General features: G+C 53.7%; 4 protein-coding genes across 4 annotated transcripts; 2 read left to right on the forward strand and 2 right to left on the reverse strand.

The window, feature by feature from the left end:
• Positions 1-4116: 4116 nt before the first annotated feature.
• Positions 4117-6671, reverse strand: MRPL46 (mitochondrial ribosomal protein L46). Its single transcript, XM_086471483.1, has 4 exons — positions 6574-6671; positions 5964-6159; positions 5227-5400; positions 4117-4561 (listed from the first exon to the last, which is right to left on the reverse strand). Exons 1-4 carry the CDS (start codon positions 6649-6651, stop codon positions 4311-4313), a joined length of 699 nt encoding a protein of 232 aa, XP_086327609.1. The 5' UTR covers positions 6652-6671; the 3' UTR covers positions 4117-4310.
• A 165-nt stretch (positions 6672-6836) lies between these two features.
• MRPS11 (mitochondrial ribosomal protein S11) lies at positions 6837-10417 on the forward strand. The gene is made up of 6 exons (XM_086471484.1): positions 6837-6889; positions 7103-7210; positions 7441-7530; positions 8260-8389; positions 9781-9846; positions 10276-10417. Exons 1-6 carry the CDS (start codon positions 6837-6839, stop codon positions 10381-10383), a joined length of 555 nt encoding a protein of 184 aa, XP_086327610.1. The 3' UTR covers positions 10384-10417.
• A 9871-nt stretch (positions 10418-20288) lies between these two features.
• DET1 (DET1 partner of COP1 E3 ubiquitin ligase) lies at positions 20289-32408 on the reverse strand. The gene is made up of 4 exons (XM_009954597.2): positions 31326-32408; positions 28112-28302; positions 26261-26452; positions 20289-22485 (listed from the first exon to the last, which is right to left on the reverse strand). Exons 1-4 carry the CDS (start codon positions 32406-32408, stop codon positions 22296-22298), a joined length of 1656 nt encoding a protein of 551 aa, XP_009952899.2. The 3' UTR covers positions 20289-22295.
• A 22386-nt stretch (positions 32409-54794) lies between these two features.
• AEN (apoptosis enhancing nuclease) lies at positions 54795-57147 on the forward strand. The gene is made up of 3 exons (XM_009953997.2): positions 54795-55469; positions 55767-55967; positions 56334-57147. Exons 1-3 carry the CDS (start codon positions 54795-54797, stop codon positions 56535-56537), a joined length of 1080 nt encoding a protein of 359 aa, XP_009952299.2. The 3' UTR covers positions 56538-57147.
• Positions 57148-68696: the final 11549 nt, after the last annotated feature.

A 68696-nucleotide genomic window follows, 5' to 3' on the forward strand; every position in this document is an offset into this window, starting at 1 on the left:
AAGTTTCCCAGTAGCCCCTCCTTCTTTTATATCTGTCCTTACCCTTGCAGAGATTCACTCAAGTGCTGCCTTCTGCCTGCCCCATTCTGTGGCCTTCCAACGTGCTGGCTATGTCAAAAAACAGGGGCGATTTCACAAGCAAAGGGAGGAAAAAGGTGTCCTCAAAACAAAAGGATGAGATCTAATCCACTCATATCACTGGTGACCTCAACCAGATTTTCCACGCCATTTTCTGCTGGGTCTCTGGGCTGCTGCAAGCAGAGCATCCCACGCTGCATCCCCTGCTGCATCCCCTGCAAGCAGCTGAGCACAGCAGGAACAGGCAGCCCTTGCAGAAACCCCAGACGCGAGCGGAAAAACTCCCTCCAAAGAGACAGATCCCTCCCAACACAAGCACGGGAGCTTCAACAGAACAAAAGCAAAGCAAGCGATGCTGCTGGAGACGCCTCATCCACCAGGAGAGGGAGTGTGCCCGCAGGCTGCTCCAGCTGGGATAGCCCAGCTCCTACCCTCCCTGAGCAAGCCCACCCCTTGCCCTGGCAGGGAGGGACTCCACAGGGTGCTCCCTGCACCCGAGCAGCTCTCCCCGCTCTAACAAGCTCACGGCTGTCTTTGGGAGCAACAGCATCTCTCCTCCTGCAGGTTTTCAGGGAGCAGAAAGCGGTGTAGCCCATGGCTCGAACAGCCTCTCCCGGCTCTGCATGTATTTATCTTCCAAATGTTTTTTTTGGCTGCTTGGAGCCAGCTAGGAGGGAGCAACAAAACAGCAGCCTCCCATTACGTGAGAAAGCATACAGTTCTGAACAGCTCACAGTGCATCACAAAACGTGCGAGCAGGGCACCACTTGGAGAACACCAATCCCCAAAACTCCCGCAGACAGGGAGGGATATCAGCTAGTGAAGATATTTGGTTGGAGAAGTAGAGGAAATCTGTATCTGTGAAGCTGAAAAGTGGTTTTATTAGGACTTGTTATCTCTCCTTTGCTGGAGGGGAGTGCTAGCATCAATTTCTCACAAAGAAAACCTTAATCTCTCTTCTAACATGGTGGCTTAAGCAATGGCTTAGATGCTGGTGTTCTAGACTGCAACTGATCCTTCTATTTGTTTCTGCTGCTGGAGACTTTTAGCAACAGCTGCTGGACTGCGTCACACCAGGGGAAGGTCATCTTGATATGCCTCCTTCCCCCCTGGAAGGATCAGCGCTTTTGTGTATCACCCTTATGAATGGAAGCGTCCTGTGCTGCAAACAGCTTTGAGGCACAGAAAGCCTCCGCAATCTGCTCTGCAGCTCCCTCCCCAACACGCACCGGTAACGCCCAGACGCCGGCCCCGGCACCCGCAGCACTGATCTTACGTTGGACTTGGCAGACGAGCCTCACCTTGCTGCTCTCAAAGCAAGGAGTCACGGGTCCTTTCCAAAACACTCCTCTCCGGCGCACACTTAACAGGAGAGCTCTTTGATCGACCTGGCTGCGCCTTGCACTGAAGAGCCACAGCAAACTCAGTGCCTTCCCAGGCGCTTTCTGCGGCTTCGGGTTCTGGTAGAGAGGTCTCGTGTGAGGAGGCTTTTGCCAAGGCGAGAAAAACCCTCCAGGCTTTGGGTGCAAACAAGCTCCAGACTCGCTCAACACCCAGGCAAACATTCGTGCGGTTCTCTATCACATTTGCAAGGAGAGTTTTGTGTTTCATGCTCAACACAAGTGAAATGCTCCCCCTGCTCTTTCTGTTGGACCACGGGAGGCACGCCATGGCTGCGGCAGCCCTCTCCCAGCCATGACTCAACACGTTTCTTCTGTTCCAGGAGAGAGAAAAGCTCTCTCAGAAAAGGTTATAAAGCTTTGAGCTATCCTTTCAGTAGTTACTGGCAAAATATATCCCACCAGCCTGCCTGATCAGACTTCTCAAGGAGTACAGGTACAGGTTTGCACCGAGTGGAAAGACAGCCTGTGGCCACCAAATTCTCAGAGGAAAACAACAGCCTCAGTGATCTACCACAGGACCTCTGGGAGCAGAGAGGAAATGAGAAGATACAAATCATCCTCTCCACTAGGAAACCTGTACGAGATCCCTCTGCCTTCCCCCTCACCGAGGCCAGAGAGGGAGGAACAGGCCACACAGAACTGAGCAAAAGACCCAAGCTGCAGGATCTGGGATCGTTTGCAGCAACTGGCTGAGGATTTTTACATAAAATCAACTGCAAGAAGAAAAAAAAAAAAAAAAAAAAAGGCACTATTCCTATGCAGGCTGCAAGCAGGAATTTTTGTTTTAGGTGATGAGAAAACAACAATTTCAGCTTCCAGAAAAGACCAAGCTTCTTACACACCTGCTCCCTGCAAGAACAAAGGCCTGAGCACTAGGGATAAAAAAAAAAAAAATTAAGGAGGCTGTTGATTCTGACTTTTCCACTGCTGAAGGGAGCAACACCTTTCAGCACAGACAATGCCCAAAGTAGCTTGAGTAAACCAGCGAATAAGAACTGCCTAGGTTTGAAGATCACTGAGATTTCAGTACAGCCTTTCTCTCTTCTGTGCTCCTGGTTTTAAGAAGAAACAAGCACTGATTAAACAGCATTTTATATGCTTTGAAAGTTTTGTTCCAGCAACACAAACCTTGTCCTTGGCATGGGAAACGGGGCAGAGAACTTGGCAAAGGGCGCGCCCTAAGCCTGTGCCCACAAAGCGCTGCTCAGGGGCTGCCTGCTATGGAGCCAGTGACGGCCTGAGACAGCGGCAGAGACAAGCCTAAGCCTGAGCTGACTGCATACGTGGTCCCCCAGGCTGTGTCCCACCAGCCTGGGGTGAAGGACTCCCCTCTCCTGTCTGCAGGAGCTTTCAGCCCTAAAGAAGTCTCCTCTTCAGCGGTGCTGAGCTCGGACAGCAGCCAAAAAATCCTGCCGACCTTCAGGCACGTATTCTGCTCCGCATTTACCTCCTCTTTGCAAGTGCTCACTGTTGCAGACACAGCCTCCCTGCCAGGCCTGCCAGGGTGCACCAAGAAACCGAATTTTGTTTTGTGGGTAATCTATAGCAAGCCTGCAGCTCCCAAACCGCCCAGAGTTAGAGACTAGAAAGCTGCTGTGCTACTCCCCCCACCCCAACGGCTTGTGGGGTGATTAAGGATAGCTTTAATCTGAGGCCTGCAGCCCAACAGCTCCCAAAGGATTGATAAAATACATATAGCAATCTCCAGTTCCACCTCTGGAGGCCAAAGTCTCTCCCAATGATTAACGACAGCTATTTCCTCCCTCTCTCCCTGCAGCTGAAGAAGGCCGATTCTCTGCAAGGGCCAGCCAGCACTGGGCCCACACTCTTGACTACCAAGCAGCAACATTTACAACCAGAAAAAAAACCTTCAAGAAATAGAACTGGCCCCAGACAGGTGACAGAAGTCCAGGATAGATCTTCTACTGAAGAAATTGGGGTAATAGGGTCAGGCTACCCGAGGCAGACCTGGCTGGGCTGGGTTAGCAGGACTGGCCTAATACAACGGGAATGGGAGCTGAGAATTCCCCAGAGCCACGTTTGAGGCTGCTCCCAGGAGGCAGCAACACCAGAGCAGCCGTCCCCCGCCAGGAAAAAGGAACCTCGCAGCCCAGAGAGCTGCTGCTCAAGCATTACCCTCCTTCAGCGCCTGTTGCTATAGGTTGAGGCTCAAGAGGAGGGCAGTAGGGGTGGGAAAGCAGCACTCATCTAAAGAGCTGCTGCCTATTCCTCATACATCCGTGTCCTCCATGGCCTCTAAGCCAGAGGCAGCTCCAACACAGATTAAACATTAATAAGCTGTGAATATCCCAGCTTCCATCTCCCCAGAAACTCACCTTGCCCAGCCTCGTGTCCAGGAGGGTCTGTTCCCACCTGGGCATGCAGACAACCCTCCAGTGCTGCTCTCATTAAAGAGCAGGTACCAGAGACAAGCCTGAGCCATTGCATAGAGGAAACCATTTGAGCTTAAGACTATGACAGGAGTCTGGTGAGGAAAGCGGGAACACGAGCCTCCCGGGTACCAGCCCCAGGGAATCGCACACTTGGGAAAGGAAAAGATCACACCGTGCATTTCCAGAAGAGGTGGAGGAGGAAGATTCCACAAGAGCACAGAACTCCCTCGGGAGAGCTTCACTTCCAAGTATAAGTTTTAATATTTATTCAGTACAGGCCCGGTGAAGAGAACTGGGAAATAAGGCAAAGGCAAATTATCCTCCAGAGTCCAAGTTAACATCTCATACACACAGACCATGCAAAGCAGCAGCTGTGCTCCTCCCTGGAGTCGCATCCCACATCTCCATCTGCCAGAGCACCGCCTGTCTATATCGCTTACAAGTCCAGAAGGAATCGATTGACTTTTTTCAGGTATTCCGACTTCAAGTAATCTCCCAGCTCGTCCTTTGTGACCCACAGGTGATCTTCCTTCCGCTCTGCCTGGGGCAAATCACTGCTTTGGAGGAGGGCTTTGAAGAAGAATACTTTGGCTCCCACGTTATCCTCAGTCCTGATGGCCCTGGGGAATTTGTACTTGTAAATCCCATACGGTGCATTCCCCAGGACTTTGGCTTGAATGTGATCTCCTGCAAGACCCCAACAATGCAAGAGAAAGAAAACAAGACATAAGAACACAGAGGAACAGTAACTGCTCTCCTGCAGTAACAAAAAGGCAGCATAAGCCACTCCTTGTACCTGGTTCAGACTGACTGTTCCCTCTCCTTAGCAGATAAATGCCAACTGTAAGCCTTTTCTCATGAAAAAACCAACTTGTCTGGAATCCAGCGAGTCCTCTCAGAGTGAGAGAGCGAGGGAGAAGCTACCAAACTTTGCCAACCCACAGTGAAAAGCAAGGACATGTGGGTTCGCCATCACCCATCTGCCACAAGAGCTGCTACAAACAAGCCCAGACCATTCAGGGGGTGGCTGGTGACGCTCCCAACATCAGACCGTGAGGGCCAGACCCGGCACCGCAGTTGCCAGCAGCCAGAGCCCCCACCTCAGTCTGCCAGCCCCACCAGCCCTCCGCACGTGTGACAGCACGCACTTACAGAGCCGATCACCCAGGACCACGGCTCTTGCCAGAAAGCCCACCCCACCGAGCTCCATCCCTCTGCCATGAAATGCCTTCTCCCAGCAGATGGGAGGCGATTTCACTACGGCAGATGGCAAACGCCCCTCAGACAGGGCACAGGAAGAAAACCACCGGGACAAAGAGGAGGGAGGGCCAGGCACAGGGCAAACTACACACCCAAAAACACAGCCATGGCTCGCTCAGCGGTGCCGCGCAGCGTCTCTCCAGGCTGCCACTCCACTTGAGGCAGAAGCCACAGCTCCTGGTTCCCGATTTTCTGCTTCACCAGAAGCATCAGGTTACTGTCCAGCTTCCTGTTCAACGACGTTCGATCGTTGCTTTTATCAGCATCTGCCAAAAACCAAGACATGCTGGAAACAAAGCCTCCTGGCAGCACTGCCCTGAGCCCCTTGATTCATCAACCCCCTGTCTCACACTCTTCCAGCAACATCACACAAACATGGATACATGGAACAAGACAAAAATTCTAGATGGAAAGGCTCCAAGTCGCTCTGGAAGGCAATGCAGGATTCAGCTGGAACCCACTGCCAGACTGTGCTCTCTTTCATTTCCAGAAGGAATTTATAGCAAGCAGCCTGGATTTCTACCTTGACAAAACCCAACAAGAGCACGAGGTGGAGCTGGGGAACCAAGCGACCAAACATTTCTCTCGTCTGGAAACAACATCCATTTTCACTATTTTGCTAAAGATTGAACGTGCACACCTTTGCAGCGTGGGAACACCAATTCCCTTGTTGGCCAGTTAATGCCTCACGGGCCAACAGTGTTGCCACAACATCAAGACTCTCTTTAAAATAAAGACTTAACAAATTCTTTCCCTCCACTAAACTGCACCCAGCTGCGTCTGGCAAACCATCAGGGTGTTCTCACCCACCACAGGCTTCAGCCTGTACCTGTTATCCGCGGAGCGGCTTTGAATTTCAGTAACTTCTGTTCCCACTTGTCCTCCAGGTCTTGAGCCATGATGACCGTTTTGCCGGGTGCTTCATCATCATCATCATCCAAGCTGTCCTTCCTCCTCTTGAGCTGCTCCTCCTCCTCCAGCTTGCGGATTTCATGATCTGAATAGTGGCTTTTCTCCAGCTCTATCTAGAAGGGCAACACAGAGAATTTTTAAGCCACCAGCACGACGGGCTAGACTTGGCAAGCAGAATTAAATTATTTCGACCCTCAGCGAAAGCAAGACGGTGGGAATTTCCCTGAGATCAAGCAGGCCCTCCCAGCACCGAGGAGGACCACGGGAAGGCTACCAAGAGCCACGCACCCACAGAGCACTCGGTATCGCATCATGGCGGGGAGTGACACCACCCAAGGGGCCATCAGCTCCTTCCCAGCCCTACGCCTGTCACTCCTCGGGGCTGGCAGTCGCGGCCAGTCCCCGGTAGCGCCTGAGGCGCTACCGGGGACTGGCCGCGGCTGCCAGCCCCACAAGGTGCTCTCCCTTCCAGGCCTGAAGCGGCCATTTTCCTTATCAACAGACCCCCCCGCCCCGTCCCCTTCTACCTGCCCCATGAGGGCCGCCATCTCTTCCTCCTCCTTCTCGAGAGGCTGCGTGATGCGGGGGAGCCTCAGCAGGCACATCGCCCCGAAAAGCCGCCAGGGCCGAGGCGCGGCGGCGGTACAAAACCCCCGACTCCAACCCGCCTTGGGTGCCGCCATGACGGTTGCCGCGCTGTCCCACCATGCGCCGCGCGGCGCCATCTTTCCGCCTCGCTCCCATCGTGCCTTGCGGCCGACCTTACCGGGCAGCCCTTACGGGAGCCGCCATGAGCGCGGCGGTGGCGGTCGCTTGGCAACGGCTGCTCGGAGCGGCCCGGGGGTGAGCGACGGCGGCGGCGGGGAGAGGGAGGGAGGGAGGGGGGGCAGACCGGGCCGGGCCCCCCCCCCCCCCCCCTCGCTGCGGGCTGGCTGCTGGGTCCTTCCCGCCCCGCCATGGCGGCCGCCACGGGAGGCCCCGCTGGGCCCGTCCCTCCCCAACCCGGGGGAGGCCCCGGTATCCTTCACCGCCGGCCGCCGTTTCTTTTTCCCGCAGGGGCCGGATCGCCACCCTGTACCGGGGCCTACGCACCGGCCCCCAGAGGCTGCAGGACCTTGCGGAGGCGGCGAAGGAGGCGGAGACTCAAAGCGCGACCGACCTGAGGTGAGCCGGCCCGGCCGCGCCGGGAGGGCTCTGCTGCTTGCCTCTTGCTGGGAGGTTTTATCGCCTTCGGCGGCTTTTCAGCCGAGGAAGGAAAGGAAGTGACTCGACTCAATCACAAACGCAGCTTGTGTCTTTTAGAGGCTTGATCCCTTCTTTCTTTCCCACTATGAAATAAAACTTCGCGAAATTTAAAGAGCGACTGCCTGACAGCTCTTTGCTTTGCTCCTCAGCCCTTTAATCCTGCAGAGGAACTCCATGAGGTGGGACGGAAAGATCTATGAAGAGATCCCAATAGCTCACATCAAAGCTACATATAACAAGTAAGCAAAGGAGCTGCTCCATTCCTGCTCTCTTGCAAAATAAAAGCTTTTAACATACCCGGGCTTTGGTCAGCCATCATTCTGATCAAAGGCCTCAAAGGAAAAAAGCCAGGGGAGTGGTGGTCGTGACAGGGAAGATAACAACACAGAATTCAAACCTCGGTGCTCTTCAGGAAGCATAACTGTCCTTATAGTGTCTTTAACAGCAATAAGATTGTTATTACACATTTTGACTACATTCTGGTATGAATAATCAGATGCTGATGGTTTTAATGGCAGGTTACTTCCAGCCCTCTGCGCTAGCACTATTGCTGTACAGCCGTTGAAAAAATTGTCATATTCTCCCTGAGAGACAGTTGTCTTTCATTAGTGATCCTTAGTGTGGTATTTTACTGTTTCTTAAAGCTCTTTCAAGTTCTAGAAATGTTTTGTGCATTTTTTTTAATAAAGGTAAAATGCTCATAGTGAGAGGTGGGTCTGAAAGGTCTAAGTGGTATCTGAGGTGTACCTGGATAAAGTACACCTTATCCAGAAAGGTTTTGCCACCTCGCTCAGATTCCGTAGGGTGACCAGAAGGTCACTGCTGGGAGGTCTCTGCCGTGGGGATACCTCAGGAGGGAGAAGGGAGACAGCAGCCCTTTGGCAAGCTGCACCAGTCAGGTGAGTGAGGAGAAACTGGTAAATAAAGCTGTGTTCTAGCTTCTTGCTTTTGCCCCTCTCTTTCTGCAGCACCCACATCCAAGTGGTCAGCTTTGACAACAGGCCGTTTGCCCGCACGTCCTGCGGCACAGAAGGCTTCCAGAATGCCAAGAAGGGAACTGCCATCGCGGCACAGACAGCAGCCATTGCAGCAGCGGTGGTGAGTCTGCGCTGACGGCTCTCCCCCGCCCGCAGGGGAGCACCGCCTGCCTCCCCCCCCTGCCTGCGTACACGCCTCGCTCACAGGCAGCAGTCCAGAGCTCTGTTCCTCAGCGCTCGAGCAGCTCACTGCAGTTTCCCTAGCTTCACCTGACACACTGCGCATCTTCACACTAACAAAGCGTGTTAGGAACGCCCAGAGGGTGAGCTTAGCTGTGCAGGTGGTGAAATGTAACTTGGAGCCTGTCCTTTTCTAGCACCAGTTTGTGTAGCTCCTTTTTTCTAAGTGATTACCTCAGCCATTTTGGAAATGCAGCCACTGAATCGGCAGCAGTTCAGGTTTTGCACTGTAGGGGACTGAGAGGCAGCTGTAATTACTGGCTGAATGTTTTATATTTGCTCTCTGCCACAGGAGAACTGAGCTGCTGCTAGCAGTTCCAGTCAGAGATGGTGATGTTCTTGTGTGGGTAGTTTCCAGCCGCATACAGTTTACTCTTAATTGTTTCTAAAAAGCCCTGTGGGCATCCAGGTGGCAGGAGAAGTTGAGGCTGGCTGTGTCACGATCCTCATTACAGCAGAATCGGGCAAGGTTAAACTGAAAATCCTCATCCTAAATGAGGTGGAACTCACAGCCTTCATGTCAGCAGTGTCTGGGGCCGCTGCTGGCCAACAGCTTACTGTGGTGGACTCAGAGGAACATAAGAACATCTTCACTATTAATCTGTGCTCATCGGAGCCTCATAGTAGCTGCACAGCTGTGCTTGGCCGGGTTTATTCTGTCACTGTTGAAGTTGTTGATACATTAATTGCACCAAGCAGCGAAAGCGAGAGACCCAGAGGAGCTCCATCCACACGGTGGCAGCACGGCTCTGCTTTACAGCAGTTGTTTTTCATGTTCAATTTGCAAGCCCCTAGAATTTTTGCACTGAAGGTGTGGACTCCTGCACAGCAAACATAAAGCTTGCCTGCTTTTCTCATTTACCCTTTAGAAGGAATCCACTGATCACAGGAGAGAAGTCGCCGCATTAGAGAAGGGAAAAGAGCTTTGAGTTAGTTCCTTGCCAGTTCAGTCACGTATCCGTAGATATGTCATTTTCTGCCCTGGCTTTAGGTCACAGATAGTTTGATCTTAAAGCTTTCTCTGTGTGCAGAGCTGACAGCCTAGCACAGAAGTTCTCTTGGAACTGCCATGGCTGTATCCAGGCCTCCTTTCCTCCTAGTGGCTTTGTGCAATAATCCCCGTATTTGTCTTCTGTATCCATTACTACCTACTGTTTATTTTTACTTAAAGAATACTATCCTAGTGGGTCAAAAAGGAATGAAAGACTGCAGGGGAGCCAGAGCAGCAGTAGTTCTATCACAAAGAACACTAACCAGCTGTTCTTTTTGCAGAAGGCACGTGGGAAGGGTGTATTGCACGTACGAGTCATGGTGAAAGGACTGGGACCAGGACGCAAAGTAGGTGTCAGAGTTTCTTTTCATATTTTTCATCTCATCATCCACTTCTTTTAAATTCAGGATGGTCTCATGACTATACCTATTAACTTGTTTTTTCTGAAGGTGACGCAAAGAATTCATCACTCAAGTGCCTAGTAATGAAATTTTAGTATCATTAGAATTTTAGAGTGTTACATTTTGGAGGCAGAATAAAAGCTGTATTTAGGACTTCGTCCAACTAAAGTAGGAAAATTGATGGGAATGCTCATGAAAGGACTGGAGCAGATAGGTTTAAACTGGGTTTTCTAATATGAACTACTTATTTTTAAGATAATTGCAAAGTAGAACCATTGGAACAAGTTGATTTGGGGGGGGGGGGGGGCAAACGATTTTCCCTCTGCTGTTTAATGAGTTGATAACAGCCTGTGACCTGTTGTCTTGTTGTTCCAGGCTGCCATCAAGGGTTTGACTATGGGAGGTTTGGAGGTCATCTCCATCACCGACAACACGCCGGTTCCGCACAACGGCTGCCGCCCGCGGAAAGCCAGGCGCATGTGAGAGCGGAGTGGAAGAGACTCTCTGCTTTCAACATCAGTTTGTGCAACAGGGGCTGGGTGGGGTGTTGCTCCTGTGACAGATTCTGGAAAGCTGCCCTCCCTGGAAATACTTGTTCAGGGAAGCTTGGAGAAGAGAGACTGTCCTGGGCCGTAGAAGCTGGTGGCAAAAGCAGGAATACGTGTACACCCTTAGTGGGAAGCCTCTTGTGTACAAAGTTTGTTGATTAAAATGTTGGCCTTTTGACAGCCGTTCCTGCTGTGTTCCCAGAAGTATTTTGGATTATTATTGCCTCTTGACTGCTCTCTTCCTCTTACCACCGTATGTGGCTCTTGTCTAGCCCTCTGTGCTATTATGGCCCTTGTTAGGTGGAAGGGCAGCTTGAGGTCTAGATCTCCTTCTAGTCATCTGTAGTAAACAGCTGCATGGGGTCACGTCATCTTCCTTCCCTCTTCCTTTCGCTGCACACATTTGGAAACAAAGGATGGGGTAACGTCCCCTTCCCCCGGCTTGCAGAGCTCAGAGTGCCACACGAGAGGCAGCTCTCCCTGGTCGCACAGCCTGGCACGCTGCAGTCTGGATCCCTCACTGGCAAAGATCTGTCGTGGTGCTTTGTTCCACCCAAGCTGTAGCTGGCCTGCCAGTGCTATTGGCAAATGGAAAAGGCCAGTCCTTCTGAAGGGGCTGGGATCTTGCCAGTTTTGATGCGCGTGATCTCTTTGGCCCTGCCTTGCGTAGCACGAACTGGATTTTCTGGGATCCTGGGGAAAGCAAGCAGGGAATTAGTAGGCCTGAGGAACACTGAAATGCTGCCAAGGAGATTTAAAACACTGAAGTTTTGAACTGTACCTCTGTATATCCACAAGCAGCATGAGCTTGTCAGGGGTCTGATGTATTACTGCTGTCCCAGCTCCATCCAGAGAATCTCTGCCAAAGAAATATGTCTGAGGCTCTCTGGAGCATTAACCAGGGACGGTATCAGCAGTAACTGACTACAGGATTGATTTGCTGGATGGCAGAGGCACACAGCCTAGCAAAGGGCACCTCCTTGAAATACATGTTGCCAGAGAAGCCCTGGCCCTATACAGCATACCCTGGGCAAATATTTCAACAGAGTGTATTTTGGTGCAGCCAGCAGTTCTATCACAAACCCAGAATCTTCCTTTCTATTATTTCTCTTTCTGTCATTCCTCCTTGGTTTCTTAAATTGCATATTTAACTATTCTCTTCCTCTTTAGAGAAAGGGTACCATGGCAACAAGGCAGTGAACCTCCTTCATGGGGCTGAATGGCATACGGCAGGTTTTGAAAGAAATCAGTCTGCCTAGAAGAGCCTGTTGAGTTGCATTGGACAGAAGAGAAGAAAACAAGATTCAGATGAATCCCCTACCTTACTCCAACTGTCTGAATTTGAATAGAGGATAGGTTATCTTAAAGGGAAGTTCCTTGAGCTGTCACAGATGTGACAGCGAGGAAAAGGGGTTCTTCCACAGATGTTTGACACACTAGAGGAGCCCCCTCGCTCCAGAATTACAGCTGAGCTTCTAGTGACTTCATATTCCTCTTTTTTAAGGAGAAAATATCAGGTCAGCTATAAACTGCAAAGATTTAACTCTCCAAGTATCTGGGCAGCCAGCAGCTGGGGAAGGCATGTGTGAGCCCTGATGTGCCTTCAGCAAGGCTAAGCACAGTGAGCAGCTCTGAGAAAGGAGGAGCACCCGTCTGCGCTGGCACGCTTGTCAGCAACGTACCGACACACTGAGGAAACCGAGCACGACCGTTCTCTGCCACAAGCTGCTCGTTGCACCAATGGAGAAATGCCCATACCAGATAGACAAACAAACTGCAAAACAAGATTGGGAAGAGATCCGCGGTCCTTCCAAAATTCAGGGAAGAGTAGGTGGGTGACTGGAGAGTCAGAAAGCAACAAGAATAAATCTTGGTCTTATCCAGACTTAGAATCAAGGCTGTGCCCTTTGTAAAGGCCACTCCGCAACACTCTTGGGTTCTGAACACTTGTGAGCATTTTATGAAGTCCACCACTGCTGATACAGGGGGAAGTTTTAGCTCCCTGTCTGCCCTGCCTCGTTCTGGTAGCTATGCCTACTTCTTCCTCCCACTGACATTTATATAGCACTCTCTGAGCTGGACACTGTTCTCCGTGGTTCAGTGGCTGGATCTGTACAGTATCATGCAATAGTTGTCTTCCCAACTCCCAGCTTCACGTACGCTTTCTGAGCTCTCTGGCACGGTGCTTCAGTTGTGCAGCTTTTTGTTGAAGTCACATTTCCCACCCACCTTCTCTCCTGCCCTGATGGAGCACCCCCAAAGCCACGTCCTAACTTAATGCTCAATCTGATCTCTTTATTCTGCAGCACATCCCGGCCCTCCAGGGCAGCCATCAGTGAAGTGGGACAGCACAACTGCACAAAGCAAGCTCTCCCACCTTGTGCAAGGACTCAGTCGCTCCTTCCTGCACACACTGTACAGTGAAAGAAGTCTTAAAACTCTCTATTGTTGTTCATCTTGCAGGGAATTAATAGACACCAATAGCACTTAATGATTTCCTTACCCTTCAGTTGAAACTATTAATTAAGGGCCTGGTTTTAGTCAGCCACTGGTGTTTACCAGTTCTAATTGCTTTTCTTGGCACCTGGGTGGAATGCTGTTTTCTATTGGCTCACATTCCCCCCGAGCAGCAATTACTTTCCTTGTCAGTAGCACGGCTACAGCACTAGCCCCCTCAGTAGGGTCACATCTTGTCCCTTGGGGCTTCCCCATTACTTTGGGACATTTTTCTCTCCACTCCCTCCTCCTTTTGATTCCCTACTCCCAAAGAAGCCTTCTTCTATGAAACAAGCTCAGAAGCTGCTACTGACCACAAAGCTCCATCCTGGTTCAACCCTGACATTTCTGGGGTTTAAAATACCACACCGTATAGGGGGTGAAACACAAAACAGTCTTCCGACTTACAGAAAAAACGGTGCCCTTAACGAGTGCCACCTTGGGGAGTTAGTCTAACCCAGTTACCCTTCCCTTGGACATGGATGGTACCTGGTGGCTTGGAAAAATAGCCCCCAGCCTTCTCCCTTATAGTACGTTATTCTGCCAAGAGGAGTTATTTCCCTATCCCCTTTCCAGCTAAAGCTGCAGCTTTATCTGCTGAATTGGTGATTTACTATTTCTTATGTGAGCATCTCAGTGACAAGAGTCAGGCAGACAATTTCGATCCCTTTGTGAGAGTCAATTAAACCATTAATTAAGTGATGTCAGTGTCCTTTAACAGCTGACTGTATACACAAGCAAGCAAGGAGCAGGGGACAGACCCTGCAGTGCTCATAAACTGCAGCAGCAGGGGTGGTTTACCGCAGCCCAGCTGCAGCTGTTGGGGATGTCTGTGCAGGTTTTGCTGGCTTCCCCTCTGGTGCGGGAATACCTGGCTGGGGATGTGCACAAAGCGGGGCGGTGGGTAGGTGTTTATAACCCTAAAACACCCCTCGGGAGCCTTTGAGAAGTAACAGTTCAAGTCAGGTGATGTTTTTGCATTCAGACTTCGGCAGATAATCAGGGTACTGCTTTCATGCCTGGTATCCCTTCCTGGCCCCTCTTCCCCTCTCAGCTGCCCCTCCAACCTCAGCCCATGACCTCTCAGACCAAAAAGAGATCAATCAAGGACCCTCAGATTGTTTTTGTGCTTTTCCAATGCTCTCCTCTCCCCTCAAGAGGCATTAATGGGTACTCAACGGCAGTGGGAACTGCTAAGAGGTTTTACTAATGAACTGCCTAATAGCATCCAAGTTCCCATGCTGATGGTGAAGTGGGGCTGTGGGGTCCACTTGGGGAGGTGCAGAGGGGAGCCAACCCTCGATGCTATTCCCTTTTTTTTTTTTGAAACCACTCACGCCTCCTCTGCTGCGCTCTCCAACCTCCCCCTGCACTAGTGCCACTTGGCAGGGTCCTTGCGTTTCTCTGCAGTCCGTAACTCTCTTCCTACGCCCACATCTACTGAGAGTCAGAGGCTGTGCACCTGGACCCAACCCTCTCAGCAGCTACGGAGCCCTAACAGCCATTGCTTGGGATAGATGCTCCTGGCAGCAGCTCCACAGCTTGTTTTTCTAAAAAAAAAAAAGTAGGCAGAAGGGAGAAAGGGTTGGGTGCGAGGGGCTGAAGGCTAAGCAAGGATGCAGGCAACAAAAAAATGGGTTGGGAAAGAGAGAGAACACAGAGTAAAAAATGCAGGAAGAGAAAATACAACATTAAAAAAAAATTACAAAAATCCCAAGGCTAAAATCTCCCAGCTGGTGGTCCAAAAGTCAGAACAGATTAGGAGCAGGATGCAGGGAAGGGCTTTCAGAATCAGGCTAGATGCGCTCCCCTTTGCTGTCCTCCCAGCCAGATCTCCACGTCAGAAGCGTGGGGTGGCCTTGCTCGGGAGCCCTCCCTGCCAGCACAACCGGCTCTTTGGGGCTTTCACTTCACCATTTTAAAGAAGGTACGAAGACCATCCCAAAGCTGTATTTAGAAACTGCTCCAAAGCCCCTCCAAGCAGCAATGACCATCCTCAAAACCCTTCCGAGTGGGCTTGCATGTGCCTGGCCACTTAACAATTCATTTTGCAAAGCCAAACTCTAACCCGCGGAGGCCGAGATTGATGTCCCTCCTACCTCCTGGCCACATCGCTAGAGACTCAAGCTTGTGGCCCTTTCCCCCTCTGCTTGCTCCTCTGTGCAGGAGCAGGCCAGGCTTCCCACCCCGCGCAGGACTCCAGGTAACAAAGACAACTCGGGGCCCCAGGCAGGAGAAAGACAGTTTCATCCCCCAGCCCCTTCGGCAAGTCCCAGACGAGGTGATGAAATAGGACTCTTATCTCTTCATGCACCAGCCTGCAGTCAAGCAACGGGCTCTCCGAATTGCCAGCGGTGGCTCACACACAGCCCCTTGCCAAGGCCTGGATGCTGCCTTTCGTTTTGCCCCTGCCGACTCCACAGAAGTAAATTACCGATTTTCTGAGCTGCCAGGGTCAAACCGACCAAGGAATGCAAAGGACTTGAGACAAGCCACCCCTCTGGGCATCTCTGTAATGCCAGCAGCGTTACAGGGGGAAGCAGCCTGCTCCAGCGCTGGGAGATGCTCCGAAACAGTCTGTCCTTGGACACGGTTGTAAAACCAGCCATGTTTACTGAAATCCCTGCAAATGCAGCGTAGCCAGCTGCGGAAATCCCCCTCCTGGTGGTCCTGCAGCCAAGAGCACTGTCACCAAAGGACCAGTTTAAAACTGGGTCAAACCCAGCTGGGTCTCAAGCAGCCACACAGCAGAGCTCCTTTCCCCAGCCCGTATCAGAGCCAGCGGGTCAGCACCGACATCTCCTTCAAATATGAGCCCTCTCCGGGGAAGAAGCCAGTGTGGGCAGAGCCATTGTCTGGGGGTTTAAGGGGCAGGAGGCAGAACGGGGAGAAATTAACTCAGACTTTGCTGCCCGAAGCCAGACGGGCTGCACTGCACCGTTGCGCTGTTGACATGACATTTGTCTGCCCTATGTTACAGGAGACTTTGTTTGGCTGCCAGCTGCCCCTTCTCCCTTACAGAGAGGGATTTTACTGGCATTAAGGACTCACCGGTCACAGCTGATCCAGTGACCTACCTACGCTGTTGCAGGGATCAGCACAGCTAATCTGGACCTTACCCTGACCTCGAGACCGACCCCCAAAAAATAGGGCAGTAGCAATGAAAACCATCCTTGATGGCCAGAGATGCGAGAGCTCTGCGACAGGGGCGGTGTTCCAGGAGGGGTGTCCCACCTGCAGGGATGGTGCCGATGCTGCAGTACCCCGCAGCACGCGGGTTCAGCCCGGCGGCACTGGCCACGGCTCCCCGCCGGTTGCTGCCGGGGTGCCAGCGCCCCTCACCTCTCCAAACTCACCATTTGAACCGTTTTTCCCTCGCCGGTTGCTGGGCGCAGCAAGGCCGTTTCCATGCGGACGGCTGTTTCTCCCCGTTGCCGTGGTGACGGCGCTGGGCCCCAGCAGGCTGGAGGTGGGAGGGTGCGGACCGTATCTCCCCGGTCCTCACCAAGGGCAGTGGGTACATCTAATCCAGCATCGCTTCGTTTTACGCCTTTGAGGAGCACCAAGGAGCTATCAAATGACCAGCTTGGCGGCAGCGAGCAGGCGCTGCCCGAGGCTCTTATTAACACCCTAAAATCCTGTCAAACAGTGGCCAGCCGGCTCTGGCAGGGCTTCCCTGCCACCTGCCTGGCTCTCACGCCCCCGAGCCCCCTTGCACAGCCAGACCCACGCATCCCCTGGCTCCAGCACCCCCGCAGCTGGGCTGGCTTCTGGCAGGGCTCACACCCAGGGCTGGATGTCAGCGCCGCCAGCGCATCCTCGCCAGCCCCATCCAAGGTAACCAGAAGCTGCTGCCCCATTCATCAGGCACTGGGATGGAGACAGCGTGCCCCTGGGCCACCCGGTTCTCTCTTGTACTGCCCTGCCTCCCTACCCGAGGCTGTCACAACACACCTGGTTGGGGGAAGGACACTGGCAGCAGATGAGAGGACAAACCTGTGCAAGAGCAGCTTTCAGATGGGGAATGGTGCACTGCCAAGAGCAGGGACTCTGAGTCCTCTGGGCAAAGCCAGGTCTGCTTTGGCCCACGCCTGGTACGTTGCAAAGCTACTGAGGAGAAAGAAAGAGGAGGACAGTCATGGAGAGTAGAAGTAACGTGTTCCTGGCTTTAAAAAAGGCTGAATTCAAACTAGTTCTGCCACCCACAGAAAATAAAACTCCTCCAAAGGCTCCAGTTCATACCTGGATAAAACAGAATGCAGAAAATGCTGGGGGCTTTGTAGCATTACCCACGACTTCCCATTGCCTTGTTGCAGTTTCTATAGGATCTTCCACAGTGGCCAAATGTTGTGCTGCTCCTCCTCTAGCAACGCTCCCCTGGGAGACACGTCTCCCTGTGGTCCTCCCTCTCGCCTGCCAAAGGCCCTGGGCACCCACTGAACATCTCCCTGCCATGCTCCTCTAAAAGTGCCCTCGAATTTCCAGGTGCACTCGGCATCCTCACAAAACCGAGAACAGACAGCAATCTCCCTGCCAGCAAACTGCAACAGCTAGAAGGTGCCCTAGGAGAGGCTTCTAGGAGGAAAGAAACAAGACACAGTAAAACGTTACCTCTGCACAAATGCAGCAAAGCCTGTGGGCTCGCACAATGTCCCCCACTCCGTGTTAAGCAAGCGAGGGCCAATACCCAGATGCTGCAGCGCAGCCCTAAGCCCCCGGGACCAGGGGCACTGTGCCCCTTTTCAGTTCTCCTCGCATGCAGGACCACGGTAGTCGCCCACGAGTTACTGGTTTCCAGACTGCTAGTCTAAAACCGGTACAGTATGTTTATGTCAAAACATCAAGAAAAGAATGTGCAATTCAGCTTTTTTCCCACGTTGGTATTTTTCTAAGAACTCATTTCCTTACACAGTAAGTACAGCTCTTCCCCGAGAGAAACAAAGGCACATCAGACCTTAGCCAGCAAACGGCTCTAGCAGGGAGGGCTGCTGCCTGATGAGCAGTCAGCCTGGTGGGCAGGTAGTGCCAGGCTGTTACTGCTACAATGACCGACTTTGCACAGCTCAGCCCACGTCCCCCGCAGCCCTGGAGCAAGGAAAAAAGGTAAAAAAATAAAAGCCCTTTCACCATTTCCTCCTTCTGAGGATTATTTGGCCAGAAAAGCTTTTACAACCGTACAAGACAACAGGGAAGAACAAGGTTTCAGGCACATCAATGAGCTGGACTCAGACTCAGAAAGCAAGGCAAAAGCAAACTCACAAAATCCTGTCCCGTTGCTTGCCCACAGGACCATCTACTGGCTCTGCAGCCTGCACCCATCTGGATAAAGGTTCACACAAGGACAAAAGCTGTCAGAGGGCCACGCATCCCAATGCCATCCAGCCTTTACCATCTTTCTGCCCACAGCCCTGAGAGATCCTGCAGGAAAAGCTGGCAGGAAAGCAGCAAGACAGAGGACACAAACAAGAAAGACAAAGAGCTTCTTAAAGCATCAGAAATCCCATTCTTCTAGCTGGGTCAAAAGGACCAAGGGAAGCATAATAGATACCAGCACCTGAGCAAAAGGAAGGTCCTATAAGCACACTGAGAACATCAGGGAGCTAAATCAGGGCCAGCCGCTCAGTGCTGGAAGGTTAATTGAAAGGTGTCTTCAGTAGGGACACACCATTAACGGGTACACGGGTTTGATTCTAACGGGATTTCAGTGGCTTCTGTCTAATGCAGTTTATATAAGAAATATTGCAAGTGTCCTGCTTTTACTCCTTTTTTTTAATTTAAAAAAAAGAAAGCAAAGGCAGCACAAGAAGTAACAAAAGATGGGATTTTGCTGCCAGTCAAACATGGTTTCCAAGTCAAGCATCTCCTTGTCACTTAGTGCCTGTCTGAAAAGCCACAGGCTCAAGAGCTTTCTGATACGCTCAAGGTCTCCAAAGAAAAGCATCAGAGAACTGCACACACAGAAATGGAGGAAGCCTTCAAAGGTAAGTGGCTTTCATGCCCGAGATGCAGATGTTTAGTGGAACTAACACAAACAGGGATGCTTGCTAGGTTGTTAAAGAGCGGCACCGGCTTTACAAGGGGATCCCAGACTTTGGGAAGGCCCCGTCCACATGTTCTCAGCCCCAAGGTTTTGCAAAGCTGCACTGCAGCTGGGAGGAGCACGCAGTGGAAAATCTGAGTGCCTTAGCCCAACCCAAGAGCAGTGGACAGGCGATGGCTCTTCTGCCAAGCAAGGCGTGCTCAGCTTTCATCTCTTCATCGTGGACCATCAGCAGAAAACAGCCCCAAGGTTAGACAAATGCTATAAAGGAAGTCTCTGAATACAAGTTGGGCTAGTAATAATATACAAAGTGGAAAACACAACTGAAGCCCAAGAATTCCTCCCCCAGCATTAGCTCATGCAGACAAGAATTTGAGAAATCTGCAGTAACTACAGAAATGCCTCAGGTAGGAACATCCTTGGGCTCACTTGTACTCCAAGGGCCAGGAAGAGGCAGCAAACTCACATGCAATACGCCTGCGTAGTCCAAGGCACACCCCTGCCGTCTCTTCTTAGCAAAGGGATCCCTGTCTGCACTATTAAGATTTTTGGAAGACAAAGACAAAAAAAATCAGACTCTTAAAGCAAATTCTGTTTATTCCATTTTTGTCTTGTGTTGCTAACAAATCTTCATCCTAACCTAGGAAAAATATCAGGTAGAAAATATGTCCCCTTTCCTCCCACCCTCCCCACCACACACACATTTTTTGTTTCTTAAATAAAAGAATCAAAATTTCAAGCATGAGAGACTTTTCTTTTAATACATTTCTGTAATAAAACTAACTCTGTGGTAGATATAAAATGCAGCAGCCAAGACCAGAGGATCTGCTATGCTACTTCAAGGCAGTTAGTACCCAGAATGATCAATCAGTTTGTCTGCAAACACAATAAGAAAATACTTAGCACTTATCCAGCACTTTTTATCCATGAATCTCAAAGTGTTTTACAAAAGCTGAAAATATGTTTTTTGGCCTCATTTATGGAGAAGAAAACACCAGCTGGAACAGAAAGAGATTTGCCCCCAGTCACAGAACAATTTAACAGCAGAGCTAAGAACAGATCTCTGGTCTCTCAGCCCCAGTCCAACAACCCGCGCCACACACTCTGCTTCACGCAGGACAGCCTGAATTTGGCAAAAGCCCCGACTGCTAAAATGCTGAAGTGGTGTATATTTTTGCCACCAAAACCAAGTCTAAATGGAGATTTGACAGCTATTTTAGTAAGCGCTGACCTCCCAAGGCTGTGATGCCAAAGGGTAAACCCAGTCTTGGATGAAGCTGCTGAGAGCTTTGGAAAAGAAAAAAAAAAAGTCTCGCACTGGAATCATGAACAAATGTGAGAGAGGTGCAGAAGGAGGTAAATCCACAATCTACAATGTGCAAATGGTTCTCCACTTGGAGCTTTAGTTGAATGTGTGAGGAACAGATCACAGGATAAAACCCTAAAACCTTAACAAATAGTGTTATTAGATGGAGAGGAACCTGGAGCTAAAGCACGCACGGCCTGGCACCTCCTCTGTTGGCAGTCCTCTGACCTGAAGTCACTCCTGGCAGACCTGAGAAACCAACAGTGCAAACACCAGGAAAAGAGCGGTGAAATACAATGTCTTACCCTAGAAATACGTTTAGCAAGGCCAGGAGAGGAGAGAAGTACCATGAGACGGAGAGCAAAGGCTGATTCAAAGACCCCAGGGCACCCTCCACTACGAGGTCCACTATTCATGCTATAAGCAGGCACCAACAACCCACACAGTTCTTTTTTTCCTATGCGTCACCATGCAAAATGAATGCATGACTTCAGCACTGTTCTTCACAGGCATGTGGCCACAACACATCACCCACAGCTCATTTTGGTCCAAACAAGACACCCATAGGGTCCTCTAAAGCAGAGGGTCTCCCATGTATAAGCACCAATTTTCCAACACCCCCGCTGCACCTCCTACAAGAAAGGGACAACAGCAGGCTCCAGCTTCTGCCAGAGCACCTGGCGATGCCGGGATGGTTGCACTGCCTGGCAGCACACAGTCATACACCAGCCTGTGTGCAGAAAATCCCAAATGTTGGCCTACGACCGAACACTCCATTTTTTAAGAGAGAAGGGCAGGCCAGCATCCTCACCAGCCCAGCACAGCAGGTAATATTACACCCAGGAGCTTATTTTATCAGCAGCATAAACACCGCAGTGGTCCAGCCAGCATCGACGCACCAGCCAGCTGTGCTTTGAAGCCTGGGAACAGCAAATCGGGTTCTCACAGAGAACAGCGAGTCAAACTGAGACAGGTGAGCAACCTAAGTCAACAAGCTCGTCTCCTCACTGCAAACGTGCAGCAATGCACATTAATTCAGGTCTCCTCCCTCCTTTCTGGGCAAACCCAAATGCTACTAATTCTCCACGCTCGTACTCCAACAGGCGGGAGGGTGCCAGCAGCTGGGTCTCCCCTCCCCTCAGCAGCAGAACCTGCAGCTGGCTGTGAGGATTCACCCCCACGCTGCAGAAAAGTCCTTCTGATGCGACAGGAGCTGCTGTTCCTCCCCTTCCCAGCCACCCATCTTCCTTCTGTGCCCACCTCCTCCTGCACTAGAGACACAACCAGCCGCCCTGGCCTTCTGGTATTAACACACCGCCTTTCACTTCGGGGCTTTTACAGATACTAAGGCACAAAGATTCAGTGACTTGCATAAGAGTCAGGAACACACCTCATGTCTTTCAATCGCAGTGACTTCTCACACCCTTTTTTTTCCCTGACCTCTTGCATATTAAAATCACGTCAGCAGATTGTGTGGATGAGAAGGATTTCCCTCCCTAGTAACACTGAAGATATAAGCCTGGGTGGCTGTATTTCTAAGCCCTCCCCAGGGCTCTCATCCGTTCCCTCTACGACAAGCTGTCTCAACACGGTAGGAGAGCACCAGTGCAGAAGGGAGCGCTCCACCAATGTGTTGCAAAGCTCCATCTTCACCATCCTAAGACCTACAACCGGAGAGAAAACGGGCGTGCCTCTGGGAAACCAGGAAAGGAACCTCAGCTACACTTTGTTCATCCACAGGAACAGGGAGCAACAGCAGCGCTTGATGCAGCGGGACCTCCACAGTACAAACGGGGTCAGAAGAAACATTCACACGCCTAACTGGAGCGGGTTGGCTTTCCACAGCTGAGGGCCCTGCGAGGTGCCAGCTGGTAGGAGCTCCCAGGTCAGGTTTCTTGACGTGAGCGACGGTTTGGTTTCCTAGAAGGCGCGAGTGTCTGGCTTTGGTGTGCCTGTGGCAGAGGCCCAGACCCAGGGAGAGCGGCCGCCCTGGCTCCGTGGGGTGCTACGTGCAGCTGTGCCTCATGTGGAAGTTCACCACGTACTCGGCGTTCGTGCGCTGCACCGAGATGGCAAAGGGCTCGAAGGGGTGGAAGGTGAACGCAACCAGGCGTCGCACTGTGTGATTGATGGGTCGCCCCAGGAGTCCCGCCTGGATCTCAAACTTCAGGAGGCCAGAATCACGAGCGTAAAATCTGAAAGGAAGAGAAAGTCAGTTATGGCTGTTCCCAACTGTTGACTTTGCCGTCTGGGCTCTTCACACACACAGACAAATGTCTTGTTCAGTCTCTGGTACTCCCTCAGGGGCAGGGGGTCCTCAGCTGGGTGTCTGGCTCTTGGCTGTACAGAAACGTCCCTCCCGGAGCAGCTAGTTTTCCACTGTCTAGAAAAGCTTCACTTCATTTTAGTACCATCAGTGAGAGAGCTGTGCCTGTCATTTTGGTGGACGTAGCTGACTTCACAAGAGGGAGTAAGTTTGGTCCTGACGCCACCTGTGCTGGCTCTTCACCCTCTCTTAATGCAAGCTGCTCCCCTTGATCCCTAAGGCAGGCACACCGCACAGAACTGAGCTCAGTTCCCTTAGCAATGGCCTTCACTCCAAGAGTAAGGCCACCTCTTCCTTCTCCTGGTGTTGCCAAGTAGGCTTTACGCTGCGGCTCTTATGCCTCGCTACACCCCCATTCACTCAAGGAAGGTGAACAGCTGGATCCAGTCCTGCTCAAGGGTCCCAAATTGTACTTTACAGATCAAGCAAGGCTTCGCAGTTCCTTTTAGATTTCCATCAAAAAGGCATTAATGAGACAGGCTGAGCAGGAAGTACCTGGTGGATTGCACTCAACCATCACAAGTACAGAGCTCAAGAAAAACCTTGCATCCTTCTGCTGTCACCCACAAACCTGCCCACGGGTCGAGCTCGTCCATGTCTCCAAACAGGTGAGCTCTGGAGCACAGCTTCAGCACAAAGCAAGCCTTGCCAAGGCAAACAGCCCTGAAGAGACAGGCGAGTCTAGTAAAGTCTTTGCTTCTTGAACCTTCTCTGCATGCTCTGTGTAACCGACATAAGCCCAGGTACCACCACTGCCCTGCGCTGCTGTGGGAACAGGGGACTCTCTGCAATGACGCCACCCTCACCAAGGCTTTGGTGGAGGTTTCTGGGATGTGGTGGTGGAGGTTTCTGGTCGTGGCACCTTCACAAAGCAGCTGGGCTCTAACTCAAGTCCTCACCCTGAAGTTGTCTCCGTTCGTTAGACCATTTTCTCTGCTCTTTCAGTTTCGGGCACAGAATTGCCATTTTGCCTTCCAGCTGTTTCCTTTTCCACCATCACTTAGTACATGTGGGTATTTTGCATTTTTCTCTGGTTTTAACACAGAGAATGCTTTTAATCTCAGAGCACATTTACCCCCGCCAGCAAGACGATGCACTCAGCTCTCAGCCTGGAAGAACAGGCGATGACAGATACAGGCAATGCTGTTTCAGGAGCAGACATACTCCACATTTTAACGACACAGCCTATTGAGAACCTCATATTCTTCCTGGAGGGCCACTCTCCTCTCCCTTCCTCTGAATCAAAGTGCCAGCCAGCCCTGCCTGAAAATTGCACACAAGAACCCAGCAAGAGAGTCACAATCTTGGTATTTGGCTTTTCAAAAAGCTCTTTCCCTCCTACACAAGGCTGGGTATGCAGAGGGTCATTCTTTAAATAAAGCACAGTCCCCCGTCTGCTCCTCTCTCTCCCCAATTCACAATCATTTACTACTCAAGATAAAGCTCCCTGTAATCTAAAAGATGTGCTCAGTTCGGTATTTTTAAATGTATTTTTAAAAGTGCTCTGCAATCAGAGGCCATTTCCATGGGCTCTCAACTCTGGGGATAAATTAGGCACTGCAATATAAAATTGTATGTCAACAGAAACAGCAAGACCAGCCTTTTCAAACTGTATGAAAATGGAAGATTTATCTGCAGACCAATTTTTTGGTTAAATGGCTCCTTATTAGTCATCTAGATGGATTTTAGAGACCCCCTACTATAGGTAAGGCTGTGTGAGAGCCTCTTCCTCACAAGTGCCATCATTTCACCCAGTGACTATCTCTTCAAGCCTCCTGAAAAGATACTGGAAGACAGTGGTGATGTGGAACATCAGTCCTTCCCACCTGAGAGCAACCAACCACTGGTCTTTCAAGTAACCAGAGGTGAACATTGAACCTTCTGGGATGCAGAAAAGCACTAAGGGTTAAAAGGACACAGTGCACAGAGGCGTGAAACCAATGTGTAAAAGGCCCGGAGGCCTTCCTATCTCACAGGTCACCTGCACACGGATTACAACACCCTTAGCTTCTGAAGGGTTTTGCATTCCAGCCCACTATGGGACTGACTTAGATTACAAATCCTGAGGCCCCTCATTTCCAAGCCCTCTAACGACAACAGGCAGCGGCATGCATTATTTTATTAATCCCTTTGTTTTGCATGTGAGAAACACAGCAGCACTATTTCAGCTACTGAATGGTTAAGGTTAGTGCCTCATATTCTGCTTACTTTCCAAAAACCAGGAGCCCCACTGCTCCGAGGCCCTATTCAAGTCCTAATTGACTCTGCAAAGCTTTGTGCTTTAAAAGCTCTGGCTCTGAAATGCCGGTTTGCTCAGGGGAGGGAGGGAAGGTGGCACTTCGCTTTGTTTACTACAAAGAGGTAACCGCAGCAAATGACTGCGGTTTTGCTCCCTTTTGTCTGCAGGAGCCATACGCAGGTTGGCGCTGGCAGACAACTGCCGCCCTGCAAGTTTTCCCAACGTCAAGCATGACAAGGGGGAAAGGGCAGGCTTTTCTCTGCAGATAACATGGGAGCTGGAGATCAAACCAAATCATACAGGCAGAAAAATCAATTAAATATACATAATTTGGGAATTGAGAGCACAGGAATAATCAGAGGTTCCCCGCCACCTGAGTCAGGGCCAAGGGAGACATGAAACCACTTTTTGAGAATGCCTTGATGAAAACAAAGTTGGGAAACCAGCCAGAATGGTCTCCCTAGGCTGCCTGAGCCCCCAACATGTGTGCAGTCACCAAACAAAGCACTTAGGCATTGAAGGCTCTCTTTGTTTTCAGAGCATAGGTTTGCTTTTGCAGCACTGTAAGTGGAAAGACTATTCTGCCTGGAGAAGTCAGTCTCTTTGAACCTTTCAGATAGGAGATGATGGATTTTTAAACGCTGCTACTTGCAGCCATGGCTGCAACCAATAAAAAGAAATAAATAACCCTGGTGTTTCTGCAAGAAGCATTGCAAACCTCCTTATTCCCAAGCTCAGACTTATTCCTCCTCCCAGCATCAAAGACTCAGACCGAAGAGGCACAGAAGAAAGGCCCTTACACCTGGCTAAAACCCCTACTACAGAAACAAATTTCCTATAGATCACAGAAAGAAGCAGGGTATGAAGAGGAGTACAGTTCCCAGGGCAAGAACTGTAAACAAGGAAAGTCTGAAAATAGCTAAATCAATACCACAAGCATTCTGAATAACACCTAACCCAGCTGCTATTTTATTCGCAGGACAAACCAGATCATCCTTGCCAGCTAAACCCACATGCTCAAAAGGGATCCCTCCAGCACAGGAAAGCAGGCATCCAGAACCGTATCACTCTGCAGCCCAAACACAACAGCAGGACTGCAAGAGGAGGAGAAGGAACAAGAGCATTCATGCAGAAAAGGCTCAGGCTTCACTACCCAATCCTTCCCCAGGGCAGATCAGCAAGAAGACTTGAAGAGCCCTCCACCCCTACAAGATAAAACAGTTATTGCAAGGAGAGAGGCCGAGCTTTGTGCAACTGCAGAAATAAACCCTCTGGTAAATGGGTGTCGTAAAAGAAAGGCCTCGGTCTACTCCCTTTTCTGCACATTTGATGCCGCACAGCAAGGTGATTTAGAGTTACTCTCACACTACTCTCCCCCCATACAGCTTCTCGGCCCGTTCCGTACCTTATAGGGTGATCCCCGCAGGTCTTGGGTCGCTCCATGACGGACACCCACTTGTCATCATAGCTGAAAAGGGAGAGGTCGAGGTACGGGCTGCCACTGTACGACTGGGCGCTGATGGGGAGCTGGCCCAGCAGCCTCCGCACGGCCTCCGTGTGCCCTCCGTACTTGGCATTCACGATCGTGTCCTTGAACCTGGAGCAAACCAAGGAACAGGTTTTACTCACAAAGGCCACAGGTGAACAGCACAGCTTAAATAAACTAAGGAGGGAACCCGACAGGAGGGAAAAACAGCAGCAGTGCAAGAACTAAACCAGCTCATTTCTAAAGATGTATCACCGTGATTCAAGCATGAACCAGTTCTGGTGACCTTTTTATCCTCCCTCATCGTTACTGGTTCGGCTCTGAATGTCCAAACTGACAGAAGGACAAGACGGTGCCCGCTCACAAGGTCGGGCCCCGGCTGCTCTGCAGTACAGCAGATAAGCGGGATCAGAAACAGGGAGAGATGGATCAGCAGTTTATCAGTCAATCCAAGTTTTACCATGAAGCCTGGAGACAGCATAGGCAAAAGCCAGAGGGTTTCACAGTAACAGCTGAGCCCTTAATGTTGACTTGAGAATCCCCCTCTCTCTAGCTGCTATGTTTTAAATGCATAAAGGGGGAAACCTTAGATGAGGAAGAACCATGACGAGGAGCCTAAATCTCTTCAAGCTGAAAGTTCTTCCTAGTGGGCAGATTAACACAGGCTGGATTTCTCTTTCCAAGTTAAAACTGAGCTTTCCATGTGCAAGAACAGCCAGATCAGCTGCACGGATGTCATACATCAAGGAGGGTAAAACATTTCCATTTGACCAGAAACACTCAGCCCAAAGCCAGCTCACTGTGGACTATGCTCTAGTATACTTTGCTATGGGAGTCAAACACTCTTGTTAACAGGCCCTTGTAACCAAGGGGATAGAAAGATCCTCCTCTCTCCACTTTAACACAAGGCAGGAGTTGTTCTTTAGGTGTCTGTGGTGAGCTCTCTCATTCTCTCTCCCACTCAGCACTACGGATTTCCTGACAGGCAGCTCTAGAAAGTGACAGACACAGTCAACTTCCTCTTACTTATGTGACGTCAACCTAAAATCAACAAAAGCTTCATGCCCATAAGTGATTGCCAAGTACTTTGGATGATGTGAAACAAGTCACTGGAAGAACAAAACACCCTGAGTCACATAAAAATATAGTCCAAGAGAAATAACACACGCTGCCTTACTAAAACCACATTTGACTGTTAAAGAACATTCTAGAAACCCACGTTATTTTGATATTTTGCTCAGCTTTCACAACAGGTCTAGGCAGATGAGTTTCCCTTCTCCTAGCACAGTTTGACACGAACCACAAGCTTGTGACTGATGCTGCAGAAAATACTACACAACACAGTCTGATACACGCTGCAGCCAGAAGATGCCACTTGGCAAAACAGGTCCAATGAGATGACGCTAGCGTCTTGACAAATCTTATCTTCAAGGACCTAAGCTACTGGGCAGCAACACTTTAATAACCTCCAGAAGAGCTACTGCTCCAGGAGAGCCGGAAACATCTTTCCCTCAAAATTCCTTTTCCTTCTTCTAAGCAGGGGATTGCCACTGCTTTGTTCCTTCCTGTAACAGGACAGACGCTGTGGGATACACAAGTGGATGCACGAGGCTGCAAGACGAACCACACCCAAGTCAGACCCTTGCCTCGCTCCGCGACTACAGGCTCTGGGTTTCTCAGGGTTGCCGTCATTACCGGATACTGGCCTTCATCAGCAGCGGGGGGCGAGCGTGTGTCTATACGGTATAAAGCATGCTCCCAATGGCTCACCGGCGCTGGATCTGCCTGGCAAAGTTGTTGCTGGAGGCTGAGCAGGGGAACTGGACCGCCTCGCTGTGCAGGGTGGCGTTCCTGAAGAGGTCACAGAAGTTCTCAAACAGCTCCAGCAGCTCGTCGGACGTGTTCTCAAACACGGCAATAACCTCTGTGGTCACCATGTTGTACACGACGAAGAAGGAAGGCTGAGGAAAGAGGCAGAGGCAGCGGTTACCCAGGAGCGCACGCCCAGGTGGGGAAGCTGTCCTTTCCTCCTCCCCGCTTGACACCACAGACCCTATCCAAATTTCTCTGCAGCGCAGGAGAATCCCACACCCCCACACTAATCCATTCTGCTATTCAAATGCCTCAACAGGTACCAAATTATTCACCTCTTAACGGTGATTATTTATGAAGAAAACTTAATGGGCTTCCAATTTTTCAGCTCAAACTGGATGTCAATATTTCTGTTTCCTCTTCCTCTCTGCCCTCCACCAAATCCAAAACGCTTTCTAAAGTGCCAAATTTTATTCTCATTCCTGCTGGCGAAACGATTTTAAATCCAGTGCTAGCTGGCCACAAATTATTTTTTCCTTTGCTAGAGACATTTTCTTCCCCTTCTTAATATTTCCATCACACAGAAATGAGCCTTTTTAGTGTACTGTGCACTACACCGCTGCCCACAAAAAGTTGTGCCCTCCAGGTACCCTGCCAGCACAGAAATGAAAACCTGAAAGACATTAATGACTTCTTTTTAATGCCGATACTCTCATGCAGGAAGGCCCAGGTACCACGCTGGGGATTGGCAATGGCAGTGTTTCATGACATGAACAAGCAAGAACTCGGGATAAAAGTGACATTGTGTCAGCACACCTACATCAAAGGGAGATGACGTTCCCATCCCATTGGGAAAGGGCAGATTTAATCCTTGGTCATCAAAGGTACCTTTTGTTAGAGACATGCTAACACCCCACCACCCCAAACTAAGAACCTGCCCCTATTTCAAAAGGTAACCAATTCCTGCGGTATATGTACATACCTGGTTAAATCTTCTGTCAGTAAAGGCAATTTCTAAATGCTTCACCTCCTGCTCCCAAAAAACCCTCAGGGACGACGGCAGGCACCCTGCCCACCCCACCCACCTGCACATATCACAAGGTTTGTTTGGTTTACAGCCCCAAAATAAATTGTGATAATATAATCCAGCCCCCACATGTCAAAATGGAGTGCGCTAGATGAGGTTACTCACTAGACTACCGCCTCAGGAAAGGGAAGCCCTTCTGAAATACGGGGTTGGAGCAGAGAGAAGATAAGAAAAGACAGCAGAAGGAAAAACTATTTACATCATTGAAGATTGCAGGGAGTATCCTCCAACCTTAAATAAAAAAGTTCCTTTGCCAGGTTAACACACAGACACATCTACAGGATGCCCGTGACCAGAGGAACCACCCTTACTGCTTTTTAGCAGCACCTGTAACACAGGCAAAACAGCACGGGTGGCAGAAGTCAGCGTCACAGAAATCACGCAGCAAAGCTGGCAAGTCTGTCAACACAAGCCTAGAACGACAACAACAACCCCCAAGCTATGTACACACAGTACGCGATGAAAAACCTTGAAGGATTCGGTGCAGACCCTGACAACATAAAAACAACCTGCAACCACCAACAGTGACTTCCTCAACCTTCTTGGCAGAGGAGCCAGAGAGAAGGGAGGAGCCTGAAATTGGATGAAACCTCATATTCCTCTCTGATAGATGAAAGAAAAAATCGGAGCTTTTAGGTATTTTGTGAGCCAGGTTTTCTTCAAGAAGCCCCAACACAAAGCCTACATTCGGGTAGGTCAGCAGAGACTGCTCCACATCTGGAATTATCTCCCGGAAGAACTGAGAAATGACAGGCTTCTCCTCCAGCATAAAACAAACCGCCTGAGGAACACCACAAGCCAGCCACAACCCGCATCTTAAAAGTAACCCTCGGGTGAAGAGAGTTAAGAGCACGCTGCAGCAAAGCAGGCACCAAAGCCTTGGTAACCGCAGCAGACAGCAGAGCTGAGCCGACTGCAAACATCCACACCAGGATCAGGAGCACCGTTCCCAACACCTGCAGCGGGCAGAACGCTGCAGGCCGCTTCCACAAAGCCTCCACATTTTTGAGGCAGCCGCACAGTTTTACACGAATGGGTAAAATTGATTAGACTAAGTCTTACCTATTCCCTCCCAAAGCGACTCCCCCAAACAACCACCACGTAAGAGAAAAATAAAACAAACCAGAGTCATCTTCCATGAAGAATTACACTAAGGCAACACGCAAAGAACTACTGTCTATTTCTTCCAGGATCTAAGTCCTGGATCTGGCAAAGACAAGGAGGAAGAGAAGGGTATGAAAAAAAAGCAAACCAAACCAAACCAAAATCCGAGGAACAATCAGACCTACACGCAGCACTGGAGATTTATTACAAATTCTTGCTAAGTACTTTCAACAGAATAAAACCCAAGAAGATTAAAGGAATAGAACAGGTTAAAAAACATCCTTCTCAGCTTCACACAGCTCTAAACCAGACCACTAACAGTAGTGAAAAGGACGATCAACCTGCGGGGTAGTGAAATGTCTCGAGGGACCCAGCACTGACTGAGCCCATTTGCTCTAAATCGACTTCTTTAGTACTAAACTGAAAGAAGAAGCAACTGGCACATTAGCTAGATCTAAGAGCTGCTACTCCAATTTGGAGAGATCATAAACACTATCTCTCACTGAAGCTTGAAAGAGTAAGTATGTAGGCAGAACAGAAAAGGTAATTCTACTGGGGGAAAATGAAGACTATTATATTTGAAAAACATGCTTGAAGATACATGAGAAAAGGGAAAGACTACAATATAAGTGCACTATATGAAATAACAGCCAAAAAAAAAAAAAATCATCTGGGGATGTGGGAGGGGAAGAGGGTTGTACAGCATCTACAAGCACAGGGAACAATCCCTGGAGAAAGGGGGCTTGATAACCACGTCACATCTTTTCTCTCTCATTTTCAGTTGAGAAAGAAGCGATGAAATTACGAGAGCAAAAGACACACAAGTTATTCAATACCAGAGGTGTCAAACGTTCACACAAGAATGGAGTCCCAGGGATCCCAAACAACACTCAGGCTCAGCTAAGAAGCACAGCTCACAGCATTGTACCTGCTTGGGCACTTGCCCCAGAGCAACGAGCAGCCTGAGGACGCAGACAGTACCTGGGAAGGATCCGTCACCCGCAGCGTGACCACGTCTTCACTGGTGTATTTGATGAACAGATGGTTCTCATCCAAAAGCTGCATCTTCCACATGCGGAGCTGCCTCAGCTGGTCAAAGTACTGGAAGAACCTTCTTTTGGCTATAGCGCTTCCGTCCTGCTCGGCCCGTCTCCACAGGTACACCAGCAGCCTGTGCTTCAAGGAGTTGATGAAGGGCTCCTTGTAGGGATTGGCCATCCCCGTCTGAGTGTCCCGCTGCACCTCGGGATACACCGCAGACAGAGTCAGGAGATCGTCCTCGTAGCAGAAGCGGCCGATAGTCCGCACGTCGATGAACGTACCCTCAGGCGTCACCTGAAAGACGTGAATAGTCTGTTGCTGCACAGAGAGGATGGCCAAGATGTTCTTGTAGAGGTACAGCCCCTGGTTGTGAGAGAGGATGACTTTGTCACATTTGAAAGTCCGTGTGTCACAGAGTCTGCCCGTGTGGAGGTCGATGATATGCAAGGAATAATCCTCCAAGGGGGACCGGGGATTGGGGGTCACCGACTCGCTGTTGCGGTAAACCTCGAAGAAGGGAGGGTGAGGCTCCTCGGGCAGGTAGGCAGCAGAGCCGACGATCACGTAGCGACAGTCGTCGGTGAACAAGCTGCACTCACGGTTCAGGTGCTCCCCGTTGGAGGCCACATTGGTGATATGGAGCAAGACAAAGAAGCGCTCAAAGAGCCGCCCCCGGATGTTGACGGATCTTTGGTCATTGCCGTTGGCCAGGATCTCCCCCTCGTAGCCTTGCAGGAGGTCTTCTGCCGCCTGGCAGCCTTGGTACTCGTAGATCTCCAGGGAGGTCTGGTCAGAGGAGAAGGCGATGAAGTAGCGGCCGTCGGGGGAGAACTTGCGCAAGAAGCAGGGCGGCTTCTCCACGTTGACCACCGTGAAGTTGGGGAAGACGTTCTGGTGGAAGACGCGGACTTGGTGCCAGTGGGTGCCGGCTTTGCCCGAGCTGATCCGGCGGCGCTCCAGGCGGTGGATGACGTTCTGGTTCTGGATGCCGCGGGGCCTGATCGTGGGGGCATCATGGTCCATGGTCAGGGCTCTACTTCATCTTCACCCTGCTGGGGAGGGAGCACATACGCACTCTGGGACCACACAGAGACTCGGGGAGAACTCGGGGTACTGAGGGACCTGCTTGCAGGGATGGGGTGGGGGAGAGCCCCACGGCACCCAGAGAGCAGGGGGGGTCAGCTGAAAAGTGCAGGCAGACCTTTGGAAAGGAGGCAGATGACACAGGGGGACACTGGGGAGAGAGAGCTGGAGAGACTGGGAGAGAGACTTCAGTGGGAGGTAACAGGGGAACCTCAGAGGGAACCTCAGTGCCCCAGGGGGTGACAGGATTTGCAAGCCTGTCGGCTGACGAGGAAGGGATGGAGGGGGTCGGGGAGGGGTCAGGCACAGGTGGGCACCAAGGGAATGGAGGGAGCCCCCAGGCACCGAAGAGGGAGTAAGGGGAGCCAGGGATAATCCGTAGACCTGCCTGCTGACAGGAAGGCGCAGGGGGGCAGCTTAGAAAGGCTGGAGGGAGCTGGGGGTGTGGGGGGGGAGCACATCAGAGGTCACATCAGGTTGCGGGGGGACACCGAGCTCCAGGGGAAGCCTCGGGAAAGCTGCGGACCCGCTTGCCGGTGGGAGCGGGGCCCTCAGCTGCTGTCCCGCCGGCCCGGAGAGTGAGGGGACACGGGGGAACCGGGGGCCGCGGTAGCCTCGTAGCCGGGCAAGGACTCGGGGCGGGGGCCGGGCGCAGGGCGGGAGGAGGAGGCCGCGGCTGCGCTCACCCCTTGGGCCCACCGCTGGGTCCCGCCGCCGCCGCCGCCGCCGCTCACTCTATGGCCGCCGCCATCTTTCCGCCACCGCACGACGACTCGCCGCGACGGCGGCGGTGGGCGGGTGTTACCGCCCGACTTCCGCTTCCGGTCGGCGGGCCAGCGAGGAGGGCCGCGCCGGGCCAGACTGTCATCAGAGCGGGGGTGCCCGCGCCCCCTGGCGGGCAGAGGGAGCGCCGCGGGGCGCGCCCGGGCACCCCCCGAAACCCCGCACCCGTCCTGCACCCACCCGGGCACCCCCCGAAACCCCGCACCCGTCCTGCACTCACCCGGCAGCCCCTGGAACCCTGCACCCGTCTGCACCCCCTGAAGCCCTGCACCCATTCTACAGCCATCCCGCACCCACCCTGCACCCCGGACACCCCCTGCACATTATCCCAGCACCCCCTGCACCCATCCTTCCCCACTCTCCTTGCACCCAGGGCACCGCTTGAACACTTTCACCTCCTGCACCCATCCTGCACCCCTTCCCAGCACTCCCTGCACCACCCTGCACCCCCATCCCCGCACCCCAAACACCCCCTGAACCCCCCGCATGCCTTGAGCATCCCACACCCCAGGCACCCCCTGCACGCCGAGTCCCCACACGGGGACACCTCAGGGGATGTCACACCTACTGGGGTGCACCCTGGCACCTCAATCCCTATACCGGTAGCAGAGATTGGGGTCACCCCCAGGCACCCCTTTGGGCTTTCCAAGGGCCTCGAAAGCTTTTTGCTCGCCCGGGCTTTTAGCAGCATTCCCGCTCCCGCCCCGCGCATTAGCGGCCGAGGCGGCGAGGGCAGCTCCGAGGGACGCTTGTCCTTCAAAGGGATGGAAGGAGGAATGTCAGGGGGCCCTTGAGATCCATTTGCTGGCTTCTCGCTGAGGCCGAGCCACTGCGCTGGTGGTTGGAGCCACTCCACCGGTGGGCGTGGGAGCTGGGGCGTGGGGCAGGATGCTCAAACCGGGGTGCTGGAGAGCCCGCTGGGGTGCACCCCGTTCCCACGGCGTGGGTGGCCCCACAGGGATGTGGCAGCGGTACCCAGCCGGCGTTGCACCAGGATGGAGTGGGGATGCTCCTGCTGCGCCGAAGCTCTCGACGTTGAACGTCCTGGGAATCCTCCATGTGTTTTGGGGGATGGTTTAGGGTCCCATCGGCAGCTGGGCAGGGTGGCACCCCACTGCTCCAGGGGATGGGACCTGGGTGGCTCCAGCTGCCTTCCTGCAGGGATGAGGGAAGGCAGCCTGCCTGGCACCTCTGTGTAGCGGTCAGGGGACCCTGGGGGACCCTTGGGGGGACCCTGCTGCCACCCCACCTGCCTGCCCCATCCCCATGTCCCAGCAGTTTCACACCCAGCAGCCGTATCCCATGTCCCTTCCCGCTCTCCCCACTGCCTCCCGGTTGCAGAAGGCGCGATGACAAGACTAAAATGAATGGCCTCGGTGTCTCTCTTTGTCTCTTTGCCTCCTGCCTAATTAATTGAGATCCACCTTAATAGGCTCAAACTAAATACCAAAGAGCATCCAACCACACAGCAGCTGGCAGAAAAACAACCGCCCGGCACACATACACCGAAGGACAGCTCGCTGGACAAAAGAGCCATTAACATGGCAGCAATTAGTGCTTCCGGAGCTAATAACTTCATCACCACAGTCTTCCCATGGACACAGCCCCCCCGGTGCTGGGGAGGGGGTCAAGGGACCCTCGATGGGGCAGTTTCACCCATCAGCAGGGATTTGCATCACATGCAATAAATCTCATTGCGGTCACAAGGCTGGGGGCAAAGTCAGTCGCTGCTTATTTTGGCCTGGGCAGAGGTGGGAGGTGGTGGGGGGGAGGGGGGCACAGGGCCAGACCCTCCCCCAGGTGGATGCTGAAGGCTCAGGGCTCCTGGGTTGTTTCACCAGCTGCAATTTCCCACCTCCTACAGAGTTTCATGCCACCCCTCAGGGGTCCAGCACTGGGGGACATGTGGCTGTGCCCATCCTCACCTGCTGGGGGACAGCAGGGAGGTGGGGTGCCCCTCTACACATCCCCAGGCCAGGGGGACATGGCAAGCCCCAGTCCAGAGTGCTGGTACAGGGGTTACTAGGGGCTGTATGAGAGTTACTGGGAGCTGGTACAGAGGTTACCGGGAATGAGTACGGAGGTTACTGGGGGCTGGTCCAGGGGGTTGCTGGGCTCCTCCAGCCTTGCACAGAAGCTGCAGGTCCATGGCTTTGGATGTCATATGTCTGGATTTGGTGGAAGAAGCGGTGTTTGGAAGACAATCCCTGCTGTCCCCAAGTCAGAGCCGACAGCTGGGCATCTGGGGGGTGGTCAGGGGTGTCCCTCGCCCAATTCATCCCTCGTCCAGCTCTCAGCTCCTCACCCCAGCTGCTCCCCTGTGCAAATCCTGCTGTCTCACCTCAAATGACCTCAAGCAGGTCCCTTCCTACAGAAATGAGGGGTTCCTTCCCAGGGGACAGCCCCTTATCTAGGCTTTGGCAGCGTGCTGAGGAGCGGGATGCTCCACACCTCCACGATCAGCCTCAGCACCGGAGCAGTATCCCCAGCCCCGCCACTGGCACGATGTCCTGCCAGTGCCACATCCATCTCCAGCCTGTTTCTCCAGAGCCACTAGGTGGGTTAAAAAAGAAAATAATAAATCGTAGCCCATTCGGGCTGGTTTGGATGTTTTCTCTCATTCCTGAAGCAAGGACCCTTCTGCTGTTCTTGCTTTTGCTGTTTAGCAACAGCCTCCCGGCCCTCGATCCTGCAGCTGATTTCCCAGGATTAGAGAGGGTGTGTAAGGAGAAAAGCATTGGGGAGATAGCAGGACCCTTGCTGTTTCCATCCTGGCTGCCCTACCAGCCAGATACAGCCTGCAGCATGAAATCACTGTGGGGAAGAGCTGGAGCATCTCCTCGCAGGGATGCTTGCAGAGGAAGAAAACCCTCCAGGTCTGAGCATCACCATCCCCTTCCCATGGCCACTGAGCTCGGTCGCTGTTGACTTCCCCATTATGCTGAGGGAAAGAAACACACACTTATTTTTTAACATAAAAAAAAAAAAGTGGGTGAAGTTTGCACAAGAGCCCAGTGTGGGGATGATGCTTCAACCCTGAGCAGTACCTCAGTCCTTTCCGAGCCCCAGTGTGTGCGGGGATGAGCGCAGCCACTCTGTGGGATCTGGCTGCCTCCATGGGGGTTTTTTAGGGTGAAGCATCCTAGTGATGGTAGCCACAAACTTCAGCCTGAGAAACTCTTGCTGGTGTGAGAAAAGAGCAAAGGGAGCAGAGGGAAACCTCCCATTTTTTCCAAGAAAACAAGCATGTAACTCAATATTTAGTTCTTCCCCGAGCCTGGGGGGTGACTTCATTCATGTTTGCAGTTTGGGACTCCCCTCACGTGGGGATCCACACACACATGTGCACACGGTTTTATAAAGGTGATGAAAAGGTTCCTGTCCACTGTGGCTGGGGCTTACAGCTCCCCAGCCCCACAAAAACCCCCATGGGAGCTGCAGCCCCTCTCCCCACGCTGGGCAGGTCTCACCAGGATCGGGCTCTGTCAAAGCCGAGTGTGCAGGTTGCAACACCCATGGACCTTCGCAGCACCAAGGAAACCTTTTTTTGTCATCAAAGCATCCCTTGCTCTGGTTTTAACTGGTGTCGGAGGCTCTTTTTGAAATGGAACTGGGAGAGTTTTGGAGGCTGTTAACGGGATCAGCACCACTGAGATGTGGTCTGTGGGTCTGGGGTCTGTGGTTGTGGGACTGGGCCCCCCTCTTCTTGCACCCAGGGTTGTCTTGTCTCTGTTTGAAGGCAAGATCTGTTTTAAATACCTACCAAAACTCTCTTGGCCTTTGCAAAATGCCCCATTGCAGGGGCAGAGTGCAGGCAGGACCCCGGGGCCAGGAGGTGGGGGCTCACTGGGGTGCCTGATCCTCCCTGGATGCCCATGGGGATGGCTGGGGCTGGATGCCTGGATAACTGGGATCCCCGAAGCACAGGGGATGGCCAGGGACCAGCACCTTCCTGGGTAGGGGGACAGCAACAACCACCCCTGCAGCAGGGTGTCTGGGCTGGGGGGGGACACACACACTCGCCTGCTCCACATCCCATGGTGAGAGCTGGACCTACCCACCTGCTTAGCGCACAGCCAGCTCTGTGGGTGACAGCCCTGTCCCCTCCCATACAACCACCGCAGGATGACAGCCTGACAGCCCTGTGTCGTCGTCCCCCCCCCCCCCCCCCCCGCCCCGTACCACCCGCGGGGTGACAGCCCTACACCCTACCGTACACCCATCACGGGGTAACAGCCCTGTCCCCCCCCGCCCCCATGCCATCCATGGGGGTGACAGCCCTGTGTTCCCCGTGCTACCCGTGGCGTGACAGCCCTGTCGTGTCTCCCCCCCTCCCCGTGTCACCTGGGGAGGGGGGGGGGGGGGGGGGGCGCAGCCCGGCAGCCTCCCCCCGGCTGATGCGCAGTGACATTTGCAATCTGTTGCCATGGGCGCTCGGGGACTTTTGCTGTAGAGGGGGATCGCGTTTCTCCCCCCTCCTCCTCCTCCTCCTCCTCCTCCTCCCCTTCCCTCCCTCCCGATGACGTCATGGATGACCACGGTGGTGACAGGGCCACCTGTGGGCTGGTGAGGGGTTTAAAGAGACAGTCTGCAGCTGCAACGGGAGCCCTGGCTATTGTCTCCGCACCTGAGAGCGGGGGAACCTGCAGCCCCCTAGACCACCCATCCATCCATCCCACCCATCCATCCATCCCGCTCCCCCCGCCACCACCCATCCCACCCCATCCCATCCATCCCACCCCATCCCCACACGCCCTGCCTTCTCCGTTGCGGCTCTCTCGGGACTGGGACATCCCAAGCCGGGTGCCGTACCCCTTCCCCGTAGAGGTTCCTCCAAGGTAAGGCTGCGCACCGTGTCCCCATGTCCCACTGGGGGACCCCGGCGGGCTGCAGCCCCGAACGCCACCGGCGTTCGGGGCTGCAGCCCGCCGGGGTCCCCTGGGAATCTAAACCCCAAACGGAGGTGACCCCAGCTGGGACTGGTCACTTCTGTCCTCCACTGGGACCTTGCCACCTTCCCCACACCTCCAGGCAGGATACGGGGGTTATTCCAGAAGACAGGACAACCCCTGGGACAACAAAACCCCCGAGGTGGCAGGTCCCTGCTCGCATAAAAGGGCTGGGATGCTCCTGCCCAGCATAGCACCAAGGGGTGGGGGTCTGCAGGGTCTTCATCCCTCGCCAGCCAGCGTTCCCAGACGACCTCAGAAGATGCCCACCGCTGGGCATCTGCCTTCCTTTTATGCCACCCCCCCCCCCCCCCCCCCTCCAGGCAAGAGCCTTGGGCATCACCTTGTCCCCGCTGTGGTCCTTATGCTGTGGTCCTCATCAAGGGGACCCTCAGAGCTAGTACCATGAAACCCACCATGGCCAAGCCCCGAGGGGCCACGGGTGGTGCCAGGAACCATGGTGCAGGCAGGGGCAGGGAGAGCAGGGAAGGACTGTCTCTGCCTGATCCCCAGGGCTTTGTCCCACTGTCCTTTCAGCTCTGATGGGGCAAGCGGCAGGTAAGTGCCTCTGTTTGGTGTCACTTGGATGTGCAGGCAGGGAACCAGATAGAAAAAAGGGTCTGGGATGTGGGAGAGGCTCAGAGAGGAGCAGGGAGGAGATGTGCATGTGGTGATTCGTGTGTGCATTCCCAGTGAGAGGAAGCTTATGTCCCTTCCCACAGGACATACTCCAACGGTGACCATGCAAGTCACCAAACTCCTCAGTGGCTCCCACCGGGCAGCCCTTGAGTGTTTTCATGAGCCCCCAGCTGCCTGCAGATCCAGATCCACTGAAGCCTGCGTGGACTCCCAGCAGCTACAGAGCCGCTGGTCCCACAGGGGTGGCTGTGATGGGAGCAAGGCAACTGGGGCAAATCCCATGGCTAGTAGCCTGGGCTGCCTCTGAAGCTTTCCCAGAGGCAAATGACATGGACATGGGGCAGGTGGGGAAGGAGACCAAGCTCTAGTGATCTGTGGTCCATCCTTGAGGACCTGGGCGAACTCAAGGGTGCAGCTGCCCCGGCACCCTGGGAGAGAGGAGCCTGCTGGAGCCAGGCTCTCTGCGTCCCGCTCCTGCAGTGCTGGGAGCTGAAGGAATAAGCAGTGGCATGTTTCTGTCATCCATCCCTCAAAAGATGCAGAGGGTTTGGGCTGGGCCTGGATTTTGGGTGGAAGAGGCAAAATGCAAATTGTCTGATAGGTGGAAATCTCTGTCTGGGTGGCCTTGGCATTTGCCCACCTGGCAGCAGCTGAAGCTCAGGGACACAGCCTGCATCTCCCTGCACATGGCCTGGGAGATTTGGGGGGAATGCCGGCAGCCCCCTGTGATGCTCTGCCACCTTTGCCCTCCTCGCTGCAGTGGGTGCACCCCACAGGCACAGCCACTAAATTGGGGAGCTCTGGCTGCGCTCAGCACCCCAGCTTGACATGGGGCAGCCCTGGCTGGACCTACCTTGCTTTGAGGGTCTTTGGGGAGGCTGAGGGTGCTTCTCCATGGGCAGCTCCCCCTCCCCGGGGGGATGCTCAGAGTGGGGTGCGGGGACTGTGGCGGATTGCTGCTGGGGGAGGGTCGACTCCCAGGCACACAGTTGGGCTCATCCCCTCCCTGCACTGTGTGGGGGGCAGGGGCTGCTTGCGCAGCAGCCACGGAAAACAGGAGTTAATTTAATACTAGATGGGCACAGGCAAGGGCTGCCTGTTCCGGTGGTCTAAAAGGTGCGAGTTGAGCTGAACAGATGCGGGATGTGGGGTCGGGCTCTGGTCCATGTGGACGGACACACGGAGCAGGCAAGGGGTTGTACAACACACGGGAGGAGTTGTGGAGTAGTGGCTGGACGTGTCCGATGGTCCAGGGATGTGCTGTCTTCCTGATCTTCTTTTACTGCTTCAAAATCCTGCGAGAGCATGTAACCGTAAGAGATTTGTTGCCTGTGCGTGAGGGCACCCAAATATACATACATACACACGTGTTGTACCCAAATACGTCGCGGCGCTGGGGAACGCCAGCGCACGAGCTGGTTACGCACCCAGCTCCCCCCCGGCAGGCGCTTCCACCTCCCCCCATTCCCACGGGGGAAACTCTTCCAGTGCTGGTGACAGATAATGCTGCTGAAATGCAGGCTCCTCTCTTGACCCTTCTGGCAGCATCCTCCTTCTGGCAGCATCCGAATTCCCTTTGCTGGCTTTGTAGGCTCCAATTTGAGACGGAACCTGAACTCAAGGCTAAGCACCTGCCTGCCATGGGCTTAAGCAGGGATGGGGTCTCCAACTGGGATTTGCCTGGGTGGTGAATGAGGTCAGGACCTTGCTCCAGTGGCAAGGAGCCCAACCCTTTGCCCATGACAGGCAGAGTTAAGGTGAAGTGAACAATTCCACCCTAAAGGCTCCTCCCTGGTCTGTGTTTTTGTGTCGGGGTCCGAGCCCACCCAAGGCTCAGGCTGTCACTGTGTGCTGGAGCGATAGCTCCTTCTGGTCAAACACAGAGAGGGGATGAAGGCGCCGGCTTTCACGCCACCTGCAGCACGCTTTGGGCTGGACTGTGCCTAAGCCATGGAAGGGGGAGGCAAGGAACCAATGCCACTGGGCAGGGGCCAGCGTCCCTCGCCTCCCAGCCCGACTCGGCGTGTGCACACAGCAGGCACCGGCTCCTCAGCAGCGACACGCAGGCTTTTCAAGCGCAGCCTCTTAACCCTGCTAATTCCCTTGTTTTCTCCTGCCAGGCCCACTGCGCCCCTGCCAGGGGTGGCCCAGAGCCTGCTAATTGCTTTAGCAAGCTGCAATGTGTCTCTCCATTGCCAGGAGTGTTATTCTTCGGGGGGGGGGTGTTATTCTCTGGGGTCATTTTGGGGGCTGCTGGCTCTTGCCCAGCAGCGCAGGATGAGGCAGTGAGCAGCAGCACCCATTGCCCCTTCCCCTTCTCTGTCTCCAGCCAAATTAATTTGATTTTGGATTGACTCCCCTGCTCCTACCTCACGCTGTGACAAAGTCTCACCAGGGATCAGGGCGATCCTCAGCACAGCACAGTGCTTCTCCCATCCCTTCTTCCCTGTCGGGAAGCTCACCTAAGGTGCCTGAGCTCACCTAATCCACTCTCAGCCAAAAAATCTGCATGTCCAAGGCTGATTTGGACGTGCCAGAGTCGATCTGGAGGTTCCAGAGCTTATCCCTGCACAGCTCCCCTGCTGTCCTCCCCTCCTAATCCAGGGGAGGCTCAGGGTGCCAGGAGCACCCCGGAGCATCCTTCACCTCCCACCTCCCCATCCCCACCTTCTGTCCCCAGGCCATCTGGCCATACTCATCCATGTTAAACAAATGCTGGAGTCTATTATCAGGCCCTGCCTCCCCCTTCCCCCCCGGACAGATGGAGGCTGAGAGTACCCGGAGCCCCGGCCCACAGCATTCATGTGTGTGAATGAGAAAATTGAATTATTTATGGCCATGAGGAATAAGGCTGGCGGCTGCGGAGGCCAAGCGGAAAGGACTCCATTACGTGGCAAGTACCTGTTGCTATGGAGCCAGGGCTTCTTCCCCGCAGCCCCCCAGCCTCCCCGTGCACAGCTGCATCCCTGCCTGCCCCCCATCCTGCCCTCAGCCTCCAGAGGCTGAGATGGAGAGTGGAGCTGAATGCTGGGCTGGCCGCAGTGTGCCCAACCGTGGGTGTTTTACTCCCTGCTCTGTGCCCGCTGCTCCCCTGGACCGATTTGGACGTCACCCCAAATCTTCCCACATTTTGGAGCAGGGCCCCCAGTGCAATCTGGGGATGGTGTGATGCTGGAGGCCAGTGGCTCCCCAGCCACCGTGGTCTGCAGCACACGTCGAAACCACTGGGAAGTGTTGGGGCGGGCAGCAGCATCGCATGGCTGGGGCTGGGCAAAGTAGGTCCCATCCCAGCACAGCACAGGGCGAGGGGTGACTCTCAGCTCGGACCCCTTAACTCCCCTTAAACCTCCCACCCCTGGAGGCAGCTGTGGGAGCTGTGAATCAAGGTCCTCCACTCCCCCCGCTCCATGCCCAGGCAGAAAAGCAGCTCTGCAAGAGCAGGGGCCCCTTCCAAAGCCGCCTGCATTGCAGCCGCTCTCCAGGGATGCCAAATCCTGCAGCGACACTGAGAGAGGTGCTGGGGCATCCCTCCCTCCTGCTGTCTCCCCAGCTCCTCCTTGGCCGAAAATTAGGGTTTTGTCCCTATTGGGGCGCAGCCCCTCCTGCCTCGATGCCCCCCTGGGGCCGGGCCAGGCTCCTGGGGACCGTGAGGGGATGGGACCCGGCAGCCCTCAGCCCTGTGTGCTGGCAGTGCAGGGACTCCCGCTCCCTTCCCTGCAGGGCTAAGAATAGACTCCAGCTCCACTCCTGGCGCTGAGTGGGTTCTGCTGGGCTCGGAGGAATAAAAAGCAGGCAAACGCTTATTTTAGTTGCTGCAGTCGGCAGCTGTGACTCTGATGTACCCAAGAAGCAGCTTTGCACCGTGTTTACCCGCCCGCTGCTGGGAGCAGAGGCACCATTGCAGACTGCCTGTCCAGGCTACGGATGTCCCCACCGTGCTCCCAGCCCCAGCACTGAAATCCCAGCTGGCTCCCAACCCTCCTCCGGCGCAACTGTCCGCTTCCTTCTTTCCTTTCCCCATGCTGCTGGGGTGAGCTTGGGGATGCAGATGCTCCCACCCTTTCCCATGCCTTGAGGGATGCTCCCCACCAGCTCCCTGCACCAGCTGCTGCTGGACGCCAGCAGAGCCTCGCTGATATGCTCAGGGCTTGCATGGTGTCCCAGGGCACATCCTGCTATATAGGACATGGGGGGCTTGTCCCCACTGCCTGAGATAAAGGGGGGTTGGAGGCATCCCTGTGTCTGAGTGAGGCATCTGCCAAGGATGCTGCAGCGGTGAGCTGGCACATGCCAGCCACAGCTCCGGGTGCAAGGCCATGGGAAGCACCCGCTCCAGGGGAGCAGATCTGGGTCCCTCTCCCTAGCATCACCCCCGAGGTAAAATCAAGAGAAAGCTAATTGTTACCATAGTTACATGAAGTGGCCTTTCTCAGGGAGCCGCGTCATCACTGCTGTCACAAGGTTAAGGCGGTGGGGAGTGGTGGTGATGGGGAAGGGGGGGAGAGATGTGTTTTCTTTGGAAAAACCATGGCAACAGCTATTTCTAAGGGAACAGCTGTGCACGGGGAGGCCATGGGGAAGGGGAAGGGGAAGAGGCTGGGGTGTCTCAATGCCAGCCATGCTCTGAAGGCAGCTGTGCCAGGTCCAGCAGCTCACCACAGCAGCCCATACCCCCAGAATCCCCTTCCCACCGGTGCCAGGGCTTGATGGGTGTCTCCCACAGTGCCGTTGCAGTGCCATGGGCTCCAGCGTGCTCAGCAAAGCAACATGAGGCCGCTTCAGTTGGCTTGCCACGTGCAGCCCCTCCTGGCATGCTCCCAGGGCAGGAAGGGGTGCCAGAGATGTGTGGGATGGCTGGGACCACCTGCCATGGGGAGCAGGGATGCAACTGCTTGTCCAGAGCAAATACACCAGGGAAAAGCCCCAGTGGAGAGCCCAAGGTTAATCAATGAGTGACATGAAGTTTGAACAACCGCAGTGTAAATGCTGGTGGAGATCGTAGACATGGATTCAACTTCACCAGAGCCAGTACAGCCTGGGGTGGTAAAATAGCCTCCTGCACTAACACAACCACCTCTGATGGGAGCTGCTGCTGGTGCGGCCCAACGTGTGGACAAAGGTGGGAAGGTGCTCTTGGGGCTGAGGAACACTAATGGAGGCATAAGTGCCATTGGGAAGTCCTGCAGGTCCAGGCAGGGCTGGATAAGCCTTGGAGATGCAAAGGTCTGAGAAACCTACACCCCAGTTCTGCTTTGCAATGTCCAGGTGGATCCAGTGAGGAGAAGATGCCTGTCTCAGCCGCAGCCTCCACCCTGGCTCCTGTTTCAACACGTAGCTGGAAATTATCTCTCTTTGCAAGACAGACTCTTAATTAAGACCATTTCCCTGAAGGAAGCCAAGATGGAGAGCTTCACTTCTCGGTATTCCAGCGCTTTCTGGCATTTGTTTCCACACCAATTAGGGAGTAAATTAGTCATCCGGAGTGCAATTCAGTGGCTGTGCTCAAGGGAGGCTCTTCAGCACACGTGCCATCTTTTTGCAGGAAGGCGGGTGGCAGGCACAGGTGGGGTGGCCATGGCAGGGACAGGGAAGGATCAAGCATGGTCCTTGGGGTGCTGAGGTCTGCAGCGGGTGGTAACAGCTCAAGGCTGGGGATTGAGCAGAGTCAGCAAGAGGGCTTAAGGTGTCACCATGAGTTGTGCATGCTTCTCCTTAGCCACCAGGCCTTGGCACGACTTGGTGGACCACTGGACTTTTGAAACTAAGCATTGGGACTAAATACTGGCGAATCTGCAAATGGCAGCAAAATGGCAACAGAAAGGGTGAGAGGAAGAGCAAGAAGCCAGCTGCTCCCCAAGCCCTTCTGCAGGGTCCTCACCTCCTGCCTTTGTTCTCTGGCAGGAAGGCTGAGAGAGGACAGGTGCTTCCTACAGCCTTGGAGGGTGGCTGTGCCTGGCTGTCCCAAGCCCCCACGCCGAGCAGGAAAGGCAGGAGCTCCCTGAAAGCACTGGCAGGGGAGGAAGAGGGGTCTGAGGATGAGATGTTTGGCTCTTCTCCCTGCTGTGACAGCATCTGACCCAAAGGTGCATCGGAGGGTTGGCACAGAAGTGTGGTTTGAGGGTGGTTGACATCTCAGTCTTGTGGTTGTTGGGTCTGAACAGTCTCTTGCTCAGGTCTTAAGATGGACATGTGGTGGCACCTCTGCTGCAGTCGTGGCTGCGCATCCATCCGTCTGCCGGTGAACCTGTCCTGGCTTGCTTTAGCTGAGGGGTTTTTTTAGAAGATGCAGTCAAAATGCAGGATAAGAGTTCAGGGGATGCAGGATCCAAAGGGTTATAAGCAAAGCCCCTCTGGGCAGCAGCATGGCCGTGCTGGCTGCTCTCCCGGTGGAGCTGCACAGGGTGCTACTGTTGTAGGAATTCAATGAACATGACTCAGGGCGCCTGCAGGGAGCACCATCGCAGCCGTCCAGTGCGCAAGGGAGAGTCTGGACGGCTGATCGATGGGAGAGCTGACGGAGAGGCAGCTGGAAGGAGGCATCAGAAGGCCATGGCTGGCTGCTCGCATCTCCCCAGGTGACCTGGGGAGCGGGGTCTCACTGCAGCACCAGGCATCCTTCCTTCCTCACCCTCTTCAGAAGGTTGCGAGACAGCCGTAGCCCTGCAGAAATGCTGCACAAACCTCCGTGCCAACCATAAGAGAGTCGGGAGGGGAAGGCTTCAGCTAAAATACCAGTTTCTCAGTGATCTCGGTTGCGAGGCTCAGTTCCTCCGCTGCTTTTGAACCCATTTTGCTGAGGCCTGCGGATCAGCCAGGGCTGGTGGCTGCTGCTCCATCGGAAAACTCATGTTTGTCTCTGCCTCCATGGGACAACCTCAGGGTCACACGCTCGATGCCACTTTCCTTATATATTCCCAATTACCAGCAAAATTTCTCATTTTCCAAGTGCACAGCTGCCATGCAGGGACCAGAAGTGTCCCTCATCTTCTGTCCAGCCTGCCCACTGCCTGCTGCCTGCTGCCTGTTGCCTGCTGCCCACTGCCTGCTCCAGCTCCTTCAAAACAGTGCCAGGAGCCCTGCAAGGAGACGCCTGCCCCTGGGGCATGCCCTCCAAGCCCCCATTAGTTAGCGGTTGTCTTAAGCACGGCAACATTTGTAGCCTTATTCTTCCTAATCCCGCCTGATGTAACCGTGGCTGTCCTCATTAGCCACATAATTGTCTAGCAAACACAAAACAGGCCCTGACACGGTCGAAGAAAATTGGTTTAAAAATATGAAGCCGCATTCTCAGATGTTGTTGAAGGGGTCTCTTTTGTTTATTTGCATTCACACGGTGCCCCGTGGAATAATGAGAGAGAGACTTTGCAGCAAAAATACCTATTTTTCTTAAAGATCATCTTAGGAGAAGGTGGGTTTGAAATGCCAGCTGGGGAAATCCAGCCTGGCCCCTGCGTTGGTGGAAGATGACTGCATCGCCACTTGGTCTCATCTGCTGCACCAAGGGGTTTGCAAGCAGAGAAGGTGGCGTCTGGCACCCATGCCCACACTGGTGTGGTTGCCCTGGCAGAGGTTTAGCCATCCACACCTCCCCGTGATAACATCTGTGAATTTCAAAGGGGCTCCATCCACTTCTGACAGCAGATGACAGGGCTAAGTTAATGGAGGCAGCGGTAAGAAATCTAATTAACCTGCAGTATGTTGTATAATTTGTGCAAAGTTGTTGTGGTTACTCGGCTATAACCTCCATCCCCAGCTCTAATGACAGCAACTTGCATGGCAGCAGCAGAGAGCATCATGGAGGCAGGCAGCCACCTCATGCTCACCCTTGAAGGTGCCCTCAATTAGGCGTGGAGTGTTCCAGTGGTTGCCTCCATCTGGTTCTTCCATGACATTTGAGTCACTTTTCTAGCTCCAGCCTTTGGAACGGGCACCTGTGCTGCTTCCCCGCCTGCTCTGGCATTCAACCCTGGTGCACAGCTTCCAAAAACCAGCCTTCAGGACCCAGCAGTGTCAATCTGTTAATTGCACTGAAGTCCAGGAGATGGCTTCAGGTCGCCGAGTTCCCACCGCAGCTCTTAGGCTGTAATTATGTTCAAGGCTCTTTGCTTCAGTTATTTCTTTTTGCTAATGCTTGGTGCTGCTGTACTGATCTTTTCTTCAAGGCTGAACTCCATGTAGCTTCCCAGGAGAGAGCCAGGCCTGTTATTTAAACCAATTCACAAACCAGCTCCCGAAGGCCAGTTGTCCATTATATGATTTTTTGAACAGCAGGAATCAGCAGGGCTGACAGTGGCCAAGCTCTTTGTGTTGGTCCAGGAAGAAGCATGGGAGAAGGGTCGGGTGCATCTCTTCCCAGGTTAACCTTCCCCCAAGATCCTGGACCACCCAATATCTCCCATGCAGTGCTGCGCAGAGGGGCTCTGGAGCCTGTGGTGCACACAGAAGGGTAATGCTGAGCCTCAGCACCTCCTTCATCTCACACTGAAGCTCCTCAGTCCCCCCCGTGACCACTATGAGAGATGCAGACACACTCATACCCTGCAGCGACATCTTTCCCATGGAGGAGAAAGCTTTTAACCAGGTCCCAGACGACTCCCAGTTGCCCGCTTAGGTCAGGTTTGCCAAGAAGGGAATCAAGAAGGAAGACGATCCACTTCTGGGGTCCATCAAAGCCAAGTGGGCTGGGGCCATGCTGCCATGGGGCTTGTAGGAGCAGAGACCTCCAGCACTGAGCATGCCAAGGTCCCACTCGATGCTGGTGCTCCAAGCACGTTGGGGATGTGAAATGCAGGAGCACTCTTGGCAGCAACCTACGGTTACACTGAAACCTGCTAGATCCACAGCCCCCTCCCAGCAGCCTGCGGCAGCTCGTGTTTTAAAGGGGACTTCAGCCCCCCTGTCCGGTGGGAAGCCTGGAGACCTTGGCTCGCACCTCCCTGGACACAGGCTGTTCCTCCAAGCCAGCTGCGCTGGGAGCCCAGGCAGTGCCCGGTGGTGATGCCCAGGGGCTGCCCACCGGCCGGGACAGGATTCCCAGCAAACGGGGCTCCCAGCAAGCCATCCTGCATCCACAGACAGGGTTCCCAGTGGAGTCCCATATGGAGGGACACAGAATCGCTGTTGGAGCAGGGGCAGCTCAGTCACCACCAATTTGAAGGACAGACCAGGAGCGTGTCCCCATGCCAAGCTCTTGGCATCCCATCCCCATGCCGCTGAGCTCCACAGCCCTTCCCCTTCAACCTGGGGACAAACCCAGGCCCCTGGGTGACCAAGGGGAGAGGCAGCAGCCACCAAGAGGAAAAGGAGCTCAATTCGGGTTTTTCTTTCTTTTTTTTTTGTTCTTTTTTCCTTTTTTTCCTTTTTCTTTTTTTGAAGAATTAAAAAGTGGCAGCGCTAGCGAAGGGTAATTATCCCTCTGTTCCAGCTGAAATACAATTAAGGCAGCTCTCAACGAGCCCCCGGGATATTGTGGTTTACTAATTAACAAGCGGATATGCTGTGGCCCCTGTCATGGCAATTACAGCATGAGACAGGCTTCAGGAGCTCTAATTACACGTCAGCCCGCGACACACGCTGCAATACAAATTAACGAGGGCCCGGGCTGGCGACGGAGGGAGTTTACCCAGCGAGAGGCTGAGCCAGGCAGCAGGGATGGGGATGGGGGGAAAAGGGATGGGGATACCTGATGTGGCTCCAAGCCTGGGGATAGCAGCGCACGCTGCAGGATCGGGAGGATGTGGGGAACCAGCTGGGGGTAAAATACCCCATGGTTGCCAAAGAAAGGGGCATCGGAGGAAGGAGAGGGGCTTTTACTTTGCGGAGCTGTTGCGTGATGGGATGAGTGGCATTTTGGATGACTGCAATGAATAGCAAGTATCACATCTTCCACTGTTAATTCCCAGACCAATAAAGACGCTGTTAAGAAAAGAAGTCAGATGGGAAATACCCAACAGGGTTTTAACCACTGACAAATAACTAACAGGTCTCCCAGAGCCAAGAGGAATTTTTTTCTGACAAATTGTTTATTAGGAGAAGTTATGCAGTTTCAGGTTGAGTTCATCTAATAGCTTGGTGAGGTATGGAAAAAAAAAAAAAAGCAATCAGGAATTTTTGTAAATGCAGTTTTGACACGTTGCATTTTAAAAAGCTGTTCCCTTTCAAAACGTATTAAAAAGATATAATTAAACCAAAATACAGACCACACACCTAATGAGGACATTTTGTTTCTGACAAAATGAAACAATATTTATCAGGTTTGCTGATATTTACCAGATTTTTTGCAGGTCCCAGCCCAGCAGCGACACAGGTTTTCTGTGGCATTAGTGTGCCTTTTGAATTTATTGCTCCTGCCACCTGCTCTCCAGCACCTGCCTGCTGCAGGCGCCCAAGGAGGGACAGTGGGAAGGTGACATGGTGGATGCCCTGGCCTTTGGCCGCTGCCATCTCCTGCAAATGTCACTGCAGATGGGGCGGTTCTCGGGCAGACTGGAGGATTTGGGGAGGCTGAAATGAAGCCCCCGGCTTTTGGGGCTCCCTCCAGCATCACGCAGGGGCGGGATCAGCAGAACTCAGGGGCAGCCCTTGCAGGGGATGGAGTCTCACACTGTGGGGGTGCACAGCATGTCCCTTGTTTGTTCCCAGCTGTGATGAAGGGCTGAGATGAGGCAGGTGAGGGGTTTTCGGACTAATCCCCCTCCTGGTGTGCTGTTCCCATGCGCTGCAGGGAGGGGATCCTGCGCGCACCTCCTCGCACATCACTCCCAAAATAGATCTCATTAACCATCGCAATTAACACAAGCCAGGCCCTTGCTCCTCCTCATTGCCCCAGCCAGAGCCGTACATAAAAATAACTGTTTATTACACAGCGGGCAGAGCCCGGCTTATCGCTGCAGACAGGAAATTGCTGCGCAGAAACCACACGTTTCACTTTTAATAAGTTTGGCAATAAAATGTCTCGTCAAATGAGGCCACGACAGGGTGATAATGAAGCTTCCGCGTGGCCTGTAATTGTGTACTGCTCTCCTGGGTCCGAGCCAGAAAATGGGGAGTGAGGGGGGGGCTGGATGGCAGCGTCACCTGCCCGAACCTCCCGCTACAGGAGCATCCCTCATTATCACCAGCAGCAACCCCAGAGCACCAGCACCCACCAGGACATGGTTGAGGAGGAGGTCTGTCCATGTTGGAGGGATGCAGGCAATTCCCAGGCAGCTGTGGAGGAGGTGTCAGAGGAAGAGGGAGGCTGTTGGTGCTCCAAGGGAAACGAAAAGGTTTTCTGCCTCCCAAGCAGGACTTTTTTTCAGACTGAGTAGTCGTGAAAGCCGGGCAGGTGCTGTCGCACCCAGTCCATCCCCGTCCTTAGCCAGAAGGGGTACAGTCTTCTGGAGGTTTTGCACAAGTGGGCTCAGGATGCAGGATGGGGAACTCAAAGATGAGCTACAGATGAAGAATTGGGGCCGTAAAGCAGGAATGAGTAAAGCACTCATTGATCAAGACCCTACGGATGCTCCTCACTTCTTTGCAAAGGTCCTCGCTGATGGGAGCTGAGAAACCCTTGACTTCTGTGGCCAGCGTTAACATCCACACACTTCTTGTCTTCCTGCCCTTCAGGTTTAAAGAGGTTGAGCACAAGCCTGAAACACATGCCCAGTCCCAGCCCAGCTCCGTTGAGCTGAGAAGTCAAGGACTGCCCAAGCATTGGAGTACAAACTGCTTTGCCCTCTTCAGAGGGGACTGAGGCATGGCAAAAGAGGGGTCCCAGGGGGACCCCTGTGCTGGACTTCTGCTACGGAGTGAGAGGGCTGCAGCACTTCAAGACCCATCATGGCAAAGGCCAGGGAGTACCATGGTGCCTATCTGCTCTGATGTCCTCATGCTGGTGACCTCAGACCGGGAGCTGGTGACATCGGCAGCCAGGTGGCACCAGCTGCCCAAGTCAGTCCCTTGCACCAAAGGATGGTGGTGGTGTTTCCAGGTGCTCTCTTCCTGATGAGACTTTCTTTTTCTAAAGGAAACCAGGTCCAGCAAGGGACTGGTCACTCCCTTGACCTGCTTCTGTAGCTGCCCAGCTTCTGTTTGTTCTAAATGGTGGGGGAGACAGCCCTGCCGCAAGACTATTTAGAGCGATGGGAGCAGCTCAAGGGACCCCTCATGGGGTGCCCCAACCTATGGGTGAGTGATGGAGAGGCACCACGCAGCCAGCAAAGCCCAGGAAGGTGATGCAGTCCCTCATCACCCACGGAGGCAAAGCTGGGTCCCTGCTGCCTTCTCCAAGGTACCTTATCCCTGAGCTTGTCATTCCCACCAGCCATCCCCCACAGCAGACAGGAGGCAGAAAGGTCCAGGGTGGGAAGGGGTGCAACCAGCCCTGCAAAGGTGGGCATGAGCTCCAGCATTGCAGTAACAGGAGACAAAATGAGCCAGGTCCAGGCTGGGACTTGGAAATGAGGCAGTTTAGAGTCACAGCAGGAACGTGCTGGTGCTGTCGGGGACTGCTGGCCGCTGGCGGGCTCCCGGGCGGGCGGGAGGCTTTGTTTGCCTGCGGCACTGCTCTCAGGGAGTTTACCTGGAATTACTGATCCACATTCATAAACATGATCACATTAATTGGCTGCTGTGGCCGCAGCCGCCGTCTCCTCCCAGCACTGGGACTTCATCTCCCTTCCCATCCCAAATGTCAAGATGTCTCTGTTCCTCCATCTGCTCGGCACCACAGCCAAGGAGAGAGAATTGTCTGGAGAAGGGAAAGAGATAGAGGACAGGTGAGTCCACGAGCCTGGAGGCAGCGACAGACACCCACTACCACCACCTCTGCTGTGTAAAGAAGCACTTTGAAAATAAACTGCCGGCAAAGGGACCATGAGCTCTGCAGGAAGCCCTGCAGCCCCAAGCAGCAATGACTTGGGGACAGGCACCTCAGCTGGAGGCTGGCTTTTATTGCAGGAGCAATAACCAGGTGGCAGGAGAGGGACCAGCTCCCAGCCGAGGACAGAGCCACCCAGGCTGTTCAGCCTGAGATCAGGCTGGTGCTCATCTCGCTTGGAGCTAGGCCAATCACTTCTAGTAAATTATTCATCTGACAAATTTAGCCTGTTATTCTAGTCATGCTCTACCCAGAGTTTTACAGATTTCATTATTATTTCAAATTGTGCAAACACCACAGAAACCTCTCCCAGGCTCTGGCGTGCTCTGCCTTCATCTCAGCTCTCGGCTCATCTGCCACATCTGAAACAGGATTTCTACCATCTGCTGCCAAACCCTCCATCCCCAGTGAGGCCACAGGACCCAGTGGAGATGAGTGGTGACCCTGTTGGGCACAAGGCTTCTCCCAAGGGAGCGGGTGCAAGCTGTACCCTTGGCATGGCCAGGGTCTTCCCTTGGTGCTTGTAACTCGGTGTAGGCTCCAGCCCTGATTCCAGCAGGAATGGCACTGCCTGCATTTGCCCCCACACTTGCTGGGCCTTTTTTATATCTTTTCCCAGGGGGAAACCCTTCTCTGCTGTTTTTTTCCCTGCAGAAGCTGAAGCTGGAGGTGATGTGAGCACCATCTTCTGAAAACCCAAAGATCACCAGGATCAGAGGAGGCCACGGTACACAGATGGACCCATTTAAAGCTGTTTTGACTTTTTTCCACCTCCATCCTTGCATCTGGGATAAGAGTTAAAAATGACACCACTGTTCCCTTGCAGCCTGGGATTTTGTGGCCTTGGGAAACCAGAAAAAGCTTTTACTTTCCTCCCCATGTGCCCATAATTTCTTCTGTTGACCTTTTTTTTGTAAACATGAGGGTATAGTTAAAATTTCATAGTGCCGAGGGGAGCTGTATGCCCCTTGCAAAACATAAAGCCTGGGAAAAGAGGTGTCACCAAACAAAAATGAGGGGAGAAGGATGGGTTTGCTGTGGACAAGACAAGACTGATCAGACCCATGAGTGCAACAGCAATGTGTTCAGGGAATATCACTCAAGAAGTACCGAACAGTCAAGGCACTTGAATCTCCTCTCACACTGCAGGGCACAAGGGAGAAGAGCAGTCGGAGATGCCACCTCCTCGCCCACCCGGAGCTGGTGGAGAAATGCCACGGCCAACACAAGCCCGTTTCTCTTGCGCCGAGGCTCAAGCTTGCTCCTGGTCATCCAGTGACAGTCAGTTCGCACGGTCGCTTAGTGGGAGAGAAATGGGGCGAAGTGGCCCAGGAAGCCCAAATGAACCATCTTTGAGAGCTGTGCTTCACGCTTTCACCAAAAATACCAGAAATGAATAGAAATTTCTACATAGAAACTTGCCAGGGGTCTCTAGTAAGTTATTGTGGGACGCTTGAACTACCCTCATTAGGGGGAATTAATTAGCTGAACTGCAAGGACAGAAGCAATAGATTTAAGGAAGAGGTTTACTAGCCAGAAGAAAAACATAAAAGGAATAGGAAAAAGTAAATTGCAAGGTGATCTAATGTTTTCTTTCTGACCAGGCAGAAGATCATCATCGGTGGCAAAAGGGGGAACAACAGAGAGTGAAAACATTTGTCCTGCATCCCCGAGAGCCCCGTTGGTGGCAGGGAGAGGGGGATGCTCAGTGCGGGGCTCTGCAGGACGAGGATGGGTGTGATGCCTGGCTCCCTCTGGAAGACTAGTGATTTTGTTGTTGTATGGCTCATCCCACCACAACAAGTCACAGTCTGCCCTAGGGCGCACGGCCTCTCCAGCGATGCTAAAGGCACAGGGACAAGCTGGTGGCTGGGGCTGCCTGGGGCTGCCTGTGGCCCTTCTCTTCTTCTGACCACCTCAGCCGTTGCTTTTGTGAGCCTCACGAGCGAAGCGACGAGAGGCTGGTCTGAAACCCCATCTACACCTGTGCCCCGGCTGAAGACACCCCCCACAACCCTGGGGAGCACCACGGGAGAGCCTGGAGGATGCAAACCCATTGCTGCGGTGCCTCAGCCCACCCCGCAAGAGCGGTGCTGCAGCAGCCAGCAGCCCAAGCAGGAGAAGGCATGCCCACAGGGTCAGCACTGCACCCATACTGGTGCCAGGCTGAGCTCCAGGCCATGGGGTTGGATACCCTGGTGTGCATCCTTACCCCAAACCCATCACCCAAGAAGGGTCTCTTCCCACCAGGGCCAGGGGTAGGACAGGCTGGAAGCCCTAAGCAGTGCTGAGGTCTGGCACGCAAGCACCAGATGTGCAGCCCCATGGCAGCACCAGCACCAGCACCAGCACCAGCACCAGCACCAGCACCAGCACCAGCACCAGCCAAAACCACCCTCACCGCGCTATAACCGAGCCGCCTTACAGCGAGGCGGCGGCGACCCCACCCTACCCCGCTGCGTCTGTGGGCACCGCCCCCCTGCATGCAAATCGTCCCTTCCGAGCAGCCAATGGGAGGACAGAGGGGGTGTGGCCACGGCGGGACTTGCCCGGGCATGTGAGCGCGGCGGCTTCCGGGCGGGACACGTGGGAGCCGCGCCGGGTGCGGTGGGTCCGGGGGCAACCGGGAGGGGTTCGGGGGCGAGCAGGGGCCTGGGGGTGGGCAGGGGCTTGGGGGCGGGTATTGGGGTGGGCAGGGGACTGGGGCCGGGAGTGAGGCAGAGGGGGCCCGGGTAATGGGCAGACAGGGCCGCAGGGGGTGTGTCATGGGGTGGGCAGGGGGGGTTGCTGGGGTGGGCAGGGGGCTGCGGATCGGTAAGGGGGTGGGCAGGGCCCTGGGACCGGGAAAGGGGCAGGTGGGGGCTGGGCAATGAGGGGGCAACGGCGTGCGGAGAGGGCGTTACAACGTGTCCGTGTACACCCCCCCCCACCCCCCCCCCACCCCTCCCCTTCCCCTGCCCGTAGCTCCTGCCTGGCCTGCCTGTGCCTGCCCACACCGCGGCGGGGGGCCTGTTGCTGTGGGGTGTGTGGGTCCTTTTTGACGGGGGTATGGGGGCTGCATGACACTCATGCCCCGCTGTGCCCACTCCACCAGGGATGCCGCCTGGCAAAGGGCAGATGACCCCGCTGCTGACTGCCCCGAAGATCTCTGCACCCACCCCGCAGGGCACCCATGGCCCCTCCGCAGGGGACTGCCCTCAGCCCTCGGAGGGTCCCAGCTCGCCGCAGGGTCGCAGCAAGAAGAAGAGCCGTAAGCACCAAAGGTTCATGGAGCGCCGAGCACTGCTGGAGCAGAAGGGGCTGCTGAGCCCCCGCAGGCGCCTGGGCAGCCAGGCCCCCGTGGTGGGGCTGGAGGCATGCAGCACGCTCACCAAGGAGGATGGCACCCCGCCACCGCGCTGCAGGAAGGTTCCCAAGCCCAAAAAGGTCATCTCCCCATCCCTGTCCCCCTCCGCCTCTCCGGACAGCATAGCCAGGCACCACTCCGTGCTGCTGTCGCAGGGGAATGGCAGCTCCAAGGGGGTGCGGATGGCCTCCCCAGTCCTGCGGCCAGGCAAGTACGTGGCCATCGATTGCGAGATGGTGGGCACTGGTCCTCAGGGCAGGCTGAGCGAGCTGGCACGGTGCTCCGTGGTGAACTACGAGGGGGATGTAATTTATGACAAGTACGTCCAGCCCGAGCTCCCTATCGTGGACTACCGGACACGCTGGAGCGGCATCACCAAGCAGCACATGAAGAGCGCGATTCCTTTCAAGGCTGCCCAGGCGGAGGTGAGGAGAAAAAGAGAAATTTTAAAAAAAAAAAATTTAAGAAGCTGTACGTTCTCTGCCAGACACAAATTGGGATATTTGGTGGCCCATGCTGAGCTGGCTTGAGGCAGAGACACAAGCATGGGATGGGGAGCCACTGAAACTGTAGTGGGCTGGTTCGCTTGTTACTGCTCTGTTCTGGGAAAAAACTAAAAACTAGAACTGAAGGAACTGAATTTAACACAAAATGGTTTATCTTATGCTTAATTACTCCTTCTTTTACTGTACCGTCTGTCTAACCCTTTCTGACGCTTCCAGATCCTGAAGATCTTGAAAGACAAGATTGTAGTAGGACACGCCATCCACAATGACTTCCAAGCCCTGAAGTACATCCACCCGAAAGACAGGACCCGAGACACCAGCCAAATTCCCCTGCTGAACCAGAGGGCAGGGCTGCCCAGCAGGGCCAGCGTCTCGCTCAAGAGCTTGGCTAGACACCTGCTCCAGAAAAAGATCCAGGTAAGGACCAGGAGCCTTGAGATGGGGAGCAGTTCCTGGTTTTGCTACAAGCCTGTGTGGTCAGCCTGGTCCCCCCATCTCCATGGGTGCTCTCTGAGATGGAGATGAACCTTGTTTGTCCTGTGCTCCCAACTATGATCAAGCTGAGGGAGTCCAGGACCTCCCAAGCTGACCATGAAGCATTTCAGTAAAGTGGAAACAGGGCCTATGCCCTCCAGAAAGAGATTCCTCCATCTTCTCTACTGCATTGAACCTTTGCTGTCTCCAAAACCCCAGCACATGTGTCCTTCCAAGCAAGCAGGCAACGTGACCTGTGGTATTTTTGTCGCCCCCTTTATCTAACGAGGCTTTTCCCCCTTTGTTCAGGTTGGCCGCAAAGGGCACTCGTCGGTGGAGGATGCTCAGACAGCCATGGAGCTGTACAGACTGGTGGAGGTGCAGTGGGAGACTGAGCTGGCCCGTAGCCTGCCCCTCCGGCCCCCCAGTCCCATCACAGATCCCACTGCAGACAGCAGCCAGTACATGGATGACCAGTACTGGCCCACAGACCTGATGGCAAGCAGCCTGTGAGGGGGGACAGCGTCTCCTCCATGTGTTTCAGGACATCCTGGTGCCTTCAGCTATTAAAAGTGGAGGTGGCTGCTGACCTTCCCAGGGCTTGTGCCCTGTGGGCTCTGCCCAGCACCCAGTCGTGCTGCAGGCAGCAGCGCAGGGGAGTTGGACGCCCCCAGCCCTGCTCTGGGACAGAGAAATGGTGACACTTGGACAGCGGCGATCTCCTGAAAACTGTCTGCAGCCTCTTGCTGTTGCACAGAAATAAACGCTGTGGCTGCGCCCTGTTCATCTGTCACTTGGTGCTGGGGGATGAGCAAGGTCCTGCTGTCAGCCTGGAGGAGCCCCCGTGGGGGTGTGATGGCTGCAGCCGTGGTCTGGGGCTGCCAGGGCACCTCCCATGTCCTCTGGGAAGGGGGTACCCCCGTGGTGGGCAAGTGGCAGCTCTTCCTGGGGGCAGACTGAGGTGTCTTGCTGATGGCCAAAGGCTGCAAACCATCCAGGGCCAGTTAAACAACCAGTTTCCTCCTCACTTTCTTTGCACAGTGAAGCCTGAAAAGAAAGTCTGGGTCTAATCGATGTCCAGCCTGCACAAAAGCATAGGATGCACTTCGTTTTCAATAGACGATTCACATAATTGTCCAATTCTGAAATAAAAATTGTTCTTGCTAAACCATTGTGTATGTACATGTACTGTGTGATCTGATGTGGCAGCTCTCCAGGAGGGAGAGGGCAGGGATGAGGTTGGCAAATGGCTCCCTGTGTGCTGTGCCATGCCCCAGGGCTTAAAACCCACCTGCAACTAGAAAAGGTGCTTTGAGTGGTCTGATGGTGGCTGGAATAAGCAGTTCCTTGGGGTATGGGCTTGTCCCCTCTGCTCTAGGGACATCCCTGTGAAGGCAGGAGGAGCAGGGGATGGGCTCAGCCAGAGCCCTGGGGTCCAGTGCGAGAGAAAACATCCCGCTCTGTCACCCTCCAGCAGCTGGGCTGTCCCAGCTTGGGGAGCTCCCTTGGGGAGCTCCGTGTGTTAGTGGGATTTGCCCACCCCACAAGTCAGCATCCCTGTGTACAGGTCTGGGAGCAGGAGCTGTGCCTGCTCTGCGGGGTGGGAGCGATGCTGAGCTGCGGCGTGGGCTGCTGTGCCGGTGTGGGGACGGGGCGATGCTCCCCTGCCATGAGGCTGCTGCTTCACGGGAGGTGCGCTGCGCAGATGCACCCCAGCTGGGTGGGCGAGCACCCGAGGGGGGGTTTGGGGCTGGTACGGGGTTCGCATGCTTCCCCGAGCAACTGAACAGCCGTGGTTATAGAAATTTGGCATTTTTTTTCTGGGTACCTCAAGGCTGACCCCTTTAGCACAGGGGTCCTGCTGCCAGGGCTGTGAGACAGGAGGGGGCTGGAGGGCTGCCAGCACCCCTGGGGCTTTCTGGAGCCCGGCCGCAGCACGGTGCGGGTACCAGCCAGGGCTGAAAGGAGTCCATGTCCCCCGTGGCCAGGCTAGACGGGCCTCAGGCTTTTCCTGGCAGCCAGGGAAGGCGAAGGCGAGGGCGAGCTCCGGCCCAGGCTTGGGAAGCGGCCAAGGAGCCGGGTGACGCAGGCACACCTGACGCACACATCGGTGCCATTACAAGACGCATCTTGCCTTTCCTATCTTAACTCCTCCCTGCCTGGCAGAGGAAGCCAGGGACAGCTCAGAAACGCTTCGAATACACGTCGGACGTGTCTCAAAAGCTCTGCCCTCCCCGTGGGCCAAGCACAACCATCCTTCAACAGAAATAATAACCTGGGCTGCGCCGTGAGCGCGTGGTCTGGGCGCTCTCCACCAGACCTGGTAGGAAATATGGCCCCACTGTAGGTCTTTAAGTCCTGCTCGTGCCACTTTGTCCCAGGCATGTTCCTGATGCAGCAAACACAGCTGGCACCCCGCCCCGTGCAAGCCTTGGGGTGCAGCTCAGCTGAGCCCCAGCACGATGCTGTGCAATGTCAGCAGGACCTGGCAGGGTATGGGAGGGACCTGAACCCCATGAGAGCACCCAGGAGGGTGCAGGAGTAGCACAGATGGCACAGGGTTTTTTCTCTATTTCCTCCTCTCTGCCGTTTCCACCTTTCCCAGGGTGGCAGGAGGGTGTAGGAAAGGTGAAAGCTGAGCAGATCAGCAGACCCACCATCAGATGGTGGCATCCCAAAGCCAGTGCGGCAGAGCTGTCTTCTGCTCCCAGGAAAGCAGACCCGGAGGAAGGGCACAGCGGAGGGATGTTTTGCTCATGGCCATATAACCTGGCCCATATAACTGCATCCCCTCTGGGGGTACATGGGTTCACGGAGACCTTGCACGGGGCACCCCACAGCTCCTGGCTTGTTTGTCTACCTGATGCCCCCCTTGTTGTCTCCCCATCCCACCCTGTCTCACCACCCCATAGCACTGACTTGCCCTAAGACACATGGTGGCTCAATGTGAGACACGGGTGTGTTGGGGTGAGGCTGGAGAAAGCTGCAAAAGGAGGTGGAAGGCCACGAGGGTTTATCAGCCTGTGACTCAGCCTGCCTTGCCGTCAGCCAGCGGCAAGGGGAAGGCAGAATTAAGGGAAAAAACACCCCACATTTCTGAAGTGTTGACTATCCAAGCACTTTAGTGAGACCCACTGCCAAAAGTAAGTCTGGCCTGGGCTCCACCAAGGGACAGATTTCTTTAAGCACTCATTCCCTGTGATCGAGGTCAGCTTTTTCCCTGCTTGCCCACAGCGGAGCTCCCCCAGCCTACCTGCATGGCTGCCTGCATGCCCTCCTGGCAGCATAGCCCCAGGCTTGCACAGTGGCATGAGGCTCTGGGAAAGTCCCAGGCTGCCCCTGAGAGCTTGTCCCCCTTGCCACCACACTGATTTAACCCCCCTGCTTTGCAGACAAATTTGCAGGCAGCAAGGCAGCCAAAGGCCAGCTGCTCTTCAGTGTTCATGTGCTCTGCAAGCTTTGCTTCTACGTCATGATCTCAGGGAAGCAGAGAAACAAATTTGGGGTATCAATCCCCAGTTATATCAGATTTGAAGGGCCAGAAAAAAACCAAACACTGTGCACTGCAGCTCCCCAGCCCCCTGAGGCAAGGTTCCTGATGGGCAAACCCCACCGTGGATGATGAGGTGTGGTGGCAATCCACTCCGTGCGGACAAAGGGGTGTTTGCTCTGGATAATCTGAATGGTAACATTTGCTCTGTTTGCACCTGGTGAACCCTTCAAGAGCTAATCAGGATTTGCACAGGTGTTTGTGAATATTCACCTATATGCCAGGCAGTTGCTATGGCTGAAAGCAGCCAGCCTTTGCTCTGGTTCATCACTGAAGCAGCCTGCTGGTTCTTGTGCTGGGAGGCTGAGCATCTTTAGGAAGGCTGAGCATCTTTAGGCAGGCGAAGGAGAGCTGGGCTGGCTCACCATTTACGCTAAATTTTGTGATAATTGAAGAATCTGTGGAAAACTCGGCAGTTATCTGAACGACCCTGAATAATGATTGACCCAAACACACGAATCCAGAAATGGGCTTTTTTATCAGAGGGAAAACATTGTCGAATGAGTTTTTTCCAGCCAGCTGCAAGAGCAGGTAACTGATAAGCCCGTCATTGGAGTGGGGCTGAGCCAATGGGAGCCGATGGTGATGGCTTTTACTTCTGTCTAGCAACAGCTTCTCCTTGAGCAGCAGATGGCAATTCAATGCTTTCCCTTGCTTTTACTGGGCTTCCCCCTTCCTGCCATCCTGCTACACAGGGGTTTTCACGGGAGACACTCAGAAATGGAGTTTCGTGTCGATTGTCCATGGTTTTATGCGTGTTTTGGTGTCTATTCCTGTCCCACATGGTGAGAGTTTTGCAGGTGTAAAAGTGGATGTATGCCCCCATCCAGCTCGCATCCCGGACTCTGCTCACACCCTGCCTTGCCCATGCACCCAGGGCTCTGCTTCTGCTGGTTGGATGTCGGACACCCATAGGGTGCTTGAAATAGCACCATAGCAGAACAGCAGCAGTAGCAGGAGACCCTGCGCTAGGGATGTGTCTGACCCTCCCGCCCTGCATCACCAGTGCCTGGCCATGGTCCAGCACCTCTCCCAGCTGCTGGGGGCTCTTTGCATGGGGACCACGGCTGGGAGCAGCATCCCCTGGTCAAACACCTGGTTTGCTTTGATGCTGGCTCTGGTTATCATGGTACATGTAGTCAAAGTGCCACATAAAAGCCCCAAATGTCTCCGGCTGTAGTGATGCTGGTACCTAATAACAGCCTGGAGCAAGCCCCTAACATGGGGAAGTCTGTCTACTCGCTGTGGGGACACAGAGGGACAATTCACCCCGTTTGCAGGTAAAGAGTAAAGGCTTCACCCAGGTGACTGGCTAGAGACCAAACTGGTCGCAGTGGAGGGAGGAACTGGCCTCCCTGCGTCCCCGCCCCATCAGTAGCCCCACCCACCATCACCCCTCTCCTCTACGCTCTGAGCACAAATTAGAAGGCAGAAAACTCACAGCTAGCTATAAATTAAAAGCTCAGGAGCCTTAATGACCTGTTGGGCCAGAAAAAATATATAGGTGTGATGTGGAGATGAATAGGCACATCTGGCAGCTGCTTAGCACTTTGGCTGCAGGAGGGATATGTGTGTGCATGTGTGCGTGTGCATGTGTGCGTGTGCATGTGTGTGCGAACCACCAGCACAGCCGCCCGGATTGGCTGCAAAACCCCTTCCCGACCAATGCCGGGGACCAGGGTGGCCTAGCAACAGCCTTTCCCTAATGAAAAACAAGCCACTTAAGCGTCGTGACTGTCTGCAAATGAGAGGAAAAGCCACAATTCCCAGCAGGCTCCATCCTCCCCAGGGAGCTGGCCCCAAAGGGGGTGCAAAGGCTGCACTAGATGGGCTGGGGTGGTCTGATCCAAGTACCCGTGTTCTGCTTAGTCCCTGTTCCGTGGATACGTTGGGTGCGCTGGAAGGGTTTGCTGTCACACAAGGCACCATACAAGGAAGACCCCGGGGGAGAAACCCCGTCGTGCTCAGCCATGGTTCCATCCCTCTGTGCAAGCAGCCTGGGTGCTCGGCTTACCCCCAACATGGCAAGGGGACCCCTGTCACAGGCACCCCACAGCCCTGCACCCATGGGGTGAGCTGGGGGCTGGATGCCAAGCAGCCATGGGGGGCTGTGAGTTGCTGAAGATGCCACCTTTAGGGCAGGAAGGGTTCATGGGGTGCAGGGCTGGGGGCGTGTGGGGCACTCCTCAGCACCACCGGATAAAGGAGGCTCCGAGGTATTGGTTACCACTGTGTTCTTGCTTGGAGATGTCACCTTCCCTTGTCCCGGCCCTGGGATTCTCTCCTCCAACAGCTCCTTGAGGAAAGGGCTCTGAGGATGGCGGGGTTGGATGCGTGAGCATAAGCCCATGCCTTAGCAATAGCCTCTCCACGAGCCAGATCGCAAAATAACATCTTGTTATGATCTTGTGGCTGGGGGGACCAAGGGCTGGCCCTGGGGTCGATGGGCATGGGGACAGGTTGCAGGAGGCAGTCTGGGAGCTGGGGACAATGGCAGAGGATATCGAGGCACAGCATTAGACTGCAGAAATGCCTCTTCCTTGGGGAAGGGCAAGCTGCAGGTCAGCTCTTTCCTGCCAAGGTGTGCAGCTCCCAGTAAGGCAATGTGGTAAGAGGACCAGCTCAGCTCACCCGGCACTGGGAGCAGCAGTGATGTGGCATGGCATTTCCTTCATCCCCAGTTGCTGAATCATCTCAGGGAGCTTTAAGCTTTGCACCAAACCTGTGGTCTTTCAGCCTGCTTTTCCCTTACAAGCTCGCTCACCCTGGGGGTGATGGGGAGATGTTAGAGTACCTATGGTGGTTTTTAAATTTTCTAGTTCAAAAGGGAGATTTCAGCTCAGCTGAAAGCACAGCCCGTGCCTCCAGCTCTGACCTGCCCCACAACACATCTGCCTGCACCACTCCACTCGTGCACACCCAGCCCGCCTTGCAAAGCATTAGAAATAACACTTTTTTTTTTTTTCCCCAAACAAGAAAACAAAATAACGTCATCTTCCCAATGCCACCCAACCAGGGCAGAGCAGCAAGCGTGGTGTGCCTCAGGCCGACATCTCTGCATGGATGGAGCATGGCAAAGGCTCTTCTCTGGGGGAAGCTGATGGAGAAAGTTAAAAAATAACTGGAATGGGGAGGAAAGCACAAAACATGAGCCTCCACACCTCTGGGCTGATCCCCCCCCCGGTTTTCACTCCATTTCTGCCCATTCCGGGTTTGTGCAGTCCTGGCTGTTCACTAGATGGTGCCCTCGGGCTGCTGGTTTCTGAGTCGTCCCCCTGCAGGCTGGGGAACGGGACGGGGGCCGGCTCTGCCCCTGGTTTCCAGGGTGTATTTTAGGCAGGTCACAAGCACAAAAGGAGCGTGAAAGCCATTTGGATTGCTGTGCACGTTTTGGGGGCTTCAGGGTCTGGTAACACACTGCAAGCACTGGCCTCTCTCCCATACCCTGGCTCTATCTGAATCCCTCAGTATTTTATGCTTCTACCACTGTGAAGGTGGTTTATATCCCCAAGGCAGAAAAAGAAGATGGGATGGGCAAAGAGGCAGTTCCATGGTGAATGCATTTGAATAAAATAGTGACTAACCGTCCTCAGCCATCACCAAAAAAGTGGGTACAGCCATAGATCTGCAGCTCTGGCGCAGGGGTGAAAGAGGAGGAAGACAAGCTAACACATGTTAGTGTTACTAGGATAATTATTCATTTAGAAATGTAAATCAATGGGCATAAAGCAGCATTAGCTGTCTCCGTTAGGGAGGAGCCCTGCCACGGAGCAGGAGGATGCCATGGGACAGGGATGCAGGGCATTCGCGGGGCCGCCCATGGACCCAGGGCAGGAATAGCCGGGGCTGCTGCAGGTCAGCACCGGGGTCTGTTTGCCATCCCGGGACGTCACTGTTTGCATTGGGCCTTCACCTGGCCAGGGTGGAGACTTTTTCCCTTTTATTGGAAACGACTCCTGCCTTCATAGGAGAACCCAGCCGTGCGCAGCAACTTCCAGGGGCCAAGTCACACAAGGCCACTCTGTGGTGGCACCATAGGACATGCTGGCATCCCCCTTAATCTTCTGGTCTCCTAAAATAGCAGAATGATGGAAAAGATCAAAGCCAGAACTACACAGAGTCGCATTTGTTGTCATTTTAAGATGGCATTAATATGCAGTTCTGGGTGAAAAAGTCAGTCCAAAATCAGTTTCTTGTTGCTGCTCATCTCTGCCCTGCCCCAGGCAAACCCTGAGCCCTGCCTGTGCGTGGGGACTCACGCTGCTCTGGGTCCTGCAGAGCCATCCAGACGTCACGGTCTGAGCCTCAAAGGCCAGGGACTGCTCCTAATTTTTATAGTTATTTTTATATTTTCTATTTTTCTTTTTTTTTTTTTTTTTGGATACTGGGCAGATCAAGCTGGAAATAACATGGGAGAAATTATGTTTGCCTTCAACATCAGCAGCCCAAATGTCCTGGAGGGAGACACCTCGCTGATGAGCCTCAAGGAGCTAATGTCAGCAGGAGGCAGGAATAGTCCTCTTGGCCTCTGGCATTATTTGCTAAAATAAAAAGATGTAAAAGAGGGTAAAACGGCACTCAGAGGCCTCCACAGCATCTCTTATTTGGGGGACAAATGTGGAGAATGAGCACAAGAACACAATACCTATAGAGTCTGCTTTTGATCTTCCAGGTCTCCCTCATTGGAGGAAAGCTTGGCCAAGCCAAACCAGTAAATTGAGAATTCAATCTCAGGTACCTCTGGGGGCTGCTCTTCAATGATTGAACAATGCTCCTGCCTTGGACAGACACAGATTCATCCACTTTAAGAATGGCACCTTCCTCCCTGCTGATTCCCACCCTCAGAAACCTTCGCCTCTGAGCAGGAGACAGACCTGTCCCTTTGTGCCCGGGGACCTGACAATCCATTACCTTCAACCCTGCATATAAAAACCCGTGTTTAGCATCTAATTCCAGTGTCAGGAGAGACGCTGCGGTAAAGCAACACACCCTTGTCATCTCTATAATTCAGCTTTGTGTAAGCTCAGAAGGAGCTTATGAATCCCCTTATGAAGGAGTTGTTTTTGTAGCCCATGCTACATTGAACATGAATGTGTTTTCCATGTTTACTTGTAGCTCAGGAGAGAAAACGTGCAGCAGGGAACCAAGTCTCTACCTGCCTGCTTAAACAGGTGAGTATTTCATTAAGAGACCACAAAAATTGTTAAAGATGCCTGGTTTTAACTAATTTCAGCAGGTTTCCCAAGCTTACAAAGAATTTAACAGAATAAATCCATTAATTCATACTCTGATGAAGGAATATGGGCACAAAGATAAGAGCAGAGCATCCAGAAAGCTGTGCCCTAGAGCATTCCCGAGCCTCCTCTGCATGGATGCTAGCCAGGATGAAGTGGGCTAAATCTGAGCCCAAATTTGCATCCCTGGCGCACAGTCCCTTCCACGGCTCTCCCAGCCTTGCCGCAGCACCAACGCCCTCACCGAGGGGCTGACCAGGGACTGCAGCCTGGTCCAGCCAGGGCTGAACCACTGCCACTTGTCCTGGGCAGTGCGAAATGCCTGGCACAGGCAGGCTCTTTCTCCTCTCAAAGCTCCTCTGTTTGCACCAGGCGAGCGCCGAGCCCCCTGGGAGGCGGTAGGGGCAGTAGGTGTGAGGAGAGAGAAAGATGAAGCAGCTGATGGGGAACGGGTTTAAGGGGAGGGAGTTTTCCCTTGGACTTGCCTCTAAATGCATCTCCCATCTCAGGTCACCGCTGCCACCCCCCAAGGGACCCATTTCACCTCCTGACAGCTCCATGCAAAGGAATTGCTGCAGCGGGAACCCATGGGGCTTTGCTGGGCTCCACCAAGGGGTTTTGGGCACATGGCCACCCCCGGGCTGGCAGTGGGAACCAGGTATGAAGGCAGGGGGGACAGGCAGCCATCCCCCAGCCTCCCAGTACCTTTCACAGGCAGGATCAGGATCAGCCCTGGCTGCCTGCACTTCCCGAGGTTGGAAAACACCCACGCCAGGACCAAGACACTGTGTGTGTGTGCACCTATTTGGCCCGTCTCTCTGTCCCCGGGAGCAGGGCTGACCCGCTCGGCGGATCCCGATAACGGGCCGTTTTGAGCAAAAGCCTTATGAAACTGCCTTTCACAGGCAGCACAGAGGACGGTTGTTCCCGGGGCCAAACCTCCCTCTCCCCAGCTCCTGCCCCGGGATGCTCAGCTGCTCAAAACCCGCGGAGCCTGTGGCGAAGGAGGAGACATGGGAAGGGGGATTTACGGCTTGCTGCGAGGCAAGCCGGGCAGTGGGAGGAACCGTGCTGAGGCAGGGGTTTTGGGGGAGAGGGCGGCATCAAGGCAGGGCTGTAGCCGGCTGACGCCAGCCCCGCTCTGCGGCCTGAGTCCCTTCCAAGGCGCCGGCCGAGGTACAGATGTTCCCATTGTGCATCTTGGGAGCCTTCTCGGAAAACTCCAGCAGCTTCGTTCCTCAAGCTGCCTTTTTAGATCCAGCTTTTGGGTTTGTTTTATTTTTTTTTAAAAAAAACCCATATATATAAGTTTGGAAGAGAGCCTTCTCGCTGTTGCATTTCTTTGCCTCATGCCAACCCCCCCAGTGTTTTAAGAGCTCCCTCCCTGCCTCGTGTCCACCCTCCCCCACCTGAACCATCGTCACCATCCCAGGGGTTGGCACTATTAGGCTCCAGTGCAAAGCAACCGCTGCCTGTTCTGTGTTGCAGGGGCTGGTTAGTGGGGTACAGCAGATGGTGGAAAGGCAGGCTGTGCATTGTGGATCCTGCAAACCAGTTCTCTGCTGCCAGGCATTTGATGCTAGAAGTGCACATGATCCCTTCATTGCTCCGTGACTCAAATTTCCCTCCACCAGAACAAGCAGCATCACAGTGGGGAGAAGAAAGGTTTGCGAACCACTTTGAGATCCTCAGTTACAGGGGTTTTATTTCCCCCCCCCTGCTTCCTATGAGCAAAATCAGCTAAGCAGGGACAAGAAGCGAGATGTGCGAACTTAGACCAGCCCTCAGTTGCAGCGGGAGAGGCAGCTTTGTAAAAATTGAGCTGAGAATGGAGCTACAAAATCATTGAAGGATTTGGGGAAGAATTCGCCTCTCAAGGCAGGATCAGGGCCAGGAACCAGAGCTGCAAAGTGCCTGCTCCTGCCTCTATCTCCATCATTGGCCAACTTTATGGTGTGCTTGGCTCCTGCAGGGAGAGGGACTGACCAAAGCCTTGGGTTGCACCTAGATGTGAGCAGAAAGGGTGATAAAGCACTGTTTTGGGACCTGCTCTGCTCCCGAGTCTCACCCTGCCCTTGCTTAGAAATCATTTCGGCTGAGCTGCAGAGCACTGCTGGTTCCCTATGGCTGAGGTTCCCAATTAGCCTCCAGGTCCAAACATAATGGGAAGGCAAGGACAAAACCCTTCAGTGCTCTCAAACCCTCATCCTGGCCTGAATCCTCTCTCAAGTACAGCATCTTTAAGGTTAGCCATGGATCTAGGTATAATTTAGTTAGGAAATATAGCTTAGGAGAGGGAAAATTACTCCATCTCTCCTGGCCAGCACTAGCAGCTTATGGGGAAGAGGGCAATAAACAAAAACCAGCTTCCAAAGAGAAACAAAAAAGCAACACTGCTTAGAGCTGGAAAGCAACTGAAAGGGCACATTTGTAACAGGAAAGATATTTACAGCCCACTAGCAGCAAGAAAAGCCATGGCTTTTAAAGGGAGCAGGGGCAGATGGCATCTGTCTTTCAAAACAATCACAAAAGGGAATCTGAAAAGCAAACACAACTCTCAGACATTAAAGAAAAGGCAGCAGCCGGTGGAAGTCACCCTCAGATCACGAGGGACTCCAGAGTGGGGATCACATCAGGAGGCACCCAGCAGCAGGGAAGATAGGGCTCCTGCAACCCCTTTGCTGGCGACAGACTGCCTTGGGAAACTCCAGGCCGGGGGGTTTTAATCTGCTCCTGCAGACAGGCTCTTCCTTATCAGCTTCCTCCGTCAGGCACAAGGCCCTCAGGGCTGGCGAGCCAGCACAACCCCCTACTAGGTTGGTGGCAAGAGGAAGAGGGCAGCTCGGGGCTGGCATCAACGTGGTGCTGCTGGCACACTGCTTTGCTTATGTTCCCTAAAAAGCATGGTGCAAAACTGTGGGTAGCCCCCAGCCCGTCCCCTGCAGCCAAGCCCCCCATCCCCAAGCCCACTGGGGTACCAAGCCGTAAGCACACGCCAGACTAGTGTCCATTGCTCTCCAGAGTAGGAACTTGGGTCTTACAGAGGCTCTTTCATAGCCTGCAAGTTGCATTTGAATTACCCAAAGTGTACCACCACCCCACAACGTCCATCTTCAAGGCCTCTGTGCCTGCCAGGAGCTATGGCCCATCCGCCTTCCCGTTCTGATGTGCACCCCAGACAGAGCATGGGCACGGCAAGGTGCAGAGAAAAAGGGTTTCAAAGGCTGCCTCCCTAAATAGGGAATCACTTAAGCAAGACAGGAAGGCAGGGAGAGCCCCACGCGACAGCTTTGAGATGTCAGATCTGAGAAACTGAGAAGCACCTGTAGGATTAAGGAGCCAAGCAGAAGCTTTGAGAGTACCTTCAGCCCCAAAATGATGAATAGGAGCCATCTCTCTTCCTCTGACACCTACATCCCTTTTGAAGTCTTGGCTCATACCCTAAAAAGCTAACAGTTTTCAAGAGAAACAGAGAGAGAAGGAAGCATCTTCCAGCAAAGAGTAGGTGAGCGTGCACATCCTACTGCTGTTCATTAAAACTAGCTAATAATCTCATTTTTTTTCCCAGCTCAGATAAAGCACTGTGCATAAGTAGATAAGAGGCTTACATACCCAGGAGGCTCAATTAATGTTCTTAGTTCACACAGCCTCAGGTAGAAGGCATTGCTGACCCTAGGCTGCAGCTACCAACTGTTTAAGGAATAGCTTTCTTTTAAGTCCTTATAATCCAAAGGCTTTTATTTTTAGGTATTCCTAGTACTCCTCATCTCCGCAGCACTTCAGCACAATTTTCTCTGACTCTACAGGTACTGCTGGCTGCACACCTGCAGCCTAACAAAAATTATTTCTCTTCCCTCCCCCATCACCTAAATCCTTCCACAAAAGAAA

This window comes from Leptosomus discolor, chromosome 11 (assembly GCF_034619465.1).
Source record: "Leptosomus discolor isolate bLepDis1 chromosome 11, bLepDis1.hap2, whole genome shotgun sequence".
Classification (NCBI taxonomy): domain Eukaryota; kingdom Metazoa; phylum Chordata; class Aves; order Leptosomiformes; family Leptosomidae; genus Leptosomus; species Leptosomus discolor.

Coding starts and splice junctions, on each gene's coding strand:
- MRPL46 (XM_086471483.1), bottom strand. CDS start 6,651: ATGTGCCTGCTGAGGCTCCCCCGCATCACGCAGCCTCTCGAGAAGGAG. Junction 6,160..6,573: donor TGGCGGCCCTCATGGGGCAG/GTAGAAGGGGAC, acceptor TTGCCCTTCTAG/ATAGAGCTGGAGAAAAGCCA. Junction 4,562..5,226: donor AGCCATGGCTGTGTTTTTGG/GTGTGTAGTTTG, acceptor GGGGTCTTGCAG/GAGATCACATTCAAGCCAAA.
- MRPS11 (XM_086471484.1), top strand. CDS start 6,837: ATGAGCGCGGCGGTGGCGGTCGCTTGGCAACGGCTGCTCGGAGCGGCC. Junction 7,531..8,259: donor ATCAAAGCTACATATAACAA/GTAAGCAAAGGA, acceptor CTCTTTCTGCAG/CACCCACATCCAAGTGGTCA. Junction 9,847..10,275: donor GACTGGGACCAGGACGCAAA/GTAGGTGTCAGA, acceptor TTGTTGTTCCAG/GCTGCCATCAAGGGTTTGAC.
- DET1 (XM_009954597.2), bottom strand. CDS start 32,408: ATGGACCATGATGCCCCCACGATCAGGCCCCGCGGCATCCAGAACCAG. Junction 28,303..31,325: donor GGGTGACGGATCCTTCCCAG/GTACTGTCTGCG, acceptor CTCTTTCCTCAG/CCTTCCTTCTTCGTCGTGTA. Junction 22,486..26,260: donor TGCGGGGATCACCCTATAAG/GTACGGAACGGG, acceptor TCTTCCTTTCAG/ATTTTACGCTCGTGATTCTG.
- AEN (XM_009953997.2), top strand. CDS start 54,795: ATGCCGCCTGGCAAAGGGCAGATGACCCCGCTGCTGACTGCCCCGAAG. Junction 55,470..55,766: donor TCAAGGCTGCCCAGGCGGAG/GTGAGGAGAAAA, acceptor TGACGCTTCCAG/ATCCTGAAGATCTTGAAAGA. Junction 55,968..56,333: donor TGCTCCAGAAAAAGATCCAG/GTAAGGACCAGG, acceptor CCCTTTGTTCAG/GTTGGCCGCAAAGGGCACTC.